The 72,089-nt window shown below is 40.8% G+C and overlaps 1 protein-coding gene across 1 annotated transcript; it reads right to left on the minus strand.

Annotated features, from left to right (window-relative positions):
• Positions 1-9,909: 9,909 nt before the first annotated feature.
• Dr (muscle segmentation homeobox protein Drop) lies at positions 9,910-44,800 on the minus strand. Its single transcript, XM_019052880.2, has 3 exons — positions 43,400-44,800; positions 12,858-13,045; positions 9,910-10,350 (listed from the first exon to the last, which is right to left on the minus strand). Exons 1-3 carry the CDS (start codon positions 44,220-44,222, stop codon positions 10,000-10,002), a joined length of 1,362 nt encoding a protein of 453 aa, XP_018908425.2. The 5' UTR covers positions 44,223-44,800; the 3' UTR covers positions 9,910-9,999.
• Positions 44,801-72,089: the final 27,289 nt, after the last annotated feature.

Below are 72,089 nucleotides of genomic sequence, written 5' to 3' on the forward strand. Positions count from 1 at the left end.
TTAGCCTCGATCGGGTTTGGTGCCAGGTGACATAAGAAATTATCTTTTAAACATGTAGATCCCTTCAAGTGTGTCGAGATTGCAGATGACTCGATTTTTCAAAAAAATTCAGCAACGTCTCTTTAGCTCTTAATTATGGGTATAATTTTCCAAATTATTGTAAAGGTCAAAGGACTAACAGCGAAGGTATCACGTGGAATTTTGATGTTGAGGGTGGGTAACTCTGGGTATGTTAAATAGAGCGTAACCAAAACCCCACCCGCTTCGTCTTGTACCTTATGCTATCCCCCCCCCCTCCATCCACTTTTCAAAATTTCGCGGTAAATTCTTGAGTTCATTTCACTCCTAAGCTTATTTATTCCTCTCAAAAGCACCCGAAAGATATGAACAGGGATTGACCGAATATCGGAATGAACTCGCTCTTACGGAAGCAATCCACTGTTCGTTCCCATTAGTGGGATTTTCGGACTTCAATTTTAGTCCGAACTTTCATAAGTGCGTACTATTTTTTCTCTTAGAAAGAGAAGGAAATATCAGCCTTTGATTTCAATTTTAACTCAGTAATAATTGTCGCAAAATTCACTCTGCTTGGATGAGTCGAATGGAATGTTTTGCTCATGAGGTGAATATCTATCGATTTATATGGGTTTGTGAGAAAGCTCACAACTAAAGCTTTTATTCAGCTTTAGAGCTAATGTTCCTTGCTTTTAGAGGAAGAAAACTGTTTCGACAAAACTCTTTCTTTATTTGGACAATTCGGAGTGAGTGCGTCGAGATATTCATTTTTTCTTGGACCATTTGGCACTGACCATTGACCCGCTGGGTACCGCAAATTTTTGTGCAACCCTCAAAGTCTCTGCACCGAGCATTTTGCGTGCCGATTAAGCATATATTTATGAATGAAAACATGTTTGAAAGTTTCATGGAGGGAGAGGGCGCCAAGAAAGATGACTCTCTTGACATAATGTTCAGGTCCCTGGCGAGGTGGAGGGGGGCATCATAGTCAGCCAATCCTCTAATTCAAGAATGTCAGCAATACTCAGCTTGTTCCTTTCGGCATTTAAAATGAAATTCCCTTCGCGGCTTACTTTTTGTCAATTCAGATGCTCAATAAGTGCCGATATTTTCATATCTTGCGCAGCATTTGAGCGCACTTTTCACTGTTACAGGAATGTCCGTGAATGCCTTTGCTTTGATGGCATCATTTTCAAATCGAATAAAGGCACCACGTTCCAGTAATCATAATTCCACTATTCAAAACAGATGAACAGTCAGGCTGGGTAGAATCAGGGCCGCTTTCATGAATCGCGGGCGAAGGTGTGAAAAAGTCTTTGTTGCCGACGCATCATTAATCTGTTGAGGAGGCGTTTCGCCGAGATGAAGTGTTGAAAAATTTGATCCCTAGAGTTCATTTTGAAATCCATGGGGCCGTAATTGTCCGGATTCAATATGCGTGAAGTTATGAACACGTGGTAATGCTTGTTGTATGCAAAAACTATTAGGCGCATTTTAGCGCTATTAAAAGTTGCACCGTCATTGCTCCATCATTTGTCAACCGAAGGGAAATAATCGCAGTTTTCAGTCGAGTGTTTTCGATTTTCATTGTCATCTCGCTGTTCCATCTCAGAATGTGACCGTATCCCAGAACTGTTATTTCAAAGTAAGGAACGAAGCCGCGTCAAAAGACGTCTCTGGTTGATGCATATTATTATCATGAGAAGACGGTCAAATGAATTTTTCCATTGGTTGTAGCAGTAGTTATTTTTGTCTTCATTTCATATACTTAATCTGCTCAAGAGTCGATATGGCAAGATTTGTATTTACTGCTGGGTTATCATTGCAATTTCATCACATCATATCAGCATGTAATTGCCGAGGTCTTTTAACATTTTTTTCTTTTAGTTTTTAATTCCTTTTCTTTTCTTTCTGAAGAGAACAAAGAGCATTCCAATGTCGCTAAGATTATGCGACTTTTTTTATCTTGCAAATATAAACCAATCATCCAAACAAATTTCTTTACTCCCAGCAAACTATAAATTCAGTACGATTATCATACCTTTTTCAATTTAATTTTTTGTATCATCTCAGAAATTTTATTGCGAAGAATGTAAGTTGCACAGTCCTAGCAAAATTGGAATGTCCTTGGTTCCTTTGTGCAAAATGCAATCCAGTTCGTCCGCGCAATCAGTAATTTTATTTAGTTAAATGAAGACGTAATGTTAGGGGAGGATTTCCTTTGTGATAGTGTTAAATTGAAAGTTGGTTTAGCGGAAAATTCGATGACCGGAGCTGAGGGGAATTTGTCAGGATACTAGAGCTATCCCAATCCCACCCCACTTTTGTGGTGTTAAATAAGTATCTCACTATTAACTCCGACACACGGTACCCAGAGCCGGGAGTATTTGTGATTTTCCCCGCGGTGAGCGAGCGACGGAGCTGAAAAAACGGAAAAGGAACCTGGATACCGGTTTCTGCGATCCGATTGTTTAACGATTTGCCCCCAATAGCTGGAGCGAGCGGAGTCGGTTGGGGGGGGGGGGGGGGGGACCTCATAGTGCTCCACATCAGGAGGAATATTGATACAAGCGACAAGCGGGGAAACCATTTCCGAGAACCAAAACAAGTTAAGAAAGTGGCGGAAATGAGGAGAGAGCGAGAGGAAAAATAACCCCGAACATCCCAATAAAATGTAATATGAGAGGCGAAAAAGGAAAAATAATAATTTTCTGAGTGTTTTCCCGTCGAGAGAGGGGAAGTCGCTGGGGGTTGGCGGCGGGGTGGGGGAGGGTGTCGCGATAAGGGCTCGGCTCGAATTGATTGCCACGAAGGAGAAGCGAATGGCGGGAAGCATATGTGAAGGGGCTGAAGGGGTGCGGGGCGAAGGGGGTGTTTGAATGAGCTTGTAATTGGCCCCCTACAGACTCGGGACATATTGAGTCGCGCATGCTCTTTGCGCCCGCGATCCCTCTGCGCTCTTTTACGCTGCTCCTTTCGGCTTGCCGAGTGGCGGGGCTGGGACCCGCGAGCCGTTTGTGGAGCCGAAACTCTACCGTCCGCGGAAATAATTTCCTCACCGGAATTATTTCTGAGGCAACCGGAATTCCCGTTGGCCCCGTGGGGTTCCTGTTGCGACAATCAGAACCGCATTGCATTGGGACGCTAGGAATGGAGATGTTTCATGTGTAAGGGATTTGCGATTTGACTATTGGTTCTTACGTAAAAGTTCGCGAAAAACACGATGGTGCCACTGGTTTTCTCTAAAATCAACTTAAAAGATAAAAACGCTCTCAAGTTGCAGCCAAAATGGAGGGGACATCCCACGGTATCCTGAGAGTCCACCTCTACATCAAGACGAACTCTTCAAGCAAAAGATAGGGGTCGTGTTTTCAATCTTAGAGTCCCCAAATAAAGTGGCAGCCCTGTCAATGTATTTGCTCCCTATCTTTGCATGGAGAGTTTGTCTTGATGTAGAGGTGGGCTTTCAGGATAGCGGGGGATATTTCCTCCATTTTGGCCTCGACTTGAGAGCTTTTTTCGAGCTTGGGAGTTGATTTCAAAGAAAACCAGTGGCACCATCGTGTTTCTCGCGAACTTTTACATAAAAATCAACTGTCAAATCGCAAATTCCTCACACATGAAACATCTCCATTCCAGTTGTCTCTTCTAGAAATTCGGTGTTGAAATTATGGACACGGGTGGGGTTCTTACGGGCGCTCTGGAAAATTTTCCTCCCTGCCTTGCCGAAAACCCCGAAAAATCCCAACTCGCGTTGTGTCAGACCCGCGCCACAAGCGGTGATCAGTGGAGATGCTCTCTTTTGAATATTATATCTATAGAATAACACAGTTTCCTTCCCACTAATATTCAAATCAAAGTTTGTCCTTTTAAAACTAGCGGCCGCACAGAGCAACAACGACCGTTGCAAAATTTCCAACACACCAAGTCCCTTGAATGAAAGTGGTTTTAGAGACGAATGTGTCAGTTTTGCCAGTCACAGAATCAAGTATAATCCTTTCAGATAGTAGATTGTCGTCTCCCTTCGGCAAAGAAGCCGGAACTGTATGAGACCTATGTGCTCAGTTCACAAACGTCTTTAATCGAAATGATTTTTGCCTGTATAGATGGATCTTAATCGCAACTTTCCATGCCCAGCGGGAAATCGAAAGTATGGTAACAACTCTCATGTGAACGCACTCTAGAGGTTTAACGTTCAAAAAAAAAAAAAAAAGCCTTCGGAAAACACACTAAAAAAACCGTTGGTTTTGTTGTAATAAACTGTATCAACAATCGTTTGATATAAATTAATTCATAGGAGCCGCGTACGCACGATGAATGAGTATATAATTCGCCTATTCTCATTCTAATATCATAATGAACTGAGTCAAATTAAAATCTGTGACCTTTTTCGTGCGCCATGGCCACATAAATTAAACGGCTCATCAATTTTGTGAACTCTTCTCCTGCTTTTACACGCACACACACACTCAAATAAAATGGCTTGCTGACTGTTAGGGGCCTTTATTCCTCCTGATTCATCTGACAAAGCTGCCAAATTTACCGCTCCACAGAAGACTATTTGATTCCTGAGAGACTAAATTCTCGTTTGAGCTTTATTAATTTGAAACCTACAGTCAGACTTGAAAATTCAATTTCGTGTCATTGAATATTGCACGGAAAAAAAAAAAAAAAAACTTTTCTAATCAACGCCTTCTTTACGGTTTATAGAACATGTTGTAGTTAATTTCTACGTGCGCGTTTATTGAAAAAATACAATCAAATGTGTATTTCTATCATTTTTAGCCCACCGAAATAATTCAGAAAGCACATTTTTATAGATGCGATTGACTGTCAACGTAAAGCACCATCCAACCGTCGACTTAGTTAAGTACTTACACCAAATTTTTCCGTGCAGAGGCACAGAAACATACTCCTTCGATCAGTGTTGATACAGCCCGCATGTCCGGTGGAGTTGTGTTCAGGGTTTTCGGTGGGTGATTCGATATTTTCAAGCGAAAATGGCTCAGAATATATATGTACAGGGAAATCTTTTTTTTTCCCCTTCTTATTATTCTTCTCCTTCTGTTTTTTTAAGTTTAACCCTTGATCTCACCCTGTTAGCGCAGGCTTAATTTGAAAAACTCTTCTATCAAATCTTACTTAAAGATTCCTATGATTTTTGCCCTGCTGTGGCAATGGTGCCTTTGGGCGTGCGCCATTATAGCGTTGCAAAATCGCGCATCTCGTAATTATTTATCACTGTAGAATCTCGCAAACGACGGCATTTTTGAAGGGATTTGGCGTCTCAGTAGTGCACGACCCAATATTATGGTCGAGCTATGGTTTACTTGTATTATAAGGCTCATCGCACTCAATTGTCTGTGCTCAGCAACCATGAAACACTGCTTTTTAATGCGCCTGCCTGCAGCATTCAATGACCAATTCCTGAATGAAAACTTCAAAATAATAAACCCACCTAACCTTCAACCTCTCTATATTCACCTTCCCGTAACAATTTATCCTTTTGAAAGGCGGACCCTCGCAGGGAGCCGGGTTGGCGTCCCTTTTATCGCCGGGGACGATTGACTTTGATTTGATTGCTATTTCAGGGTGTTTTCATTGTTGGCATTGCTGTAGCAGAAAATGGAGTATTCGGGCATTTGGCAGGATGATTGAGCGCTCTGGTTTTTGACAAATGTATCGAGAAACAAATTGTAAACCTATCGTGTTCTCGACGCGAGGCACTTCAGCCCTCCGCGGGTCTCAACCTCATTCAACCTTAATTCGGATTACACCTTTAATCTGGCGCTCTCATATAATGGAGGTGCCTCCCTGTCTCTGATGTCGCTTATATAGAGATCAACAGGATCCTCTCAAGTTTTTGGTCCCAACAGCTGCTTCAAGTTTAAGGTGATTCCGATGAACGCCTTTTTTTGTGGCAGAGTGACGTGCGATGTACCGCAGCGATTCGTTCCATAATCTTAGCTACTTGTCATTTTTTTCGAATTTTGAGATCGCACTTCTGTGGTCATGAGACTGAAGAATTCATGTATCAAATTTGACAAAGTAATTCAACGTAGTAATGCCAGGGTTTTTTTTTGGAGGAAAAATGTCTCCTTCGAGTGCAGTTTCGATATCAGGATCAAATGATATATTTTTCCTGTATATATGTCCTATATATTTTTGCTATATTTTTAAAAAAAATCCTGCCTTTGTCACGTTGAATTTTGTTTTCCAAATTTGGTACATGAATTCTTCTGTCTCATATGACAACATAAGTGCGATCTCCAAATTCTAAAAAAATGACGAGTAGCTGCAGAAATTATGGAACGAATCGATGCGATATATCGCACCTCGCACTGACACATAAAATGGCGTCCGTCGAATCACTTTAACCGCCTTGCTTCCTCTATAGGATGGTACATACATGTCGATGGTGAAACTCCCAAACCACATATCTTGGTTGGCAGCGTTGCAGACTTCCCGTCATACTTTATTTTTGAATGGAAAACCTCGCAATCTCAATTCTTTGAAACTTCCTTGGTTTTTCCTCTCTGTCCAAAGCAAATGCTGACAAAATTTTAAGGAATGATGCCGCTTTGTTCTCCTTCAAAGAAACAAAAAAGGACCGGAGACTTTTAGATACCGCAAACGAAATACGTGGTATGGTAGTTTCATTGTTGATGTGTGTATTTTGGGGGTAAGTTCTGGAAAGTAACACACACGTGGTGCCGAAGTAACGTTCGAAGTTCAGTCAAATTTGTGTCGGAAAACGAAGGGTACTTTAATGCATACTGCAGGTTTAAATTATGAGAACGGTATCTCTACCCGAAGTAATAATTAAGCAAAAGATCTTTGTTGGCACCCTGTACACCTGATTCAATGATTCAATCAGTGAGGACAGGCAGCAGAGTTTTTATAGTCAATTTGACGGACCAAGAAAAAGTAACCAGCAGTCGCTAGCTACTGCTTGCTACGTTGAGGACGTATTTGTATGCCTTTAAATCTAACTATAGTAAGTACATTGCTCCTATATTTTAAATAATTTCTTTCAATTTTGCCTGTTTTAATTTTATTTGTTTTTTTCCGACATTTTTTTTATTTTTATTTTTTTAAATAATACTCTAATGATACCTCTGTCAATATTAATCAGACTTCCGTGATCCGGTTACGCTAGCGGCTCTCAAATGCCTCATCTTTGTTAAAGCCAGAATGACCAATTTTACACGTAGGCTTAATCAATGAAGAATGGAGATCTTTCAAATTTTTATTGATATTATTTATGAAATGTGTGCATTTATTTACTTTTCAACCTGATCGCATGTATTAATAAGTCGGTGTAAGTATCAGTTTGACTTACTGGGGCAGTTTTTATCTCGATCTCTAGGAACGAAACATACATTTTAATTTACTGCGCTGCGGTGTCGTGGTGTATTACATGTGGTTTAAAACTGAAATTCGAAGATAGGATGCGATGCTCCCCAGAGGGCTATTCTCTATTCAAGAAATTCGCTGAATATTTCAGTTTTGGATGGAGTGAATTCCAGTTTTATACCTAATGGTACAATGACCATACACATCATTCCTAAATTTTGAAATAACCGTTCTTGCCATGAAAGAAAAACCTTACACAAAGGTTTCCGACTTTTGAAGAAGCGTATGTACTCTTGAAAGTGAAAATTCTAGTGCGAGTCAAAGAAACAAACACTCGTTACTTTTGTAAAGTGATTTTATTTGGTTGTTTTGAGAGGAACAAAACCTATAGAATTAAAATAAAAACAAGTTAAAGATAGAGTTCAAAAATTAAATATCTGTACTCTCATGCAAATATTGCAATGATCATTATGGCATACTTATTTACAAAGAATCACTAAAAGTACACAGATGACAGATCTCGATTATGGGACAATAAGGTTTTTTTTTACAATTATGAACATCTCAATTTTTACACAAACATTTAGAACATACATTGTATGTTCGTATCCTTATCTAAATAGGTACAGCTCAATGTACATTTTCAATTTGCGAAGAAGAACATAATTCGTCACCAATAAATAAAATTCTGTACAATTTAGAGTCGATTATCAACTAAGGAAGGAACATGACACATCTAACAAGACTTTGAAACTAATTTTACTAATTCGTTATCGAATGTACATATTTTACAGGAAAGTTCTTAATTGCATTATATTTATGATTTGGTATGGGTTATCCTACCACGTAGTAGTTTGAAAGCTCCCTAGAGATGAGTTCGGACAAGCACTTTTCAGACTTCATAGAAAATACAAAATAATCGAACATGTATTACCATTACTAAATTCATATGGCACTGTATGCATTTTTGAAGCACAAAAAAGTTGCAAATTTTGTTACATATTTAACTTATTTTTATTGCTGCGCGTTCTAATGAGAACTAACGACGCTTTTATTTGTCGAAATTATTCAAAAAGAAAGATTAAGTAAAGTTCTTCGCATAAAATTTGGAAGGAAATAAAAGTAAAATGGTTTAGTTACCTATCCTGATCAAATATTCAAAGACTCGCCATGGATTTTAAGCTTTTCTTAGGTAAATCGTTCATTTAAGTTAAAAAATATGCGGAAGTATAACGTCGCGCTTTTTTTAAAAATCTGAATTCCTTCACCTTTGATTAAGTTCGAAAAACAGTTTTTGTCATCGATAAAATTACTAACTTAGGGTGACGGACTCTGAGTTTTTAAAACTTGCGCCACCTCGTACTTGGTTAATAAATCAATCGCTTTCAACATTAGCAGAAATATGTGTTAAATAAACTGTTTAGGATGTGATTTTACGCAACCTGTATCTTTTCCAGTTCATCCCGAATACCGGGTAAAACTTCCATAGAAAACAGATACACAGTATGTCTATAAACGAACAAATGCATTCGTGCCTTGTTCCATCAGTGCAGTCGTATTACTTATGAGGCTGACATCCACTTTCTAAATATTTTTAAGTGGTTCGTTCACAAGTGTTCGGTACAAAATTGCATTCAAATTGCCTTCGAATTGCCTTTGAAGGTAGGATTGGGCGTTTTCAACAATTATAATGGTTACTTCAGATTTTTGGCCAAATTGACGATTTTTCCAAGAATTTTTGGTTGTGTATGAAATGCGTATGCATCATCAGACGGCATTGAGCTTTTTACAGGATATTTACTTTAACTTTACTGAAGTGAGACGAAACATGAGAATAGTATGAAAGTTTTCCCAAGGGATTCAATTTTACAATAGCGCAGTTTCAAATTTCCTTATTGTTAAAGAGAGAATAGCTATCACATAGAACAAAATTATATGCGAGTAAGTCAGTTACGCGAGTACAAATAAGTCAAAATTATGCCGGAATCAAAACATTTAGCAAGTTAAGTATATGTTTTACGGAATAAAAACAGTCGAAACATCACATCTACATGTGATGCCAGCGAGAGCAGGTTCAAAATCTTAGAAATTGTATAAAAAGTCAGCATCAAGGAAGCTCATCTGACGAAAACCTTATCAGTTCTGCAGTTACACATATGGTACCACGGCGTTTTCCAAATGTTGGAGAATCATTTTGTATACAAGACAAAAGCATTTTTGTATACAAAGATAAGATTGTATTGCAAGAGAAACGACAGAGTTCAACATAATTTGAGAAAATTTCAGAATCCGAAAAAACATCTTCCAATTATTAGTTTACCGACATGGATAGTCTTAAACTAGATACAAGTCGTAAAATACGAAAATTCTTCATTGTGAATGCATTTTAATGTGCATATGAGCTTTGAATAATCAAAATAGTAAAGTTCTTTCATTTATAACAACAAGCGCCAAGATTCTAAATTCTAAAGGGTTTTTTTTTTTCTTTTACCGTGCAGAGATTGAAACTTTGGAATCAGGATAGGTTTTTTTTGGGGGGGGTTTACTAAGGAGCTTTAAGGTATAAATTAAGAGGATTGATACTCATTGACTGTGGTAATTACTTAATAAGGGGAAGTTCGGGGGGAGTTAGGAGAGACTTGCGGGGGAGGGGGAGCCGGCGGCGGAGGCGGCGGGGCCGGGCGAGGAATTAGCCGAGGGCTGTGGGGGCACAGGCGTAGGGGGAGGAATGTTGTGGGGCATGAACTGGCTCATGGGGTGGCGGCCGCTGAGCAGGGCGGAGAGGGGGTGCGCCGGGTGGTGGAGCAGTTCCGCCGGGTGGGGCGTCTGGAAGTAGGGGGGTAGGTGGTGCGGGGGCCCCGGGCCGTACAGGGGGTGGTGGGGTCGGGCCGCTGCGATCGTCGCCATTTTCATCTTCTCGATCTCCGCTTCCTGAAGTCGCTTCGCCTTCGCCCGCCGATTTTGAAACCAGATTTTTACCTGAAACATTCGAACGGTCAAATTAGTATCTATGGAACTCTGAAGATGGAAATTATCAAAAAAACTACCTGTGAAGATACAGCTCGAAAAAAACTATTGTTAAAAGTACCAAAGTGGTATTTCCCATTAATTATTAATAGTGCCCATGACCAATATTAATGCTATGGTTGCCATTTGGGTAAAATCGTTCACTGGGAAAAAAAAAAACACATTGGATCTAGAATCCAGGCTCATGAAAACATTGACAAGAAAAAATACTCTTGATTCGATCAGATTTTTGCTTGAATCAAAAGGAATTCCGCTTAAATTAAGAGGCTTGGTGCTTGATATAAGCAAAAATCCGATTGAATCAAGAGTATTTTTTCTTGTCGATGTTTTTAAGAGTCTGGACTCTAGATCCACTGAGTTTTTTTTCCCAGTGTTATTGTGGAATACCGCCAATTTGGCAAACTGCATCATAGTTTTTTTTTTTTTTTTTTTTTTTTTTCTTAGTGTGTTTGGAATAGAATAAGATTAACACTTTAAAAGTGTGACGACGTGAAATAATTGTTATTCTGAGAGTCAACCCCATGGTGTACGAAAAACTAGAAGTTCCCTATGTGAATATGCAATTAGTGTCACAATTATACTCATTCTTTTTTACTGTTGTCCGGCCACTCTAGTTCGCATTTAAGGGTGGAATTCGTCAGAATTTATCTCCATCAAGCTTGCCTCGTAAAAATTGCAAAAATCTAAGTGCATGCCCGTGAAAAATGTAGAAACCAGAACATGTATTCAAATGCATCAATTTTCATCAAGACCATCATAGAAATATGTGCATTAATTGGACGCCGACTTATAAATCTTGGCTGTCAAACACAAATGAGCCCGACTGAGTTGTGTTCCTTACTAAATTGAGCCAATGTGACTTAATAGGGCAACCATCAAAAAGACAATCGAGATTCCGGGTTTCTCAGCCCAAATAGTAACAAATCCAGCAATCAGCTAGCTCGTCAACAATCCCAACAATTTTAATTCTAGGCCCTCAAACGGGTCGAATTCGTTCCGCTTGACTTCTCATTAAATTTTAATTAAATGACCTAATTATCACAGCAGGAGCGACGAAAAAATTCCACCTTCCCACGTCGAAATTTGTATCGCGCGGTCACAGCCAGGGTCATGCCAGCTATCAATTTTCGTCACATTTTGTCACACGTCTCGGATAGCGCAGTACAAATAATTGGGAAAATTAAAAATTATAGAGAATACCGAGAGGGTAAAGACGAAGCACAGGAGCGGAAATGGAACCGGTTTTTAAATTGATCAGCTCATCCACCAAAAGCAAGATAAAGTGCCACCAGCGGTGCCGTCAGTTTTGCCTGTTCCTACTGTATTTCATTTATAATTTAAAATTCATGCCCAATTATTCCATTCAATTTGGCAATCCTGGAAAAGAGTAGCTATAGCTTCTGTCAACGGTCACCAACACTTGTCAGGGAATCGGGAGGGGGAGCGGGCCAAGAAAGCTGCCGTGAACAAATAAGTTCAGATCCAAGAATGTGGCACGGCGCGGTGGGAAGGCGGGATTTGAATCAGTTAATTTGTCATTCTTATAATCTCACTCGAGTTTTTTTCCCCGTCGTCACCGGTCCTTTTAATTTTTTTTACAGTTTTTATAGTTTGTTTTTTGTTTTAATTAATTACGCGGCGTGAAACCCACAGAGGGAAGAAAGGGAGACGGAGAGAGCGAAGAATTAGTATCGTGGGGAGATCATCAGAATCAGTTCTATCATCGATCAAAATAAGTCAGTTTTTCTAATCGACGAAACGCGCGGCTGATTGTCAGTTTACTCCTATTATCAAATATGTGTGTATCGTTTAATCGTGAACCGTACATGTTTTGAAAAATTTTTCGGTGTGGCAACGTTGCTTTGTGGAGGAGGAAATTGAGCAATGACTCGAATAAAATATCGCCTTTTACGTTTTCCCGTTCCCCGCTCTTGGTCCGTCTTAATTGATGTCTACAAGAATCCGTAGGTGTATGTCAATTAATTATTGACCAATTATCACATTCTGAAGAGAAATGATCCATCAAAATATTTGTGGGGCGTGTGAAAGCCCGCAAAAAACGGCCCACGACGAAGGCAGGACCGTGAATGGAACGCTTTAATTTAATATTATGTATTTGAAGCTGATTACAGATACACATTGAGGCCTTACACAGGACCCTGAATGGAATTTTGTGACATTTTTAAGCTTTTTCTGAATTGTTTGCAAAAAGATTACACCACGTATCCAAATATCCAGTTAAATTAAAACAGAAGGAAGGTTTGGACCAAGTTTCAAGGCAAGGAACCATTTTATAACAATCTTGAACCGAGACTAAGAACAGTTTGTCGTAAATCCTTGCAATATGCCCCCAATCTTTTTTCAATTTCTTGGGAATTTCAATATTAAATTTTACAATTGTAAACTCATAGATTACTTTCTGACGAAAGTTAGAAAAGTTACGAAAGTTTTTTAATTACCTGAGTTTCAGTTAGATGAAGAGAACTAGAAAATTCCGCTCGTTCTGCGATACTAAGATACTGCTTTTCTCTGAATTTCTTCTCTAAACTAAGTAGTTGTTGCGTAGTGAAAGGAGTTCTTGGTTTTCTATTTGGTTTGTGTTTCCTAAGATTGCACTTCAGTTTTGGTGGCTCTCCGTTATTCGAATCTGAAATCAGATAGTAATACACAAAATTAGCTTAACGAGCTTATAGGATAGATACTGCACACAATAAAAAATAAATTACACCTGCAATTGAACAACTAAATGTTGCAATCTGAAACCACTATTTCTGGGACATCTTAGAAACACCATACGTTCCATTACTTTCCTTACGCAGAAAGGTGTTTTTATAACTGAGCCAGAAATAGTTATTCCTAATTGCAAAGTGAAGTCCATTTACCGAATTGGCCGGAAGGCAGTAAGGAAGAAAATTCTGAGCGACTCCAAAAACTGGTACAGTTAACCCGAATTTTCCAAAATAGAATGGATAAATTCCTAGTTTCGAAGGGTTGACATCAGCCTTCCTTGAACCTCCCAATGAATTGTTAAGTCCAACAAAATTGTTGGTGTCGGTGTTTTTAAGAGTTTGGACTCTAGATCCAATGTGTTTTTTTTTTTTTTTTTTTTTTTTTTTTTTCCAGTGTAGAACATCTGGACGTATTTCTCCCAAACGGAACTATGTACAGTACGACGTGAGCCTTTGGCCTGTTATTCATATATTCTTATGGGTCTCAGAGCTCATGTCCTAATGCACATAGTTCCGCTCGGCAGAAATACGTCCTTTCCAACCGAAGAAACTCCTCATATTGTAAAATTTCCACCGCTTCTTTCACAAATCGAACGTATCTCATCGGGCTCCTCGAGGCGTGCTAGCGCGCGGCATCCGCACTCGGAGCATTCGCATCCCGGCAGATGTTTCGTCGCATTCCGGCAATCCAATAACTTGGACAATTACGGCTTTTTATTGGATTCCGCGGTTCGCGTGAAGTCGCGATAATTAGTGCGATATTTGTTGCGATTAAGCCCCATTCAGCCGCGCGATCAAAAAATTGTGTACGGAATAATTGCTCTAATTGCGGCCGGGATTGCGTGCGCGCCTTTTTCAAATTTCTAATGACTCGCTCGCGTTTTCCGCTCGGCCGTGGGTGCCGCGCCGCGTCTCAATACGCGCGTTTTCCGATGACCCCCGGACTCGATAAAACTGCGTGTATCCCAGGGCTCATCGCAGGGTAGACATGTTCCTTTTATGAAAATATGGGTTCAAATGAATTCGCCGCGAGGAACGAGGATCGTGCAGCACCACGATCCCCTCCTCGCAGGGTCGAAGTTCGACTCGTACTGCGCTTCGCCGTTCGCCGTGGTTGAAAGTATCGACTCGCTTTTATTCGCCCGGTGCTTTAAGCTCGACTTGCGCCCTTCCGCCGAGGTTAATGGGCTATTAATGCTGATAATTTGGTCGTAAAAGGCCCACCTCTCGCCCTGCCGGCCGGATAAAATGCCTTCGTGGACGACGGTAATCAGTTTAGCGGCTGATGAAAGGCGACCCCTCGACAAAAGGTGCTCGAGTGGTGAAGGGATTTGATAAAAGCGTGATAACAAGTGGATTCGAGCAGGGTTGTCACCTCGGGACTGGTCCGTTTTTTGAGAAGTTGGGAGGTTTTAGAGAGTTAGGAGTGGTTGATAATTGTCGAGGTTATAGGTGTGGGGCATTGAAATTGCTATAAATGAAAAAAATTTTCCATTCGATCTTTTTCTGACGGACTCATGGTTTAGGGTCCTAAGATATGTCTGATGAGAGCGCTTTAGACATCGGCGAAAGGAAAGCAGGATAAAGGAAAAGGGAAAGAGATAACGGATGGATAAAGAAGAGGAGAGTGGGTGAATAAGGAAGAGGATGAGAAGGATTAAAAGAAGGATGAGGAAAAAGTCTAAAAGAACAGGGAGAAGGAAAAGAAGAAAAATGTGTTCTTCCTCTCCTCGTATTCTGATTTCAAATGCATCTACATTCGACCTATGATAAGAGCCTCTAAGCTTTTGAACGTTGAAAACACCCCATTTGGGTATAACCTTAATGATTAATATATTCAATTAGCTCAGATCCGAGTCGGTCAGATTGTAGAGTTGCGAAGACTATTACCTAATGTGGTACTCTATTCAGTCAGTAAGGCATCCACCAAAAAAATTGAATTCTTAGTTTTATAAAAGTCATTCACCCATGGAGTGCATTAATTTTGACCTAAATTATTAGTATAACATTTGTAGAAGTGAGTCTGCCACAATTTTCATCGCCCGATTTGGATCGCACAAAGTACATGCCGCACACATATTGAAGTACCTAAACGGACCAGAATCTTTAAGATGACTGGGCGCCCAAGTCCGTTTGCGGCGTAATCTTTTTTGGATGAGATATGGTATTTTTTGGTAGTTCTCAGATAAAACAATAACGTGTCTCTTTTCCAGTTAAAAGGAAAGCTGTTCGGTCTGGCAGCGATGCCCAAACTGGTATTCAAACGAAAAGACCCGGAAATATGACGAGATAAGAGAAACGAGAATTAATGACTTATGAAACGAGGCCACGTGATAATGAGCTGAAAATACGGATAAGTGCACGAAAATATTAATTCCAGGTCTCGAGGTGCCTTTGAAGGGTGCGAAGTCTAGACGTTGGATTTTATGTGCAGCCGACTTAATTTAATACCTCAAAATGTGGTGAAGTTTCCACCAAGGAGCTGTTGAGTAAAGTGTTGAGCTCAAATACTGAGGGTGTTATCAAGAAAGGACCTTTCAAAAGATTACGTGTTTTTCAATTAGAAGCGTGAACATGATGAGTCGAGATACGCTAACGTATTAGAACTTCGAGTGCATGCGTCCTGTGAGGAAATCGTCACAGTGTCAAGACTTTTAATTATAAAAATAATGACGGACGGTGATTATTATATTTTTAAAACCCTCCCTCCCTTTTTTTTCTTCTCATACGTTTGTTTTGTACATTCATATATTCTATGTAGTCACACAAAATCCCGAGTATTTAAGGCATGAAGCTACGCTCGAAAGAGTCGAACGATACAAGGAGAAAAGAGAGAAGATACATAAAAAATTGAAGAAAAAAGATTGGGAGCTACCTAGGTTAAGTTCCTCTTTCGATAGGAGGTGTTTGGAAGGACAAGGAAAAGGTTGCAATAATCATTAAGAATTATTTAAGGGAACAATTTGGTTTTTAATGAACCTTATGAACCACCCACTTCTCCCATCGCAACCTTTTCCTTGTCTTTCCAAACGCCTCCTCACGAAAGAGAAACTTCAATGTAACTTGCCCCTTCCTGTTTTTTTCAGTCGCGAAACGAGGAGTGAGAAACGGAGAATGAGAACAAAAAGAGATAAGTTTTTTTCTTCCATCGGGTATGCTGCAGGAATCGCGGGCTGCCCTCAGCGTCTCAGCCGAAATTTTGCCCTCAACAAAAAACAGCTGCTATATCAATTCGCTAATGAGACAAATCGCGTCAAATTTGCCACTTGCAGCCGGTCCAATAGTTAATTAGTCGCGCATTAAAATAACAAAGTTCTGAATGTTCGGTTTATTTCAGCCCCGGGCGTTTGAGTCTAATGTTGCCAAATTGCATAAAGAAACTCCCTAGTTTTCGTATGAGTTCGCCTCCAAGCAAAGGAACATACTTCGTTCGTACCAAGCAGTCACGCTCCATCGGCAAAGCTTTAACCGTCGTTTGAAAAGTAAACTTAATTTTAGGTGGAAAAAAAATTGCAATTTGTTTTCTCTATTTTAACAAGTAACTCCCCGTTTAAGCTACCTATCATTGTTGTAAAATTCTGTGCGAATGAAGTACTTTTTTCACAAAATACCCCTTGTCTTTTGGATTTATATCAAACGTTAATTCCTCAATATCTCGCACTTTCTACGACCAGCGAGTGAATCAAGAGGTATCTGGGGGATACCGTTCTCGTAATTCAAATGCGCGCATGCAAATTTGAGGATTCCAACATAATCCCCTCGCCAAACATAGATTTTTCGTTTAAGAATGCGCATCGAACGTCCGTATCATGATTCCCAACGCGATTCTCAAATACTTCTTATTGGTTTTCGATCAAACTTATTTTTCTCACGATCAAAATTTGTCTCCCAATTAGTTAAGCTTCCGAAACGTGTCAAACGACAATGACGATCTCGAACAATCAGGAAGGCTGCGGTGAGATTTTGCGATCTCTACTTTTCGATTTCTTCTTTCCTCTGGAATATTTTGAATGCTCCTAATTGGTGCAAATCTTAACAATCTCTCATTTATTTGTCATTTGGTTTCCATCCTCTCTCATACGATTGAAATAATCATCCTTTATCTTCCAAACGCCTCTTCTGTTCATTTCCTCCTCCTGTTTTGCAGGGCAGTTTGTTTACTCAGCAATGATTCTTCTTCTCAGCAATGATTTTGCATATGTGATATCAAGGAGATTCTGCTCGCCGTTTCACCTGCACTTACCAAAATTTAAGTCTTGTCATACTGCGAAAAATTATTTCCCTTGCATCTCAAGGCCTTGAAAGGATAATCGTCCAATAATGGTAGAATCAAGTTATGGGGAAATTGACGTTTTCTTAAATCATGTTTATCTGCCGGAAACACAGGTCCTTCTACACTGGAAAAAAAAACACATTGGATCTAGAGTCCAGACTCTTGAAAACATCGACAAGAAAAAGTACTCTTGATTCAATCATAATCTAGCTTAAATCAAGAACCAAGCCTCTTAATTTAAGCGGATTTCGTTTTGATTTAAGCAAAAATCCGATTGAATCAAGAGTATTTTTCTTGTCGATGTTTTCAAGAGTCTGGCCTCTAGATCCAATGTGTTTTTTTCCAGTGTAATTGAAAAATAAACGCTTTTATCATTATCAACGTTTTTGCTCCACTTTTGTTTTCTTCCAGCCTCGTTCTCTACATTGCTGCGTCAAGTGTCGACTGTATTTGGCTCCCAGACGGGGGCTTCATGAAAGCAAATTGAACTAGGTTGGTCAGCGCTCTTTGATCGGGAGTCTTACGGGAAGCTACGGCCTGCGACGATAATTAAACGAGTCCCGACTCATTTTTGACCCATCCAACACCTAACTCCGTGAGCATTTCCCGTCGAGTCCGCTCGTTGGTCTGGGGTCGGGAGGGCTCATGTTTATTAAAACGCGAACCGCGGTGATGTGTTTAATTTTCGATTAGCTCATTGTCGGTCGTCGTGCCAGGTCATTTGGTCACTCAGTAATTGGTCGTTTATCCGCCTCGGCTAATTCCACCGGGATCTTCACCGGGGTCAAGCGACACTCGATTCGATTCGATAGATCGAACTTCGATCCTAGGAGACTCACACGCATAAGTATGCTTCATACCTATATCCAAGGAATAATCGATGAATATAATGGACATAATTCAGCGATATTTATGATGAACAAGCATGACTCCCTGCCTTGTTATAGACCTTTTAAGGCCTCATTTCCCGATAGACCTCTTGTCTTCGCCGATATGTGTCTCGTCAAAGTGTTGCATTGCACCACTCAAGTTTATGATTATATTACACAACGTGGCCACCTCAAGGGTCGCCTAAAGTTTCCCTCATGGCTTCTGTGCCCGAAGAAAAGTATCGATGTTCGACCCATCGTAGCGGGTATGTCTATCGAAACCTATGCTAATAGCTCGGGAAAACAATGTGGCTCTCAGTATCGTTCGAGCCAGAACGCGTACCCGATGTAAATTTCGTCGTTTCTTCCTGTCTTTCATTTCCTTTGCAACGGTTACGATCAAGGTTAAGCTAGCCCAGTCGCCGTGAAAATTTTCTCACAGTTTTGAATGTCGCCATGAGCGCATGGGCTGAAAGGAAGTTGGGCCGCCAAAACATAATCGCCCCTTGTTTTCATAGTTTAGGGAAATTTTAATTTTCGCATACACCGAAAAAAATATAACAGTCGTCATATCCAGCGGCTAGTTAAACATGCACCGGCTACCATGCGGTAGTTACGATAACTACCGGTACTCATCGTATCGTAACTATCGAGGACTATAATCGTCTATAATACTATCGTAACTATGTGTTTTTGTATCGTAACTATCGCACAGTCGCTGGCGCATTTCTAACCAGCCGCTGGTTGTGACGAATATCCTATTTTTTCCGTGACACCTCAAGATATTTTTTGACTCTTGCCAAGTAACCTCCGAAAATAAATATTGGGAAATATAAGTGAAGATATAACATTGACTGTTCAAATTTTTACTTTGGCTAAGATTTCAAAATCTGTTGGAACCTGTTATTTTGCGACCTTAGAAATTGAAAATTGCCTCTCACATGGAGCCCTGTAGAAAATGAAAACCTTCAACTCCTTTGTTTCAATATTTTATTTTAAGTTTTCCTCCTGTTAATTTCCGTTCTCTCATTCCTAATATTTTTTATTTTGAAATCAGGTAGTCATTGTCAATATTTGAATGTCCTGATACCGTCGCATTACCTCATCTTGAGGCCCCAAAAGCTCTGAGAAATATCCTTAAATTGTACATCCAAGTATTATCACACAATTAGAGGGTGTGAGTAGACACATCTCTTAAATCTAAAATCCGCCTAAAACAAAAGCGTAAACACAGCCGTGAAGAGAGGACAGATGGAGGAAATCTATAAACACACCTGGACCAAAGCAGGGAGGCGATAGATGGATGTATGTGTGCGAGTGCAGTAGGATGCGCGTGTGTGTGAGGGAGGAGGGCATCAGGACACCTGGTGAAATAACGAACTTGATGGCCCGACTCATTCGATTCTCACGGAGTCAAATATTCCGATTCAATATTGTCTCCGCGGGTTAAGTTATGTTGAGTGCGGTTATGTGAAATCGAGTGCCGAGCTGTTGAATTCGCCAGGCCGCGCGGAGAGGGGGGCGCTCTTCCCGTCCGGAAGACATAATTTAAGACCAAAAACAATCGAATTTCCGCGGTGCCTGACTTAATTAGAGTTAATTCCCTTCCAACAGCTCCCGCGTTGTTCGTGTTACGGCCCCTTCGATCGCGCTTTTAATGTACGCAATTTGTGTGCCTTATCAGGCACTCTGCCTTTGAACCCATTCGATGAGCAAAACTTCCCCGAGCTTATAACTAGTTTTTATTTTTATGCTCAAAATAGAAAATTAAACTTTTAAAGCCGATTTCGGAGCTGACTGATCATCAGGGAATTCAGAACATCAACTTTAGAGGCGCCAAACGCTTTATTTTAAAAATTGTCAAGCTTTTTGTCGTCCATACAGCTTCAAATGAATAATCAAAGATCCCGGCTCGCATCCCTCAACACTGTTCTCAAATTTTCAGTGAAACATTAGGTTCAGTGTTTGATTGGCTGTCGACCTCTGCGTCAGTAAAACGAAATTTCACCAAGAAAAGAAATTTGGCCACGTCTCAAGGCTCATGCGGCGTTTTACCTTAGCACGGCAGTATAGAGCCAGGTCTTTCACCGGAAAAAAACCCACATTGGACCTAGAGTCCAGACATTTGAAAACATTGACAAGAAAAAATTCTCTTGATTCAATCAGATTTAAGCTTAAATCAAAAGGAAATCCGCTCAAATTAAGAGGCTTGGTTCTTGATTAAAGCAAAAATTCGATTGAATCAAGAGTATTTTTTCTTGTCGATGTTTTTAGAGTCTGGACTCTAGATCCAATGTGTTTTTCTTCCAATGCATCTTTTTCTAAAAGTGAACTCAATTCCCGCGCGGAAATTCGACTGTCAAGCGGGTTTGGTGAGGGATGAGCGAGCCCCTTGGAAGCCTCCAGTTTGATGTCGGGCAGGCGGCCGTAGCGTGAATTTTTCTCGTGTACCCGAGCCCTTAATTGGATGGAGGTCAAAATCAGCGCGGGCATCCGGCCTGGGGACGGTGACTGGCGGACTCGAGGAGATCCGAAATTGGCCAGCTTCCGAGCGACATCGACACCGAGACCCGGGAGCGCGGCGGCGCGGCGGGGGAAATATCGCGAGCGCATAAGTAAAATGCGGTGTAAACGGGGTTTAATCCAATTAATAATCGCCTAATTTAAATAAACAATAATTACGAAACTGGTTCTCGAATCGTAATGAAGTTGTCGGGGCCGGCTCGGCGAGCTCCGTCGGCGTCGCGTCGCCGGCTCCGCGGCAGCCGGAGGAGCAGCCAGCAGTGAGCACAACACAAAGAAATTAATTAACTTTACTCTTTCCCCATTTATCATTGTTCAAACTATCCCGCTCAGGTTGTCGGATCGTCGCTGTTCACGCGGGAAAGCTCCGAGGACATGAAGGACATCTTGAAGACAGTCCCTTGCTTCACTGGAAAAAAACACATTGGATCTAGAGTCCGGACTCTTGAACACATTGACAAGAAAAAGGACTCATGATTCAATCAGATCTAAGCTTAAATCAAAAGGAAATCCGCTCAAATTAAGAGGCTTGGTTCTTGATTCAAGCTATAATCAAGAGTATTTTTTCTGGTCGATGTTTTTAACAGCCTGGACTCCAGATCCAATGTGTTTTTTTTTCCAGTGTTGGCTTGACAATGGGTCAGTTGCGCTGGTGACAGAATCGAGTTTCGATGCTTGATTCCTGTAGATTATCTGAAAATAATAAGATCCGTTGAAATAGCTACTTTCTACGTTCAGTATTGACCGAGACATCGCACTTTGAAAAACTCGGTTTTTGACGTCATCCAGCCCGGTAGTGACACCCTTGGTTTCCCACCTTGGTTTTATTCTCGTTTTAAATCGAGCAACGTATGCATATTTATATGCTACTGATTAATGAAAGCAAGTTGGAAGAAACTAAGGGTGTCACTATACCACGATGGATGACGTCATAAACCGAGTTTTTCAATCGCGGTAACTGTTAATGTTGAACGTAGAAAATTGCTGTTTTGATAAAGCTTAGTATTTTTAGCGGATCCACAAGAAAAATGCACAAAAACACGATTCTGTGACCAACGCAATTGATCTACATATTCTAGCCTTAAAAAAGACCCATGGATAATGGGCCATTTGTGAGGGTCCACTCAACCGTGTTTTGATAATGGGCTCCTGAAAGTCAATAATCTCATTCTTCGTATCATGGGTATGAGCAGTGAAATACGACATGTTCAAGTTGCATTCATTCCTTTTCAACAATGAAAGTAACAACAACATTACTTGCTGAACGCCTACGAATAATTACTTCAGCCAAGAGAGCGAAAAAAGGCACGAGGATGTAAGACGCTGCGAGATCAAATCACTCAAATGAAAGTAAGGTCAAGGCGGAGATATTACCCTTCTGAACAGGAGGACCCAACCAAGGCGATAGGGCTGAAAGGATCATTAGCATCCTAAGCGGTTGTAAGGACCAACAAATACCCTTGAGCTCTGACACTTTCAGAGTAATACTTCTTGAACTCCATACAAAACTTGGAATCCCTCTGTCCGAACGTAGCCTTCAGAGGATCGAACATCGATTCGCACCGATTTACCATGTAAATCCACGCCACCCTTACCCCTGTTTCAAGTTGATCGTTGAGTTCGTTCATTGGAATGACTAAAGTTGCTGTGAGTACGTCTTTGCGCCACTCTGTAGAACGATCAAGTCAATTCCATTCATTGTCGGTTTTCTTAGTTAAAAAATAAAAGTGACTTGATTAGAGCAGAAATTATTTTAAATTCGTCGCCAAGATGATTTCATCTCCAATCAAGAATGAGAGCAATTGAAATCGGCAGGTTTTCACTGCAATCTAAATAGGAGCACCTCTTCTTCTTGATGAAAGCATTTTCCGACTTGATTTTAGAGTTCAGACATTTTTCCGGTATCTTATTAGGAAGTTATTGTGAATGTATCGAGCGAATACTAATTTTCCCCCCTTTTTTGTGTTTTCATTAAAAAACGCGATTTGAGGAAAGAGGATGGAGTAATTACGTTAACTTTACGAGCTCTGCAGAGGGTGGTAGATTTCACCTCCTCTTGTGGCTATCCAAAATTGCGAGGGAAACCTAGACCGTATAGTTCCAGGAGTAAAGAGAGAGGAGACGAAGAGAGAAAGGGGGAAGCGAAGGAACGCTGAAGAGATAATTCACGGGAGCCTGTCGGGGAACCGGGAGCCGCAATTAACGGGACAGCCGGGACCTTTCCCGAAATGAAGATAAAAGTGAGTTTTGCACTTCAAAAGCAATTAAATACGCTCAAGGTGGAGCGTCAGTTTAATGAATTTGGAATACCCCGTCACCGCTCCCCTCCACGCCGCCATTCCACCAAATTACCGTCAGCTTTCATTCTTTTCTGCGTGTTTTTATTCGAGTCAACGTAGCGCCGAAACGAACACACTTCAGTGGCGTGGCGTGAATTGCGATGTATCGATTGTTATGCCACTTAAACCTATGGTGAAGAATCGATTATTAAGGTGTTCGCTGCGAACACCCTGTTTATCGATCCTTTTCCATAGGTTTAAATGGCATAACAATCGATATATTGCAAAGCACGCCACGCCACTGACACACTTGAACGGTTCAACTCGGTCCCACAAGGCGCAGGGGAATATTTTTGTGCATGATCTAGCAACAAGAACGCTGCGCCATGCAGCTCGGTTGAGTACCTTTCCCCACTGCTTGAGAGGGATAAATAGGTAAACGTCAACCTGTATTTTGTAACTTAGTCCAAAATATGAGAAATTTAAAATATCCCAGAGGAATATGTCTCTTAAGCCGTTCAATTGTTGCGCAGTTTCTAAATTAGATCTGAAATGATATGCTACATGCCGGTGTTTTACCATCGTTCTACCATTGATATTAGTATCAATGGATGCTATGCAGAATTCAATCACTTGTGAGCTAAGATTGTTTGACATGAAGAATCGCAAGTGACGAGGAAAATCTTCTTATTTTATTTCGCGTTACATTCTACGGGGGAGTTTTGTTTTCAGAGACTGCACTTAAAATCCACCGCCCACCATTTTAGGGCGAGATTGAACTGAAGTTAGAAAGTTAAAGCCTTTCCACTTTACATGAAAATAAATTAATTTTAATTATACGTTACGGACGAAATTTATTACGAAGCCTTCCTGTATTGCCTAACAAGGCCTTAGGCTTTACTTTCATTTTGTTCATTTCTATGACTCTCCAACAATCTTTCTGTACACAGGCCAAAAAACCAAAATTTGTAGAGTGAGAGATCGTGCATTGCACTAAAACGGGGTGCAAAATTTAGACGGAATCCCAAATCCTCATCAAACTCTGAAGTAGAAGCTTACACCTACAGTGAAAAGAAGTGGTCCACGATAAACATTTAAAATGAAAAAAGGGGGGAAAACGGTAGCGCTGGCGGAGCTTTCAAAGCTCATAAAGCAATGATGTAAAAGGTCTTGCGAGGAAGGGAAAAAAGATGGAGGAGTGAGGAACGCATGCGGAAAAAGCTCGAAAGCCGCGGAAACTTGCGGAGGGTTGCTCCCGCGCAGGAGCGGGGGGAGGGCGAGGAGGGGAGCGCGGGTCGAAAGTGGAGTGGAATAAATTTAATTGGTGGAATACACGAGCCAATAAAACGGCGGTATCCGGGAAATGAGCGGGAGCCGCTTCAAGTGCCTGGCAACCGATTGTCGAGCGGGGCGCGGAGGGGCGAAATTAGGGGCGATTTAACCCCCACCTCACCCCCGGCCCTGGCTCGAGCACCGAGCGCGGAACAAATATGCCCTGGATAGGTTTCAAACGAGTGGCTTTGAATCGATGGAACGAGCTCAATAGAACCTGTGTCCTCGGTTTCTGCTCCTCGTTGTGATTTCATTGGCTCCCTTCGATTTTCATCCGATTCCGCTCGTCGTGAAGCTTAAAAATTGGGATCCCTTCATGTTTTTCCTCTGCCGAGCTTCCATTGTCCGTATATTCGATGCCACCTCCTTTTGGAAAAGCGCCTCTCAACTCCGAGTGCTCCTAATTTCTCCGTCGTTTTCAGAGGGAAAGAATTGAGTCACACGGGTTGAAGTCATTCTTTTGGAGAGTAAAATTTGCTGTATTTAAGGGATTTCGCGCAATTAGGGCCTTTCGCCAGGCAATGCCGCTACTTTAGCATTTTAGAAACTATAGTTTGCCTTGAGAGTTTTTTCCCGGACAAACATTCTTTAATTTTAAAGGAAATTTCGGGAGACGAAAAAATGTCAAAGCAATATCAAAGAGAAGTCATATTGCTATCAGTCTCGATCTCGTATAACAGGGAATCGACGCTTCATTTTTTTTTATTTCTTCGAATTTTTCTCCGGTTGATATGGAAATTATAAAATTTTGAAACTTTCCGGGTATTTTAATTTATCCCCTGCTTTTCGAAGCCTTTTCCCAAGTTGATTTGTCATTTTATTTTGTAATTTGGTTGATTAATTTGTTTTTCATTGAAGAGAATCTGCTCAGCAATGCGTTATCTCATGGCTCTTATCACGCATAAAACCACTCAAGAAGTGCTCGAAACATTAAAAACCCCCGAAAAAATCAAATTACCCAATGAAGGGAAGGCCTCTACCATCCATCATTGCCAAAAAGAAGGGAACTTTCAGCATACAGTAGGATTAACTGTATCATCCTTCACTATTCCTTATTTTTTGCTTATTCCTTAGAACCCCCAAAGTGTGAAATTGATTAGGATATCGCAGTCTCTCCCGTGCGGTAATATTCGCGATTTTATCATGTGTGACAGGCGTTCACCACCACCTTGTTCTTTCCGTCTCCGTGTAACCGCTCATCGGTTTCTCTTCTTTTTTTCAGAGCCAGTAACGAACTGCCGACACATCGCGGAGCGAAGCTGTGAATCAAAAACACTCGAGCTTACTAATTTCGTGCGTTTATTTTAATTAGCGGGGAAGGAGAGGGGTCCCGACCGTCGACCGCAGCGCGGCGGGGGGAGGAGAGGGTTGATGGGGAGATAATCTGTGTAGACTCCCCAGCGAAAGAATGACATGAATCGCTTTGATAAGCAAACGGGACGTCCGAAGTGTCTCGTAAAAGAAATTTATATTGCGGGTAACGTGTAAAAACAGGGAATTTGCCAAAAGATAATGGATATCGGGAATAGATTGGCGATTTTGTAACCGCAGTGCTGTGTCAACAGGGATCTGCGTTGCCACGTTGGGGGACTGGAAAGTGAGAGTCCTTACTTCACTGTGTCGTTGCGTTTGGTGTGCCTCAATCAAGGGACAGTAGAAGTCATGTAATTTTCGTAGCTTTTAGGGAGTGAGGATGTTGTGGGACACAGAATGTATTGTGAACGTATTTACGCTAAAAGGAACCGTGAGGAAATAAATTCCCTACGTCAAAAGGACTTTGTATACACGAAAGGAAAAGTGTCAGGGGTTATCTTCTAAAATTGCGGTGTTACCCCAATTACTTGGATGATATGAGCATTTTCAATTAATTGTGGTAGTACCGCAAAATTTGGGTTCGTAACCGTATTTTTGGGATACTACCACAATAATCGATTGGAAATGCCCGTATCATCCAACAACCCCTACCACTTTTTTTCCATTTAAAGTTTGCGTACTATACAGTACCTTCTGATTTCATCTATTTTCGCACTGGTGAAAACAAAAATGCGTTCTCATGATAGTTCAGACCAGTTACAGAATAAAGGAGAGCTTTTTTCGTCCACAAGCGCAGATATCTTTTTTTCAACAATTATTTTATAAACTCTTCCCAATGTGTGATTTAATTTCCGTGTGATCCGAGAATTTTGAGGAAAAATACGTCGGGTAGTGCCGAAGTCATAAATGTAGGACTGACAGGTTTAGTGCAACTAGGGTCTAATCTTAAAGGTGAGGAAAAATGATCATTTATTATCATTTGAGGTTAAGTTATGATTATGAATCTTCTTTTTGATCAAATTTCTAAGTAACTTTTCTTGTCCAGTGCACTGGGGAAAAAAAAAAACCATTGGATGTAGAGTCCAGACTCTTGAAAACATTGACAAGAAAAAGGACTCTTGATTCAATCAGATTTAAGCTTAAATCAAAAGGAAATCCGCTCAAATTAAGAGGCTTGGTTCTTGATTTAAGCTTAATTCTGACTGAATCAAGAGTATTTTCTTGTCGATGTTTTTAAGAATCTGGACTCCAGATCCAATGTGTGTTTTTTTTTTTTTTTTTTTTTTTATTTTTATTTTTTTTTTTTTTTTTTTTCCAGTGTGGTCCATTTTGAGGAATATCTGGCAATGAGAGGATCTCCAGAATGGCGAGAACAAAGCCGAACAGCCGGCACGAAAACGTCAAGTCTAGGGCCTCGTTGCCAAGGCACGGCGCGGCGCGCGAAACCGCCCTGGTTCCCGCGGAGGGAATCTCTCCCCCAGACGGGGCACCCATGTCGGGGGATTAGTCAATGATTGAACGAACTTGTTTCCTTCTTCTTTCTCGCTCGTCTCTCTCCGAATCGACGAACCACAGCCGGGCCGCGATTAACCCATACTCCTGTCACGCTCATGCCTTTAATTAGTTGCAACAAATCGAGCCAAGTCTCCGGCTCATCGCCGCGAACAGTGGCAGAAAATCGCCACCGCTCCGCGCCAGATTCGTGCCGGGTTTGCGCTGCGAATTGCCGTGGATTTGGCAGCGCTGTTATAACTTAAGTCGCCTCCTCATGTTCGCGGGACGGGTCCAGCGTGGGGAAAGGGTTGGATGAGGATGGCAATTGATGTTATGGAATACTAAAAAAAAAAAACTAGCAAGGGAAGGATGATGTACGTGAAAATGAGATTAATCGGAGGGAAATGTGAAAAAGTTCATTGGACTACATTTCGCAATTCGGAACTATAAATTCCAGCCCGGTTTAAAAACAACGTATTTGCCATTAGTTTCCCTATGCACAAAAGTGTTTTTCCAGAAGAGCCAGAAAGTATAGTTCCAAATTGCAAAATGCAGTCCCATTGATGATGATCAAATTCCCAACTGCAAACTTGGAGAACACAGTTTTGCCGTGCTAAGGAAAAACGCTGCATGAGCCTTCAGGCGTTGCCAAATTTCCCCCGGAAATCACCAATTTTCAGGAAAATTTCTGAATATTTGTCTGCCAATTTCCCATATAATTTTCTTGGTAATTCGATCTGAAACTCTTGAATGAATTTTCTGACATTTTTCGTTTACAGTACTGTTAAATTGTTAAAATTATTCAGTAAAAGTTTCAACAAATCTTACTCATTTGCTCATTGAGATAATGTATGAAATGCTAGCGGAGATTCTCGGACACCGCAACCGCGAGAAGTGTCCTTTCAGCACTCAGCGTCTCAATTTGGAAACTTCTGAAGGGCCATACGGTGTTCTCGCTCAGCACGGCAGTAATCAGAACAGTGTGCGCTTGTTAACTTGTTAGGAGCTCATCAGGGAGAGGACGCCTTCCACGTGTTGCTAATGGGTTTTAAAATGCCCGGCAACCTAATTGAGGCGTCACCGGCGGGATTTCGAGGGCTCAAACAGCAGCGTTGCGTAGCTGAGACGACACGACCAATGTTTGTCGCGTGTAAATATTAGCGCGCGGTTGTCTTCGGGGTGCTATTCACCGCGGCTCCCTGCCCCCGCCCCCCTCGCGAGTGTCTCCCAAGACACATTTTTGTTTACCCTTTTTTTAATTTCTGTTTACTTTCATAATGCGATCGTGCGAGCTCTAAAAGACTCGTAACTCATTAGGCCGGCCACCCCGAGGATCACTGAATCCGTTCCAACTCTCTCGGCTTAGTTCAGTGTAGATAATCGGTCATTTTTACATCATTTTCCACCTTCTTTGGTCCGACCTCCACGACCATGAAGTATCAAAGGCCTTTTAAGTAAATTCGCGATGATGGTGCATGGTTTTTTTTTTTCTTAAATCAAGGGAAAAAATGTGGAAGTCTGTCTGCGGGAAAACACTCGATGTCTATCAATTTTCCCAGTGTTTCGGTTGTTTTTTGTAATCCGCAAAATCGATTGATTATGTCGATGTCCTCAGTAAAACTTAATTAAATGTGCGTGGAACTTTAATAGAGCCAATCTACATTTTAAAATCTTAGGTCAATATTAGCCTGTGATTTTTAATGAAATCGGCCCATGCTTTTTGAAACGCTTTGTTAGACATCATTGTTTCCGCGCGAGCTGATTCAGTTTTCCGGAAGAGTGTGAATACAAATCGAAATGTGTATTACCTGAATTAAGTAGAGAGCTAATTTTGTATTTAATATTATGGAAAACAATGAATTAATGCCAAGAAAAAGTTTTTTCTAAGTTGAATAAGTTCATGTGCGTTCAAGGATGGTTAATCCGGGGATAGGCAACTATTCGTGTCCTATCGTAGGCATGTGGTATGTATGGCTAATTGAAGGCGCAAACTGATTTGAAGATTCCGGATTAGCACAGTATACTGAATGTCATTCAAACGTTGTTTTACGTTTAGTAAGGGGCAGACCGCTCGTTATTGATCGGATTTTCGGGGCTATCTTGATCTTTTATTTTTATTTTATTTTATTTTATTCCAGTAATAACTTTAGAGCGAATATTGATTATGAAGACACCACTACTGATCAAACCTTCCTGTTTTCTGTACTAGTTCCTTGTCTGTTTTGAATCTTGTTCATTTTACCATTTTTATTTCCAATGGGCGAATCTTAGCTGACTCTCAAGCAGAAAGGATATTCTCATTCGTACATAATTTGAATTTTTTAAAGCTTCACGATGGTTACGTCACAAACATCCACTTCTAAAAATGGTAACCTCTAGTGTTTCGCTTTTTTAAGTGGCGCATTTTGAGTGGCGGGTCGAAAACCGCCAAATCCGGCACCCTGAGGGTTAAGTGACTAATCAATCATTCCTCACTCCATGCCGTCTGAAAGCTCCCGACGGGCGTTGCCAAAGTTGGCGCGGAAAACCGCTCGTTCCCGCGTCGGAAACCTCACGAACCCCCGCGCAACGGCGACGCGGGACCCGAAGTCGCGAGAAGGTATGCAATATGTAAATACGCTCGAAATATCATAATTCGTGTTATAAATTAATGCGAGCGTACGAGCGCGTCTCGCTCCCGACTCACGAATGCGACTCGATTTTTTAATGGCGCGGACTCGAGCGTCTCCGAGGTTCGCGTCTTCCTCCCCGTTCGCCCCCGTCCCTGGCCCTGCGCCTCGCCGCGCCGTGTCACTGCGGTGTTCTAGTTGACATCTGTTTTGACTTATAATCGTGTCTCGAGAGGGCCCCGATGGTTAGCGCCATTCCCCTCCGTCTCTTCTAAACGCCTTGTTTGTTTTTTCGAGTAAATCTCCGTCGAATGGGGGGGGGGGGGGGGGGACTCGCGCGATACGTCGACGGTCGAACTGAAAATGAATCAAAATAGTGTATTGTTTCAAAAATCGAATCTCGGAGAGAAGTTAAAAGTAGCGACAGGGAGCATGGTCCATTCTGGCTGCTGTTGTTTCCAAGATTCTTCTACAACTAATTAAAGGGAAAATTATTCTTCGGCGAGGGTCTCTGTCAGTGGGATGGCGTGTTTTGCGATGTATCGATTGCGAACACCTTAATAATCGATTCTTTACCATAGGTTTAAATGACAGAACAATCGATACATCGCAGTTCTCGCTACGCACTGGGGGGAAAAAAAACACACACACACACACACATTGGATCTAGAGTCCAGACTCTTAAAAACATCGATAAGAATAAATACTCTTGATTCAATCAGACTTAACCTTAAATCAAGAACCAAGCCTCTTAATATGAGCGGATTTCCTTTTAATTTAAGCTTAAATCTGATTGAATCAAGAGTCCTTTTTCTTGTCAATGTTTTCAAGGGTCTGGACTCTAGATCCAATGTGTTCTTTTTTTCCCAGTGCACCCAATTCAAGACGGTTGATGCGCGGGAATCGAACGGAAAGCTCCTGAGTAATTCGAGAAATCGAAATTCGAGCAGCCAGAATGTTAGGAGGAGCTGTGTGGCATGTACGGTGCAGCAGTCGGACGAATTAATTTTAATAAATCGCTGGGTATTTATCGCGCTAGCGGGCATGTAGCATGTAGCCGGAGTAGCTCTTTGATGCGGCGGCTGGCTTTATTTTCGGGTCGAAACTTAAGAGGCTGTGAATTAATCATAATTTTCCGTGTGAATCCGGAATACGGCCCGTGATTAATTCGTCCCCCCCCCCCCTTGCGCTCTATTTAATTGCTCAGAATCAAAACTGTTTTGCTCCGTCGCGAGCCATCTAGGCGTTGTCACACTTACTCCGGAAATCTGTTTCAGAAGTGGCATTGTAAATGGAATTGTATGAATTCAATTTATCCTGAAATAAGACAGTCAGTCACCGGAAGTGCTCATTTAGGAGTGCGAGATCTTCTCTTTAAGAAAGTGTAATAGACACGACACTTATTAATTATAATGACCGAAGCGATTAATTAAAATATATCCGGCCTAAGAAATCTGCTGACGTATTTATTACCATGTTACGTACGTGATATATTTGTAAAAATATTTAACTTTGACGTGTAAATTAAATTTCGGCAATCTAAGTTTTACGCGATAACCCGAGATTTAGCTAGATGTTGTGAGGGTCTGATGAAAAATTTTGCCGATTTTTTTCTTTTTTTAAAAATATTTTTTCATGAAAATTAAATGACCGGAAAAATTGACGTAACTTACAATTTTTTTGCATTTTATCAGTGCAAACTGAACGTTTTTGAAAACTCTTTTCGGCTGTTTGAAAAGCTGTTTGATATCTTCATTACATATGAAAGAGACGAGCACAAACTTCCATTTCTCTCGTGATAATCAAATTCTTTTCGGACATTGGATGGTAACGGTCATATTCAACATTTTGACTGCCTGAAACGACATCAGAGCATTCCCGCCTCCAATTTTTCAGTGACTAAACGGCCGAACGCGTGTAATTGCCCGCTGACATGGAATTTGAGCTAGTTTCGCGAAAATTTATTTGAAAGAGCTCGCCTACAAGTGTGGCGGGCCCACCCGTGAGTCTAAGTCACACCGAAAACGTACGCTTTCTTCTTGATTTCGATCTCTTTGTCACCACGGCTTTTTGATTTTCCTGAATTTTTTTACTTGCTGTGGCCGTTTAAATAAATCCAGGACGCGATAAATTACTTTTTATCAATCCTACTATTAATTTTGTTTTGTGGATGCTTTATTTCTAATCGGTTCAAATACTCCCGGAACTTGTAACTTCTTCCTGTGTATCTGATTGTTACCACTACGTAAACCTCGAATAAAATTCATAATCAGCTATGTTTTGAAATGCTCCACAGCTGTGCGCAAAACCATAAACCTTAGATTTACCTGTATGCAATCTCAGCGAATTACTGACGATGAAGGAAGCTTTTTCCGTTAGGTCAGTGCTGCGGAAGAAGCGTCGTCAATATTATGGATATTACGCTGCACTGAGAAAAAGCTATGGCTTGTAAACCAATTAGTGGTTCATATGCAACACCACTACAAGTAAATAAAGGCAACGTATAATACTATCACATATACCTTAGTGATGGTATCGATACCTTAGTGATGGTATCGATACCTTAGTGTGGTACGAGATAACCTAGTATGGTTCACAGACAGAGAATCATTTGTTCATTTACGACTATTAGTGGTATCCTATATGAACCAGCACTGGAAAAAAAAGAATCTTACATTTTCCGCCAAGAAGTATTTCTTCTTAAATCAAGAATTTTGCTGGTTAATATAAGCTACTTTTTTGCTTAACCCAAGCATTATTTTTCTTGAATCAAGAAAAAGTCAGCTTAAAACAAGATAAAGAAAATTCTTGGGGGCAAATTCAAGAATTATCATGCTTGACCCAAGCTACTCTTTTTTCAGTGAGGTTTATGAAGCCATAGATTTTTCTCCGTGTGGTACTGCACGGAAAAGCAATCCACGTCGGTGTTTTGGTCTGCGCGTCAACTATATTGGAGTTGACTCATGAATCTCGCTAATGAGACTGATGGCATGCTCCAGCAGAAGGGACAACACTACAACAGGAGCGTGGTGCGTGGAGAGGCGGGGGCTCTGCGCGGCGTGTTGCATGACTCCCCGGCGCGTCCAAGTCGAAACAAAGTTATCGCAGGAGCGCGCGCGGGCCCGCAATGGACTGTTGAGACGCATAAATCAAGATCACAGCAATAATTCACAAAAACCAATTAGAAATGCCCATTCATAAAGGAAAGCCGATCCTTGCCGTGAATCGGGGCTCCGCATGCGCCGAAGTATATGGAAAGCCGGCCTCCTCTTACACCTGTGTATGTATTCTGGAAAATCAGTAAGGAAATACGGTAACAATTTCTATGTTAATGCGTTGGCGATTTGCGGCATAGTGGGATGGTTACTTCGCACTGTGGCTTTTTTTCTGACGGTCTGAAAAACTTCTCGTACTTCATAGTTTTTGCACTCAGTAGTCCTGCACTTGGATTTATTCCCGATGTATAAAATTTATGATTTTGCTATGATAAATAGTGTATTAAGGGATTTCTTGCTCCTTTCTTATTTTATTTTTATGTTAGAAGTTAATACAGTTCTGTCGAACTTCAGTTGAAATTCATTTTAGCTGTCTTTCTGAGGTAATAGTGAAGTTATTCGTGCTTATAGCTTTAAGTGTTAACGAGGGTCCACCCTAGAATCCACCAGACAGTTTTATTCACAATTTAGAGAGGAGTCCGACATTCTATGCCCAGGAATGTTAAATTATATATGGTCAATGTGCTTTTTCTCAAGCTCTCTTCTGTGTCTTTTTTTGTTTTTTTTTTTCTTTTTAATTTATTTTTTATTTCTTACATTTTCCAAAACACTTTCCCTCAGGGTTTTTTTTTATCTTAGGAATTCGATTTCTGACATATTTTCTAAATATATTCACATGAAGTATTAATTCAAATTAGCATTCAAAGAGGCCTGAAAATTAACCAATATTTTTGAAAACGCCTACGTTAAAGTATACAAAAAAAATAGGAGCAAAGAAAAAAATGAGCCCAAAAAATGGAATTCTATTATTTTTTCGAAAATCGCTGTTCGACTCCCCTTAAGCAACCAGTTTAATACCCCATAAATTTATGAGCTTTACAAATCCACTTTCCCATAAATCCGATTCCTTTGTATGCCTAATATTCCCAACCAACTCATTTCAAATCGTTGTCGCCAAGTATCAAATGTAAGTCTCGTTTCCCATGAAATTCGGAGAGGACTGACAAATGTAAGCGCCAATTTGTCAACAGCGCAATAGGATGCAGGCCGTGCATTGTTGTGTCCGCGCTAATAAGCTGGATCCTTAAGGAGCCCAAGCCGCTGCACCCTGCACCCTCTCCTACTCGACGCCATTGGTCCTAGCTTCACGTATGGCGTAGCCAGATTGAAAAACTGATTTCAGTCAAGGCTTATTCGAAACCCGAGAAATCATAAGTGTTACTGCTCAGTGCCGGAAAGACTGAAACAAAGTTCCGGGTGTGCTCTGCAAGTTGGTTCAATTAATATACAAACTGTTATTTTATAACGCTTGTGTTTTCAAGTCAGATTTCTGAACGATACATTTTACGTTCCTCGGAGAGGAATATGTGAAATTTCGGAGGCACCAGAGTAAAAGTAGCTCCTCAGGAAAATTTCAAATTTCCTTTGAGATCTCCCCTCCCGTTCCATTTTTATAAACCTGTGTTCTTCCCTCGACAGTGAGCTAAACGACTGTCTGATCAATGTTCAAAATCCCTGAAACCGCAACTATTTCATCAGTAATGCATGAATTTAACTGCGATCTTTAGAGAGGTTTTTTGGTAAACGCAAAGCTGAGAGGGTTTCAATTGTAAAAAGTCCGCATTGCAGCAACCGCAATGTTACAAACCGTATTACTCCTATTGATCTTTTTTGAAAAACAGGTGAATCGAAAGAAAGGAAAAGGAAAAAGCCCTGTCGCAACTAAATAAACCCGTCTTTTCTCTTTTAACTTACTTATTGTTACTTATTTTGCCGTGCTAAGCAAGAACGCCGTAAATCCATCAAGATTATCCCTCGTTTTTTGGAACTTAACACTTCATAAAATATCAACCGTTTTACCCATGCACCTCAAATTTTCAGGTTAAGTTTTTGATAGTATTTGCAAAGGAATTCTGTAAAAAACATTGTCCCGTGGTACACAAGTTTTCCTGCTATGATACATTGTTTCCGAAAAATGTGAAGTGGCGTTTACGGCGTTTTTACGTTGCACGGCAGTATTTTTGGCAAAGTTACTAACAACATTTCAGCAGACTTTTTTAATTGGACGGAGTTAAACAGAAAGAAACCAAGCCACATCGGGATCGAACCGAGAAAAAGAGGTTTAAAGTTTGGCTCCTGCATAAGACACAATGCAAAATATAAACTTCAAGTTCAATTTCGGCAAAATTTGCTCCAACAAAAACTTTGAATTTTTGGCGATAGATGGTAGATCAGTGGTTGAGTTCAAAACCACTCATAACTGAATTTTTCCCAAAATGTGGGTTGGTTCCTTTCTGCTTAACTCAGTCCAATTGATGGTATGAAGGTGTTCCAATGTTAAATTCCACCGTCCCTCTAGCCAGAAAATTACCTCCATAACCAACATAGAATCGGAAGCCTTCGCCAAAGCATGGTCTGACTCTCTGATTGAAATCAAATCCTACATTTTGCGTGAATTTGGCGATGGCGTCGTCGGCAAATACGCAATAAATAGTGGCGGCGCGGCGGCTCGCAGAGAATCAGCTCATAGTCGGCCCGAACAATATAGCGGCCATGCCCAACGGCCACCGGGCTGTATTTACATCAACTTGTCACAGAACACAGGCGTGGATGGCGCGGCGCAGCGTGGTCCGTGCAGCGATGAATGAGGTGCAGCCGTCCGCAATACAAAGTTGTGTGCTTAGTCGTCGATGCCGTGCATTTTCGGCGTTCATTGTCAAGCGCTCATCAATATCACACGGGGTCCACTTCAGCTGACTTTCAGTGATGATTGTGCGTTCAGAGATTTTGCGAATCAAAGCGAAGAAATTTATCATTCCCTACCCGGGATCGCCCGATTCCGTCCCGAGTCCGATTCCGTCCCGAAATTAAAACCAGATTCCGATTCCGTCCCGGAAAAATAATTTCTAAATACAAGCGGCAACATCGCAGCAATTTGAATGGTAGCATATCAGTGTGAAACGTAAAGCAGTAAGATTCCAAAATTTAAATCAACTCTGCGAATAAATCTGAGGCCACTCTGCAATCTAAGACTTTGAAAAAAATGAAGGCCATACAAGCGAGCATCACCAAACTCTTCATAAAAATACGCCTAACATGTTTCTGTAATATTTCCATTTTTATTTATTTATTTATTTTACCGTTTGACGCATCGGGCTCTTTACACCCGATCAGTTTACACTTCTCAACATTTTTGCTCAGAAGCTGGTTCTCGACGTAATCGCATGGTGAGTTTCTTTTATCACTTCCTAATTCTTCTATTGTGCTACCATTTAAATTGCTGCGATGTTGCCGCTTGTATTTAGAAATTATTTTTCCGGGACGGAATCGGAATCTGGTTTTAATTTCGGGACGGAATCGGACTCGGGACGGAATCGGGCTACGCCCTATCTACCACATTCGTTACTGCTTCGTGGTATTCGTGGTTAGTAAATTAAAATAACACCAAATTGCCCGAATTTATCTTCCCCTTCGAAATAAGCTTCTGAAAGATTATCTAGATCCTGATCGATAAATATCGGAGCAAACCCGTCATTGGAGGTTACATATTCACCACTTCGACCTAATTTCAACGTTATTTCGATGTCCACCAAAAACATCCCCGAGGAATAGACCAGACATGTAAGGATGTCAGCTATTCGAGCCTAGCTGATGTGCGGGTCACATACTCGCCATTTTGAGGGCGATTTGTGTGAGCCACTAGAAACATCCGTTCAAGGATCCACTGGAAAATAAAACACATAGGATCCAGAGTCCACACTTTTGAAATCATCGACAAGAAAAAATACTCTTGATTCAATTGGATTTTTGCTTAAATTAAGAACCAAGCCTCTGAATTTGAGCTGATTTCCTTTTGATTTAAGTACAAATCTGATTGAATCAAGAGTATTTTTTTTGTCAATGTTTTCAAGAGTCTGGACTCTAGATCCAATGTGTTTTTTTTCAGTGTTGCATATTCACCACTTCGACCAAATTTCGACACTATTTCGATGCCCACCGGGAACGTCCCTCAGAGTAATCACAGAACATACAAAGATCTTACGCAATAACTATTCGAGCACAGCCGATGTGCGGGTTGCATACTCGCCATTTTGAAGGCGCTTTGTGTGGGCCACTAAAAACATCCGTTCAAGGATCGTACCTCGTCGATCGCTACATCCGCGAAGAGAGCACGCTGATCCAGAACGTGGTCTCTCGAGTCCACGTTGCGGCGGGCAGGAGCCGCGCGCGTGCGCAGTGCTCCGGCGCGCGGCTAATTTATGAATTTTAATTTGATTTGCTGCGGGATCCGCGTCCGTCGTTTCGTCTGCCTCTTCTCTTTTTTCGCGTGGGACTTGATTTATTGGCTTTAATTGCCCCGACGCGGCGCGGCGACGAGGCAGGGCGCGATAACGGAGCGCGACGAATCGGACACCGCGGAGGCCCGCCCCCCTCCCCTCCCCGCCCCCCTCCCCTCCCCGCCCCCCTCCCCTCCCCGCCCCCCCCCCCCCTCCCCGCCCCCCGCCACTCGTCGCCGTCGGTCGGTCGGTCGCCGTGGACAAATTCTGGCCGGAGTCGGACAGCCATCAGCCGACGGCCCGGCCCACGACGACGCTTCACCAAATACAGACTCGCGGTATTTTATGCCGGAATAAATTCAGTCGACCATCAGTGTCTTCGCAGTGGACCGGGGCCCACAACTTCGGGCCTAAAAGTCATCGATTCAGATCCAACAAAAGAATGAGGAATATCGTCTTCGTCACAGAAGAGAAGAAATACGTGTGAACCTAAAGTAATTTTCATTACACTGGAAAAAAAAACCATTGGATCTAGAGTCCAGACTCTTGAAAACATAGACAAGAAAAAATACTCTTGATTCAATCAGATTTAAGCTTAAATCAAAAGGAAATCCGCTCAAATTAAGAGGCTTGGTTCTTGATTTAAGCTAAAATCTGATTGAATCAAGAGAATTTTTTCTTGTCGATGTTTTTAAGAGTTTGGTAGATTCAATGTGTTTTTTGCTCCAGTGATTCGGGCCAAAAAGTTATGGATTCAGATCGAACAGAAGAAAAAACTAAATCGTCTTCGTCACAGGAAAGAATCAATACGTGTGAACCCTTGGTAAAATTTCATTCCCTCAACAATTAATTGATTATCATTTTTTGTAGTAGCGAGGTGAAAATATCTGAACTCTTTCCCTCGTCACAACTAAAAATGATTAGCGTACCAAAGATAATTGTTGCTTGGATACTGATATTACGTAGTGGGCCTATACTCTTTTCCAAAAACTTTTTTGTGGTAGTGATAATTTTTCTCAGAGTATAAACCAGCCGGCTGATCATTGGAATTGATAGACAAAGAAAATATAGGGAGTATATGGAGCGATCGTATTGGTTGGAACGGGTGGTTGTTATTGACTACGCGAGAAAACGATGGAGTACTGTAGGGTCTCTGGGTTGCCGTTCGTTAGTCTTACTTACACTTCCTTTGTCCATTGCAGCCACCCGCTTCCACCAATAGGATCGTTTTATTCTCAGTTTATCATCCGTGTCTGTTGCTATGTCCATCAATTTCAATAATTAGCCCGCTGAGTCGTAAGTATGGCTGTGCAAAAAGTGACTGTTCACAGGATAAGGGACCTTAGTCCAACCCTTTAATTCAATGGCATCATGATACACTGCGTTTTCTTTTTGTATACTTTCTCAGCTACTCTTGCATGCATCTCAGGTTTTATCTTATTATTATATATCATGCAGCAAATAAGGGACCGCAGGGCAGTTTGCTCTTGATATCTCAAAATAAAGGAAAATGTTGCTGTCATAATCCTTTATTGAACTACTGATATGAGATGGACTTTGGAAATGTGGACGATGAAATTTGACGGTGCACCCTAACTGTAATTGGCAACGCAAAGAAATTTGCTCCAAATCTTTCAACACAATCTCTTGCAAATTTCGAAGTAAATTCAACTGATTTCTCAAAATTTCGAGTTCTGTCGCAAAAATTTATTTGAGTAAAAGACGTGCAATATTTATTTCTTCATTCCGTGAAGTATTGTTGATTTAAATTGACCTCGCCGTAAGTCCCTTTTTCACTGATTCAATGTTTTACGAAGGTTTGGGGGTGCAAAACATATGTAAACAGGTTCCGAATGAAATATTTTTACAACTAAAAGTAACTTTGTAATTATATGGAATATGCATTAAAGAAGAAATGATCTCGTCTAATGTAAATCGCACTCATGGTTGCAGCCACGTAATTATATCGGATACATTTATTTCTCAATATTTAGAAAATCAGCGGAACATTCAATCGGTAGAATTACTTAATTATGAATTAATATCTATTCAGAATAATTTTTGTCCCCTACTGTGATAGATTTTAACCACACTTTTCATTCAGTTTTAACGTAATGCCCTTATATTCGCACTTGGATGATCTGAGACGCCGTTGAACAAAGCAAATTCGCGGAAGTTTGAATCAAAGTTTATGGATGCCACTCAATTACATTAACCTGCTAAAGTCTGAAAACCCGAAGGTGATTATCTTCTTAACCTTCTCCGCAACCTCTTTTGCACAGAGCACAATTTGCAGTTTGCTTATCACCAAAACATAATTATCGGACTAATTAATTATAGCAGCTCAATTCATCCTTTCCTCGAAAAATGATGACGGAGAAAAAACTATGACTCGAACCTAAAATAGTCGAGAATCATCATACAAGATCACTCATCAAGAGCGTGATGCGATTCATCGGAAAAAAGGAAAGTAGAATCCCTTATCTTCAGGGTCACTCCGACGTAAAAACCAAGTTTGATTCAGGTCAAAAATCATCATTATAATTAGAAAAAAGTCTACAAACAATTTAATCGTACGACGTAGCTGTTTTATTAATTAGATTTATCGGCTGCGGCAGCGATTAACTCATTATTAATTAGAGTTTATGATTTTATTATCGCTCGGAGCTTTCACCTACCCCACAGTCTAAGGATGCTTTTATCTTATCTCATTAGTTTTTAAACTGAAGAACACACGACGTGATCACAGATGTAACCTTTCCGAGGCGATTTGCGTAATTAATTTACAAGTATCACCGTCCTGAGGTTACAATTTTGTAAACATGCTTACAATTGAAGATTGAATCGCACTGCGTAGTTACCAGTCCGCCGCCGGTATCTATCTCTACTCTTTAATTGAATGAACTTTGGTTGTAAATGACGAAAGCAAGACCATCAGGTCTTTGCCTCGTCCCATAACCGTTCTTCAAAACGTAGGAAAACTCAGCATTGGTTTGAGATGAGGCATACTAGAATCTGACCACGCAGTGTTCAAAGGTTATGAACATTTTGTGATCGTCAGTATTTATGAGATAATTTAAAGACGAAGCGCACCGAATGACGTTTAAATGACGATTATTTTCGATTTTAAATGTAGTAATTATTTTCCCCATCATTCGTTGAATAATCATGTTTCGCTAGGTGAAGAAAACACGAAAATACAGTCATTCTCGCCCATCAGTTTTTGTACATCAAGAAAAATGTTCAAGCCAGAAGCTTCGCAATTACATATCATAAGTCATTACTGACACGGCTCATATACTTTTTGGTTATTTTCGTACTCATCAACTCGTTTTCCCTATTGAATGAACATGAGAAGAATAGTAGCTGATAAATGCCAAGAGCATTACATTTTTAATTATTTTATTACTCATGTTAATTAAAGCCAAAAGTTGGAGAAAAATATTATTCAATGGCTCCTGAGAATTTTAAAAATGAATGGCACAACATGCATGCAGAGGAAGAATGGAAGAGAACAAGTTCATCTACCAAAAAGCTAGAACGGACTCGGGCGTAAAATGTAACCTCAGAAATATCCTACCATTGCATTACTCACATAATTACATCTCACATAATTACTTGTATTTTTAAAGTATAAGGCAATTCTGTAAAGTGAACTCGTTTGATTCGGTTTCTTTTTCGTGCGCGCGAATTGTAAACAAGGTTGAATCACTTGTATAAACTAAACTATACTATGAATGTTTACCATGAGTTCTTTACCCAAAGAGAGCGTCTTCCCCTCAAAGATCTCTTGAAGTCTTTGATGTTTTTAAGATACTTGCTCAAGGACTGCTCAATCGAAAAAAAATGGGGTAGTACCATTCATCAAATTTAGTTCACTTAGCGAAGTAAAGGAAAGAAAATTTATAACAGCTAATTTTACTGCGACATTAAACATTTTCAGAGGACATAGTCCATACGTCAATGATAAACCGAGCCCGTTCTTCGATTGAATGAGAAGAACCCCCAAGAGCGAATTTATTTTCATTTTATTCACATCTGTTTTCGTTCGCTTGTAAGAAATATGTAAGAATCTTTACCGCACCAGAGATTTACTCCGAATATCACCCAGTTGATAGACTTTTTTGAATTATAATTATGAATTATGACATGCATCAGAAAACATCTACTGAGAACATAATTGCAGTATGCAGATAGCATTTTTTCTTTTTCACTGCTGATATCTACATAATCAAATAAAAAAGCGTGTGAATATTCTATACCCAATCTTTCGCGTAGGATTCGAAAGAATACTCCGATAAATGTATCTCTACTCTATTTGACATGTTATTTTTGCATCAAATAGTTTAGTTTCCAAAAGTCAATGTATGGATTTTTTTGATCTTGTCTAAAGGTATATTCTCTCTTGCACGAAATCTAATATGTGCAAATAATATGTAGCGTCCTGAACAATTGAAAGTTTTCTTTTTATATAAACGCAAATAGAGGGGTGGATCATTAAACGTTTTCTTCGACTCAAGTACGTCCCTTTTTTACCTATTGGTAAACAGTGCACGCACTAAAAGGAAAATCTGATGGTAACAGTTTTTTTTTTGTTCAGCGCCAATCTCAGTTAATAGTATGATTTTTCTTTACGGCTTGTCCGTTTTTTGCCTCCTAGGCAAAAGACCAAAACTACAATTCAAACTTGCGAAGTCGCCAATCGATGATTTCATAATTAGTAGGAAACCAACGGCCGTTTCTTACTGAAATTTTCACTGATTTTTCATCCGATTAGACGAAAAAAATTAGTACGCTTTCGGACAGAAATTGCCAAGTCACAGTCTTGTAAACAAAAGACTCGTTTATGTATGATATCTCATTATTTTGCAACCTATGAACGCAGTAACGTTATTCTATCGTCTGAGGAACGGCTACACTGAGAGAAAAAATAACCCAAATCCAGGAAGTTAAACACGAAGTTACCGAAGCTTACGGCTACTTTGGGATACTTGCTCGATTTTAAATTTGATGTAAACTGTACCGGAATCAACACGAAATTTTGGTGGACTCATCTTTCCCTTAACATATCAGCCGGAAGTAACATGAGAACACACATACATATTTTTCTCAGTGTAATTTTTGGATGAAGAGCTGCAGTAGAAATAACACATTATCATCCTGTTCAAATGATCTCTAGAAGTACAAAAATAACCTCTATTATTATGCAGACATTGTTGCCAGATTTTCCAGTCTTTTTTCCTCATCCGAATTCACGGGTCAGAATGAGAGAGCGCCGGGTAAATAAAGTGCAACGGGTCGTATCATAGTCCGGTATATCATGCATGGTCGTAATGATCGCAGAAGATTTCGGGGGTAATAAGAGGTACCGGTGTTTACCTAAATATGTGGTACCACCCCATTTTGTTGGATGAGATGGACATTTTTTAATTAATTGTGGTAGTGGCGCGACAGTTGGGTTAGTCACCTTATTTACTGTGGTACTATCACAATTTTAAGCTCCATAACCAAGGTGGCGCTTAACCCCTACCTCTTTTTCTCCGCGTGATCTTTTCGAACTTCTGCAGCTCATTTGAACATAATGATGATGTTCTATTTGCACTGGGGAAAAAACACATTGGATCTAGAGTCCAGACTCTTAAAAACATCAACAAGTAAAAACACTCTAGATTCAATCAGATTTAAGCTTAAATCAAGAACCAAGCCTCCTGATTTCAGCGGATTTCCTTTTGATTTAAGCTTAAATCTGATTGAATCAAGAGTCCTTTTTCTTGTCAATGTTTTCAAGAGTCTGGACTCTAGATCCAATGTGTTTTTTTTTTCAGTGTGTGCTAGGGAAATAATTTAGCTGCACTGAACAAAAAAGTAGCTTGGATCAAGCATGATAATTCTTGAATTTGCCGCCAAGAATTTTCTTTATCTTGCTTTAAGCTGACTTTTTCTTGATTCAAGAAAAATAATGCTTGGGTTAAGCAAAAAAGTAGCTTATATTAACCAGCAAAATTCTTGATTTAAGAAGAAATACTTCTTGGCGGCAAATTTAAGATTCTTTTTTTTCCAGTGTGCCATAATTGAGTGATGTCTTACCTGGAGACCCGGCAAGCGCCGATCCAAATCCGGAGAACATCTGAGATCCGGGGTAGTGGCCAGGCCATGAGGGGTGCTGGTGGACGCCGGCGTAGGCCGCGGCGGCGACGGCCAGGGCGGAATTGTAGGGGGTCGGCCTGATGGGGGTCGTCGAGTGGGGCCCGAACATGAGCCTGGCCGCGGCCATGAGGTTGGCCGAATTGGAGCCCGGCTGGAAGGAGTGGAGCCCCGCCGGCGAGGAGCCCCTGGAATTGTCCTCCGGCGAGTTGGCCGAGTTCCGCAGGGATTCGTCCCTCAGGGCTTCCACGTCGACCAAGCTACCCTCGTCCTCGTCTTCCAGGCCGGACTCCATGTCGATGTCCTCGCCGTCCTCCGCCTTGAGGTCCTCCTCCGACCCCATCGGCGAGAGCCTCGTTCTCGAGGGCGATTGCGGACCCTTCAAATTGTCTAGGTACGACCTCGAGGGTGAGCGTGGCTCCTTCAAGTTATCTAGATACAAACGGGAGCGCAGGTCCTCGAGCCGTTCGTTTTCCGAGTCGAGTTTCTTCGGCCTCGTGTCGGCGAGAAGGGAGTCGACGCTGAAGCTGATGCCGGAGCGGGAGTTGGGGCTGCCGGAGCCGTTGTTGTTGAGGCCGCCCGACTTGCGGGAGCTGCGAAGGAGGTCCGAGTTGCGGAGGAGGTCCGAGTTCCGCAGTTCTTCCGACTTAGGTTCCGGCTCGTCCATGTCTTTGGGTTTCATCGGCGGCTGGAAACTCTGGTTCAGACGTTGGTTTAGGTTTAACACGGTCATACTAACTGCTTCGGGCTTGGAGGGTGCTAGCATGTGGAATCGGGGAGCGATTTGGGGGCCACGGAAAATCTAGGAGCCATTGAACGAACTCGGTTGACGCCGATACGTCATGGTGGAAAGACCGGAAGGAAAGAAACTGCACTTCAGCACAAGAAACACGAAGGAAAAGTCAGGATTCCGAGGAGCAAATTTCGAACACTTAAATAGTCGCGCACTAGTAGAAGTGATGTCAAACTACCAATGGCATAAAGTATAGACCCAGTCTACTTCAGAAACACTAGGCAATGATTTGGCAATCAAGTAAATTTCACAAAACTGCCCTCGATAGAGAACTGAGATCCGGGGTTGATTTTCTGCCGCACTTGAAACCAAAACAAACTCTCAAGGAACGGATTGTATATGATTCCGAATACCCGCACACGTACGCGTTTAAAATCGAGTAAAGTTCAAATCTCGAAAAATGAGGGTACGGTTAATTTTTTCGAAAATCGGGGCGCCGAAACACGGAACACTGTGATAAGTTATCAATGTTGTTTTGAAAGGAACGAGTGGACGCGGCGCACGAGGAGAACGGCAGCGGGCTTTTACTGACTGATCGGAGTAGGGTGTCGCGATCAGCGAAGCGGCTCCCGGCTCCGCCCCCCGCGGGGCGGAGCCACGGCGCTCCTGGAGGGAGGCCCGAGAGGGGGGATGGAGCTCCGTCTTTTTTACCGCCCCACCGAGCAGTTTTATTTAACTTTATAATATTCTGTCATAGTACCTTTTAATTTGACTTAATCCTCGCTGATACTTTTCGTCCCTCCGCGCGCTCCCATCCCCTTTTCCTCCCCCGCCCTCCTATTCACCCCGTTAACCCTTGAGTGGGAGCTGTATTTATTCCGAGAGTGGTGCGCGTTTGAGCGGAGGATGACTTTCGGCGAGAATGATGACCCGTCACCGTTATTGACAGTCGTTGAAACGCATCCTTGTTTTCTTTGAGTTGTTGGATTTTTTAAATTAGCATCTACTATTTTCTGTTTTCCATCTCTTTCCTGGATTTTAAATGGAGAAACACTGCCAAAAAAACACATTGGATCTAGAGTCCAGACTCTTGAAAACATTGACAAGAAAAAATACTATTGATTCAATCAGATTTTTGCTTAAATCGAAAGGAAATCCGCTCAAATTCAGAGGTTTGGTTCTTGATTTAAGCATAAATCCGATTGAATCAAGAGTATTTTTTCTTGTCGATGTCTTTAAGAGTCTGGACTCTTGATCAATTGTGTTTTTTTTTCAGTGAACAAGAGGGAATTCAAGCTGTCTGCCTAAGGTGGCATGAATCGTGAGAAAGAAACGAAAGATTGGAAATTCCACCGAAATATTTCATAAAATTTCACACGGCTGTAAAATATTTCATATTTTTCAGGGACCAGAGTATGCAACCCGCACTCAAACACACAAAAACTGAAGAAAATCAGTTTTTATATTTTGCGAAACATGAAGAGGAACCGGTATTTTTCAATATCTTTCATCAATTTCTATTTCATGAAATATTTCGCGTGAAAATTTAAGATTTTATTTCTTTTAAAATTTTGCCTCCCTGGGCCTGCCAAATGCGCAAAAAGGACTCTGCTACTACTAACAGATTACTCACAATATTTTGTTATGTACTTATGTATAAAAGACTGCATGCGTTCATTTTATTAGTTGGTTGATTAAATTGACTAATGTTAGTTCATTTTTTAAGATTCCAAAGTTGGAATTAATTGACCTAAAACGGTCTGCCATCCATTTTAAACCCAGATATTTTAAAGGAGGAAATCCGTCCGAAGGAGGAGTCCGTAAGAACATTGACGCTATCGTAAAACAACATTAATATGATGAGTAATTATGACATCAAATTTGAGAAGGTTTATTGAAATTTTAGGTCGGCGACTTCCATAACATACGTTATACGTGCATATCTCTCTCTTACACACTGATTGTGAGTTGATAAGTGAAGTGTTGTATGGAATTTTTCAATCTTGTTCAATGAATCTTCACATTCAAAGTCGTACTGTTTACAATTAGTTTTGACACTGCCATACACATCATGAATTAAGTCCTTGCGTCAATTTGTGTATTACGATAATTTTCTCTTCTCAAAAACACAAACCCAAAAAAAGTGAAGTTGATGTAACAATCTGGATGTAAAAAATAGTGTGCGAGAACTTAAAAAATGATGAACTACCCCTACATCAGTTACGTTAGCAATAGCAAGACGTAAAACTAATTTCTGAATTTCTGTGGCGAGTGATTCCGCATTTTATATAAGTTCTCGTCCATTTTTTTACATCCAGGATTTTAAATCAACTTCATTATTTTGCTCGGTGCAGTCCATGTAACAGCGAAACGTAGTGGCGAATCGCGTCCCTAGATCACGCAGAATCGCCTCAAGGGGACGTTTCGCGCGTCGAGGAAGGCAAACGACAAAAGATACCCTATTTTTTATTGATAGAAAAGAGGGGGGGTGGGGGTGTTTTCACAATTTTGAGGGCAATTAATTAACCGAAGAGGAAGCGTGTCCATGCAACATGAAATGCCTTATTTGCCGTAGGTTGAAGGCCAAGCTGAAACAGTACGCGTAAGAGCTAGCGAAATAAATACGATTAATCTATGGAATGGAAATTAATTAGTTACATAATTGGGCCCGTGAAAGCTCAGTCTCCGGCTGATAATCTGCTCCGAGAGCCTATCTTTTTGTTTAAGTTGACGTAAAATGAGGGAGAAGAAAAACCAAAGCTCCTTCCGGCCTCGCGGTTTCAATGATAAAAGTCCATGCACCTCTGATTTGGAAATTTATGCTCCCCCCCGGTGATCATTTTTTCGAGCGTCGGTCATTGATATGAAGACACGTAATTGGCGCACATTCTCATGCGCATCATTTTTCTCCGGAGCGGAACCGGGAAAATCTTTTTTCCCCTGCGCTAAGAACATGCGGTGAAACTCTATCTTGCATGATTAGAAGTCTCATTTTTTCACGTTATCGTGCTTTAAAATTTATTTGACTCGGTAAAATCAAGTTAAGCTACGACTTGCTCAAGTGCAACACAGGGAACGAGTACTCGTATGGATAAGTTGTTACCGTAAGAAGAGGCCTTGGAATTATATCCGTCTTTAAGGTTAAATGATACGCATTCAAGTCCTGTTTATTAGTCCTCCCTCTTAACTGTAAATATTTTGGACAGGAGTTAGTTGGTTAAATTTAAACAGCGTCATTTAAGAATAAAACATTTTTGGCGGTAAAGAAGGGCTCTCGACAAGGGCTTTTACTGGACCCACCCTGAATTTTCTCAACTTTACGATATTTTGCTCACTTAAGGTCTAACTATGTTAAGAAATGCAACTTTATTAGGTCATTTTCATCTTTTCAGGTCTAATAATTAACCAAATGTGGTTTTCTCGGCATTCGACCACAAACCCGCATTTATTGGTGAAATCAGACTTCTGGCCCATTGGTCAGTATTAGATCTAAAAAGAGACCCGAAACGACCAAATCATTATGCGTTTCGTAAAATATAAACCTTCAATGAGCATAAAATCGTTGAGTTGAGGTAACTCAAGGTTGGCCCAAAAACGGCCCTTATGGATGTCCATCCTCTCTAAGAGAGATTTTTTGTCTGTTTTCAGTAATATTTTCACACCGTTTCGAACTGGTTGCATCCGCTGAATGTAGTCATCACTGTGCGCATAACAAACGAAGATATATGGTAGCAAAATTTTGCAATGAAAAAAAATTAGCGAGCGATTCCGAAAGCATAGAAGCGCTAATTACCCATTTATGAAGCGGTATGCATTTACCGATAGGAATGACCGGGGAATGGTTACCCGTGTTAACATCCTCGCTCGTTATATTCGGCCGAATTTAAATCGCCGAAATTACACGGAGTTCCGGCCTCCAGTCCCGGACGCCGGTCGAAAAAGCACTCATGAATTATTGAGCGCATTCCTCGAGATCGTGATTAAAGTGAGTGGAATAATCAGAATAACAAATTCTGAAATGTTCCGCGAGTAATGTGTTAAATACATTGCAGGAGTGATCTCTCCACGCTTGAGGCTGAGGTACGACGACCAAACCATGGTGCGACCACGGCCGAAAACAGCTCTCAAGCTCTGCCTGCCCGAGCTTGCAAGTTTCCGACACCTTAAACTTCTGATTGCATTAAATAGTTAACGAAGAACCAGTTTTTGGGGAATAGGAGGTTTTCATACATATTTCTTTATTTATTTCTCGTATAGATGAGCTGTCGTTTGAAAACTTTCATTTTTATGAACAGTAAGAGCTTTTTTTTTTTTTTCTGATCGATTGTGTCAAATTTTCCGCAATAATCACACCCCCCCCCCCCCCCGATTTTTAATGATTTTAATCCCCTCTCGTATTTACTCAAAGGGCTAATTCCATCCAGAGAGGAGAACCCTGTGTACAGTTTACTCCCTCTCAGATGCCTTATTGATGAAATGAATTCAGACATGGAATTAACTGCGTGGTGCGAGTTCCTCAAAGCAAGTAACATGGGCATCGCTCGCCGTGAAAATGTGGTTCTTTTTTGGTAAACTTGATCCACATGGCCTGTGAAAAATCAATTTATTCGAATTATAATGACGAAGAAAGTAGTTTCAAGTTAAAATTATCAAGTCACTGCTTTGAGGATTTTTATCTCCTGCAAACCTTTTGCACTAAGCACTGAGAAATACGTATCTCTAGCCATCGAATATCATATCTGGAGCGACATCCACCAAATAGTGGTACGTAATCGATTCGCGACCAATATAATGCATAGAACGCTGAAGCGAGGTGAACATTCTTACCCTGCGCTGAATGATTTGATAATGCTTTTTGAGTTCTGAGCAATTTCCGCCAACTGTTCTATGGTAGTATAAGACTGTGCATCTTTATCTGCACTGGAAAAGAAAAAACACATTGGATCTAGAGTCAAGACTCTTAAAAACACCGACAAGAAAAAATACTCTCGATTTAATCAGATTTAAGCTTAAATCAAGAACCAACCCTCTTAATTTGAGCGGATTTCCTTTTGATTTAAGCTCAAATCTGATTGAATCAAGAGTCCTTTTTCTTGTCAATGTTTTCAAGAGTCTGGAATCAAGATTCAATGTGTTTTCTTTCCAGTGTGGTGAATCCTCGAAACAGGAATACAAGCGCGAGCGAAGCGTGTCGGTTATTCGAAACGACACTCGCACAATGCGCGACCGCATCTGAAAGTTTGAAAAAGTAACAAGGAATAATTCACGTTTTTCTTTCACAATGTACAACCTGAGCTAATGTTTGTTCTTTTCAAGCACCTTCGAACGGCAGAGCATGACGATCATCGAGCAGCGATCCATATGACAACAGCAACGTTCAGGCCGCGCGGCTCACGAGTCAATGTGACATCGGAGCTAATGTCCCCCTTTACAATCAATTAATATGAAAGCCTCACCGAGGATTTTCAAAGCACCTCGATATATCACCCCCGAAAAATCTCCCTGAGTTCCTCCCGCTCCGTCGGATCATTTCATTGCCATGTAAAGCAGGTCTCTCGTGAAGTTTATTTCCTTCCCATTAATAATCCTTTGAGCTGGGTGGCTCGAGTTCAGGCATCATCTGTTGGTGCGCGCCGAGTCAAAACGATGGAAACTACAAGACATGGGCGTCGCGACCCGCCCGTACATCCGTCGTCACCGAGGAATCGCTACAAATGGTGGAAGCACATTTTGTCAGGGAAATTTTCTAAGGAGAAAGGAGGGTCTTTAATAACTCACCGTGATGAATACGCAAGACTCCGGGGAAGGGAGGTGTTGGGTAAAAATACCAGAGCGAAGGGTGCGGTTAAAACCACCTATGCCTCGCTCAACCTGTGGAAACCTTTTTGAAGCCTCGTTCTGAAACTGCACCATGAAAAGAACTGAAAGTTGCTGTGATCGTCATCCAATGGTTCGCAGACTTTTTTGGTGTATTGAAAATGACTTAATAACGTGATCTCCCCGATTTTTCAGAGAAAATTGTGGAACTGTGTTCGGTGCGCATGGTTGGTTTAAGTGCCGCGTCTCGCAAGAGAAACCCGAGTTGGAAGGGAGGTTCAAAGTTGCGGTTAATAATAGTCACTGTCATTGGTCGAATGTTCCTGGTCGGGGCGAGGAACTTTGGGCGGGGTAAGATAAATGAACTGGTTGAATGTTCGCCTCTCCTCCCACGTACGCCACGCCGGAGAGTGATCTCGTGGAGGATGCGTAAGTACTTAACAAAGTATGTAATAGGCGGTTAAGTTTTCTCAAACCGACCATTCATCAAGCAACGCGCCGCTGTCAAATGTGCAGAAAAATGTGTGTTATTACAAAATCGACCTCTCAGTCTAACTTTTGGAGTGTCATAATATGCCTCCAAACATCACGTGACATATTTCTGTCCGTTTTTCTGCTATGAGACTCTCTGAAAACATTTAAAAAGGCACCCCAGACCTTTAGAATGAATCCTATTCTTTTCAGTTAGTTAGTTAGTTAGTTAATATACTTTAATACATTCAGCGTCGCGGACCATTAACGTCTTTACAAAGAATTTGGAAAATGGGTGTGTATACGAAAATTTAAATTTTTAAATTAAGAGAGGACAAAAGAGGAACTGCATATTGTACGTATACTTTAAAGATTTTTATTTTTTTTTTTGCACTTGTAGAAGAGGAGCTCAGGATACGTGTGTCACGTGTGTGAAAAAAACTATCTCCGACGAAAATATGCGGTTTTACCGGAGCTTTAATAATACCTTATTAGTTTGCAATGAGCCTTTATTTTTCAATATCTATCCCAAGAGCTCCTGTATCATCCGTCATCCATCCTTCCTTTATCTTGCGTTTTATTCTTTCAGTTGTTGCTCCGTGATCACGCGATGAGCTAAAATCCTATGATGAGTTGATCCAGTCCAAGACTCATTTTCCCGGAGATTTCTCGTGGCGTATGAATTACAAAACCCTTCGTCATCCGTGAATTATATTGAATTCCCGAGCTTTTTATGTGAAACGACATCAACACTAATGTTGATACAGGTAAAGTATAGCTTTTACAACTGTGTTCTCTGTTGTGTTCCATGCAATTTATTATTATCTAAAAATATTTCTTTTAGCACTTCTGACTCTGCTGTAAAAATTAGTTCGTTTTCTTCGTTTGGTGCAGCCTGTTCTGTTGCTTATAGTTTTTTTCTCCTTTTGGCAAGTTGAAATCGAATCGATTCGTTTTAAAAGGACCGTAGTCTGTAGCAAAGTTTCACACTTTATATGACAGTTGATTTTTCTGTTGATGAAACTTCTTAGAAAGGTTCAAAGTTAAGACAGAGATTTTCCTTCTCATAATTTACCGAGTTCACTTACATTTTCTGGAAAATTTCCTAGGTAGTCCATCTACGTCAAAATAATTTCAAAGGTAATTTGGAACGTTCTGATAGACTTCCGTTTTCATGAAAAATAAGAAGAAAATCAATCCAGTTCTAAGCTGACCAGAGTCCACGCCAAATAAGCTCACACACTTTTACACTGCTACAAAAGATCCGCCATCTTGATTCTTCATTTTTATTTCCCATGCTGAAATTACATCAACGATCGTTTGTCTCAATCCAAAACTGCGTAAACTGATTTAGAGTGGACTCTAATTGGTCGCAAAGCTTCAGATTTAACCTAGAAACTAAATTGACACTTTCGAAAACAAAAGAAGTTTATTTAAATTACTTCAATTAATCAATGGACCGGAACACTCCGTTAACGCATCGGGGTCATTAAATGTCGGTGTTATCTCGTCCATGCTTTTCTCCCAAGTGTTTCCAAGCCAAAGAATTCAATTTGTCATACCAATTCTTTTAATTGCGCCATCTCGTGAAATTGTTTCCACGCTCACGGGTCAGAGTTTCAAATGAGGGGAAGCCGGCGAGGGGAGAGGGGAAGCGGAAACTTGATTTTACCTCGTTTCAAACTAATTCGCTGTTCCATTCATAATTATTCCTCGTTTTTCCTCGATTACATTCATTCTATCTTAATTATCAGTGACCTAAATTATAAACTCATCTTTTCGACGCCGCACTACTACGTCGTAAGATACCATTAATTGGTCCTTATCACGCGCTATGATTAAGTTCCGAGTCTGTAATTTGGATATGAAAGCCTATAGTCTGATCTAGAAATTATCTAAGTTTCGGATGTCACATAGAGAAAACTCCAAAGCTTTTACGTTCAATACCCTATTGGCTGTTCATTCTTGCCTTTCTTGATTTGCTAAGATTCTGTTCAGGTTTTTTTTTTTTTTTTTTTTTTTTTTTTTTTTTTTTCTTTTCACGTTAAATGACCTTGTTTTATCTGCCAAGCAATTACTCCTCGGAGAATTTCTTGATCGAAGTGCTAAGCACTCTTGAATACAGTCTCCTTAGACACATTGTGGATCTTCAATTTCGATTAGCGTAATTTCCTGTTTTGTAGGTGGCCTGAAAAGGCGTGTATAACACGTTGCGGAAATGTCTGCGATAACGCTGGAAGTAATTAACTCGTCTCAGAAAGTACGCCAGCTGATAAACACATCTCTGGAATAATTGGACGTTGGGCCACAAAAAATGAGTAAAAATTACGGAGACGTTAAAAGAGGCTTTGTTTTTGCACGTTATTTGGAGGACGAGCAGTGAAAAGGTTAACAGCAAGGGTCAGTTCGTGCGTAATAAAAATGGAAATAAATATCTAGAGGTGAAAGTTAATTATACGGGACTTAAATCGTTAGTTTGCCAAATAATTGAAAAATCAAATGACACAAACACAATTGTGCTAAAACATGGATGAAAAGATGAGGGTTAGCAAGGGCCCATTTCGGACACGGATAATTGTGTAGCAGAAAAATGCACCAATTTGGACAAGTCTGTGGAGACATCATTGACCCCTCGTGAAAACAGTGATGACCCAGTTATGACTGCATCAAGGTTAGACTTTCATTACCTGATATCAAACCTGATTGTATTGGCAAGAAATCTAAGAAGACAATTTGGCAACCTTGCAGAAATCCACGACAGACATTCTGACGCTGTATAGGAACTATCCTGGAGAAAAGTATTTCCTGGGCGCATGTGACGGGGCTCAAGTGTGAAGAAGTATCTTCAGTTCGTGGTCTCAAAGACTCCAGGACAAAATGTAGGATGACGCTGAGAATCACAGCTTTCTTTCGGCAACAACATGACACGGTCGAGGGTTTGTCAATGGTCGAGATTGCTATCAGCGTGAATGTTTCTTTGGAAAACTGACAGAGGAGCCCATCTTGAGCACTGCTCAAAGCCATGGGGTACTTTCCTTTTCAGTGCCAATACTCGGAAAAATTAAAACACTGTGCTACCAACCGTGAACCAAAAAAAACCCCGAAACTAATTCACTTAATTAATCTAACTCCTCTGTTCATCAGATCTAGTGCAATTGAAATAGGTCATTGTTTAATTTTAACAAGATGAAAAAAATTATTATCTATCATCATTTTTGTTCGGATTTAAACTTTATAGAAATCCCGGTAGTTATATCAATAAATGTTTCATGTTTTTAATTTAACTTAATAGAAATAGATAAATTTTGATTTAATATCTTGATACAGTATATTTAGTTTTGATTATTTTGTTTATCTATTCCAAGATGTTTAATTGATTTTTGATTCATTCGACGTATTTATCCAGATCGTTACTTTTTTATCTGTAAAATAATATGGAATGTAATGGATCTAACCTCCCAAAGTTGAGAAAGGATAACTTTGTCGGTAGTTAGTTAGCATACCGCTCAAGTTAACATTTTCGATCGTAGCCTCCTTGTAAGGTTAAAATTTCTACATTAGCAGCTTGTGACAATGATGATAACGAAAACATAGGAGAAAACCGGGAAACAAGGCTTTAAAAAAGCAAGCTAAAGCAAGAACTTCCTTGTAAGTATTGTATTTTCAGTGGACAAAAAGATCCTATCCTACAGTGAGAGGCTAATCTGAAGATGTGCAATTGGGGCGGCCTAGAAAGAAAAATTGACGGCAAAACATGTATATTTTGAGACGGATGCAAACTTCGACTTCAGCGTATGATCTTCGAGCATGGATTTTCAGAAAGTGACTCGTATACGCGGAGCCATTTTTGCAAACTCACGAAGCTCCGATCTTGATGAATAGCCAGCGAAAAGGCGCTCGTCGGCCGAAGAAGAAGTGAGACAACCGAGAGAGGAAGAAGAAGCGGCCCACGCAGGCATCTCCAGATAAAAAGAGCCAGATCAAAATGGCTTCAATTAACAGTTATAATTTTCAATCAAGCGAATGCTCATTAATTAAAGCCGATAAGTGAACGATGAAACAAAATTATCCGTATTACCGGAGGCATTCAATCAGGCAAACGCTGTTGCCAGACTGAAGATTTCAACGACCAATGTCTATATCCATAATTTATATCAACGTGAGATAATCCTTATTTTTTCTAACACTTTCTGCTTCCTGTAAGAGTCACCTTGCTTTAAATCTTCTATGAACCCAAGTCGACATCAAGCAAGTCTCTTACATCCAAGTCAACTTCTCGAATCAATCTTGCTCATATAAGTGTTTTAAAGTTTATCCTCTTCCTATTTAGGTTAGCGGACCTCGTGCTAACCAAAAGAAAAGTACCTACCATGAGCTGATTATTTAATCAATAAATATCTTTAGGAAATGTTTTGTTACTTTTACAAGTTCATATGATCGCCACGTCGATTCAAGCATAATAAACATCATCAAGGTTCTCCTTACCGAAAAAATTTAATGATAACTACAGATTGATTTATGCTATGGTGTTTTCTGCAAATTTTGATTGAATTAAATAAAATGTGCTCTGATACACGACCAAAAATATCTTGGAAGCATTATAGGCCTGAGTTCGTTCCCACCCGATAGAACGTAGTTTTTTGCATCAATGAACAACGGTATAGTGCAAGTTATATAGCACAACATCAACGTCTCGTTAAAATTCTACCGTGAGCACGTTGAAAACTTTCTTAAAGAAAAAAATAAACTGATACGTGACAAAATTGGGCAGTTAAGTTCACATTCAAATTAGTATATTTTTTGTAGGCAATTAGAAATATCGGGAAATTAGCAATCGGCTTGCGTATGCATACTGCCTATAGACAATAATGCGAACCGCTCGTGATGAATTGCAGTTCTGAATGCTTTCCCTTGCTTTACTTCTTTCCTCCTGAATTTGTTTTTCACACTCGCCTACAGCTTAAAAATTTGCATGGAAATTCTCCATTAGCAGCACTGGAAAAAAAACACATTGGATATAGAGTCCGCAGACTCCTGAAAACATTGACAAGAATAAGGACTCTTGATTCAATCAGATTTAAGCTCAAATAATAACGGAAATAGGCTATCGACTGTGGAGGATCCTCTGTCAAGTATCAATGGAGCATGAAAAGCAAATGCTTGCTGCTCCCGGGAAAATACATTGTTTTTTAGTCACACTGGAAAAAAAATACATTGAATCTAGGTCCAGACTCTTGAAAACATTGACTAGAAAAAATACTCTTGATTCAATCGGATTTTTGCTTGAATCAAAACGAAATCCGCTCAAATTAAGAGGCCCGGTTCTTGATTTAAGCGAGATTCTGATTGAATCAAGAGTACTTTTTCTTGTCGATGTTTTTAAGAGTCTGGACTCTAGACCCAATGTGTTTTTTTTTCCAGTGCAGAATGATGAGCATCCGGAACGGTCCAATCAGCTTCGAATGAAATACGTAGTAAAATGTGAAATTTGGATTCTACGACTAAAATTACATATAAAGCGACACCTCAGTCGACTCTGTAGGAAAATTTATAATTTTTCAACCCCCCGGCGCCCTAGGGCCCCATCTTGAATGGGGGGCGCCGGTTTGATTTTTGAACTTGACACCATAGAAAATCTGATTCTACGTATCAAGACGAAGAGATTGATGTTTAGAATACACTTTTTTCACAATACTGCAGACAAATCATCTTTTGTGTAAATTAGCAACTCCACTATAGCGTCCGAACCACAACTGCTCGGTCGGAAAAGAAAATGCGCATCTTCCGTAAGCGAAGTGGCGGCTGCGGGGCCGGTAATGGGAGTATTTACGCGGTGCGTTGTGCGCCTGTGCACATCGTGTGTCGGGAGAATAATGGGCGCGTAATAGATATTTACTCTGGGGCCAAGACACGTTGCGCCTCTCAGCGTGGCTCCGGCTCCGGTTGAGCAGTGATGAAACCGTCGGTGTTGGAGTGATTAGTCCCGGTGATTGATGAGCCCCGAATTCGGGATCGACGCCCCGCGACGAAGGCGTAAACGCGCCCGAAAGCATCGACGTGTGGTGTGCTCGCGCCTCGACTCCAGCCGCCCGAGTCATCGAGAGCTGTCGACCAGCCGCCTTGACAAGTGGTGCTCGCTCCATGGAAAACTTTAGGCAGGGTGTCTACAAGTCCGGAATGGAGGTGTTGCATGTGTGAGGAATTTGCGATTTGACTGTTCATTCTTATGTAAAAGTCCGTGAGAAACACGATGGTGCTACTGGTTTTCTCTGGAATCAACTCCCAAGCTCAAAAAAAGCTCTCAAGTTGAGGCCAAAATGGAGGGGATATCCCACCCACCCTGATAGTCCAACTTTACATCAAGACAAACTCTCCATGCAAAGATAGGGAGCAAATACATCAGCAGGGATGCCGTGTTTTCAGTGTGAGAATCCCAGATAAAATGGCAGCCCTGTCAATGTATTTGCTCCCTATCTTTGCATGGAGAGTTTGTTTTGATGTAAGGTGGACTTTCTGGGTAGCGTGGGATATCCCCTCCATTTTAGCCTCAACTTTAGAGCTTTTTCTGAGCTTGAGAGTTTATTTCAGAGAAAACCAGTGGCACCATCGTGTTTCTAGCGAACTTTTCTACTAACAACCAGTAGTCAAATCGCAACATTTCCATTCTCGGAAGAAGTACTGATTTTTTAAGGGCTGTCCGGAAGTACTGAAGAAGCGCGGAATTGCCGCGAGAAAGTCCCAGGGGTCCCAAAAAACCTAACCTAATGGACTAACTAACGGCAACCCACGGGAGACCCTAGTTAGTCCTTCATTTTCTCCCTACGTCTATTAGAGCCACTCATTCCAACCAATAGGATTGCACCATGCTCCTCATGTCTTCTTTATTTATTGCTTTGTCTATGAAAGTCAACAATCAGCATCAGCCCGCTGTCCTACTTGGGTTGAATATCGAGAGCAATAATCTCACACCTACTTCTGGAGAATGAGAAGTCGCTTGGCGCTATTTGAAGCTTTCCTTCTCGCGTTTGCTAAATCGAAGCTCAGCTTCCTCGGCAACGTTGAGGCACTCGGTCGTGGAAACGGTAGGAAGGGGAGGAGGGGACCGTCCTGGAGTGTGGGAGGGGGGGGGGCTCGGCTGAATAATCAGCTTTTATTAATTATGAAGGATAGGGTTGGAGCCGGCGAGAGGAGGGGAAGGGAGGTCTAACGAAAGTCATTTAAATAATAAAGACATCACAACAAAGTAATTACACACCAGCTGTAAGTCATGAGCTTTTGCTTCTCACGACGGGAGGGGGAGGGGGCCGGGGCGGCGGAGGGGGGGGGGGGGGGGGCTCATGAGCACTTCATTAGCGGGTCACACGAGCGGAGAGCGAGATTTGAAAGTCACGACGCTGCTGACAGCGACACCCCGGACCCGAGACCCGGGCAGACTTTGATCGGTTCGTCTGTGTCCGCCATCCGCGTCGGCCGCGAGCTGACCGCCGCCGCGGCCCCGGTACCGCCATTCCACAGTGGATCCGCCGCGAGGAAAATCTGGACTGCCAGGGACTTCGGATCCCGTGGAAGAGGGACCCTCGGTCACCAGTGTTTCCGCCACGAGGAAAATCTGGATTTGGCTAAGGACTTCGGATCCCGTGGAAGAGGGACCTCGGTCACCAGTGTTTCCGCCGTGGTGACCGTTCACGGGTGAAGAGATCTTAGGCCGTGAAGACTTGCTGGAGTCGAATTTTGTCGGTCCAGAGACCAGGGTTGCCACAGCCAGGGAATACACGTAGGGAAAAAAAAACAAATTGGATCTTAGAGTCCAGACTCTTGAAAACATTGAAAAGAAAATTATTCTTGATTCCATCAGATTTAAGCTTTAATCAAAAGGAAATCCGCTCAAATTAAGAGGCTTGGTTCTTGATTTAAGCTTAAATCTGATTGAATCAAGAGTATTTTTTCTTGTCGATGTTTTTGAGAGTCTGGACTCTCGATCCAATGTGGTTTTTTTCCAGTGCAGGGCAAATTTCTAATTCATCTTTATTTTCTTTTCAGAATGGATTTGACGTCTGGAACAAAAAAATTTCGTGAATACTATATTTCGAACTTCGTTTTTTTAAATATCTTGCATACATCTTGAATTGTTAGGGAATTTTAATCAAATCTGTCAGGAAAAGCAGGGAAATTTCAGGGAGTTTCATTTTTTAAATTTTTTGACAACTCTGTGGTCCTTCCACCGCAGGGCGTTCGCCTTTTCCGCACAAAAAAGTAGTTATTTTCATTTCCGCACGAAAACACCGTTTTTCATTTCCGCACAAAATTTTTTCACCACAATTACTTCTTTTGCACAATGAGACAACGTTGCAAGAAAATACATAATTTTGAAAGAGAAATTGAGAAATGTTTTCTTTACCTCTATTTCGGTGCCAAAAGCAGTCGATGAAAAATAGAAGAAATTGGGGTTTGGTCGATAAAAAGTTCCCAGACTCTACTTCGAGAAAAAGTAAAACCTGAGACCTTCCCCCCCCCTTCCTCTTATAAAAGCAAGTATATGTCGTCATCATTTTTTTTTTTTGCCTGGTGAAGCGGCAGTTTTTTCACATCCCCATTTGCTTCTAAGAATTGGATGTTTGTGAGGTATTTGTACCTATAGCGAGCATCGGTTGCACAATGTATAAGCTCCTCTAAATCCCGCTGGCATTTTCTTTTGGAAAAAAATTCATTGCACTGAATAGATTTAATTTTTAATGCTACGATTTCTTGAGAATCAATAATTTTTTGTATAGAATGATGAATGTTCAGATGGCTAGCGCTTCTGATAGGCCGGTGGTGCGGTGTGGACTCGTGTATGGATCTGAGTGTCTAGTTGCATCTCCGTATGAGAGATCCGACGAAATTCGGTTCCAGGTGTGTACCGTCCGTATAAACCAAAAAATATCAGGAAATTTGATGTCGTCGGAAAAAACAGGAAAATCGATCATAGTTCAGGCAATTCCGAATGCGTCATGATTTTAGAACCGCATGAACTTTTCAGTTGAGTTGAACTCAGAATTAAGCTTTCCAGTCGTCTGGATTTTATCGCACCTTGGCTACATTTCCAACTTACTATTATTTTAGTTGCACAAGGGGCTTCTACATCCGGAAGAATTGCACCAGGTTGTCCTGTAAAGGGACTTATAAATGAAAGAACCCTTAATTCTGGCTCATTTTAGAAACAATATATTTGACTTCAGTGCCCTCATACGGATAGGTGGTGAACCTTAGAGATAAGACAGTACCCAATGTTTCTTTTTCACAAATTTGTATCCTTTTATTCCTTAGCAAATCCTTCGATCCTGTCCGGATTTCAAGAGAGAAGACTCCGTTGTGCGACTGCGGAGTCCGTTTGTTTGCAGCCGTGTGGTGCTGGCAATAACGGCAATAATGGTCTCCTGATCATGTCTCGCAGCTTCACAAATCCTATCCTCGTCACTTGCGCCCGCCTTTCATCCGTATCTTTTGATCGTAGCGTTGCCAGTTTTCAACAAAGCCATTGGACAAGGAGAGGGTTACTACTAAGCTCATCGTCTCTTAACTCCGCGTTTTTTTTAAAAAAAAAAAAAAATATATGTCTGAAGCTTGTTTTTGAACAATGTTTAAAAATAACTCGATTTACCGTAACTAGAACTATTTTAATTAAAGCTACACGCAGTTACATTTTATCCTAAAAAGAATTTCCTCTCTGAGCACCGCTAGTTCAATGAATGCCTCGAAGAGCAACGTAAGACCCATGTTAACTAATTTCAACAGAAACGTTTAAAATAATGTATTTTAGGAGGTCCATAAAATCTGTAGTTTCCTTAAATATTTCAAGTTCATCACACCAAATGAAGTTTTCCTCCCTGCTTCCTACACTTATCTTTTCTTTTATCTTTTTCCCCTATATGATAAAATGAATTAGGCGGCTAGGTGTCGCAGAGCGCCAATAAGCGCCGTGATGGCGCCTTTTATGTATGTATGTATGAAATGAATCCGCCCTTGATTGGCATAAATGTTTTGTGACGTCGAATTGAGATGAGAAGTTCTACATCAATCTACGAATCCTGCACATAATTTTGAATGCTGTTTTTACTCTGCACTAGTCAGAGCTTAATCTCTTGTAAATCAGGATCCACAACCATTTGATACGCCGGTCTGAGAGAGAGGGAGAAAAAAAAATCCTCTCTGAGCACATGCTATCACTAAATCTCAAAAGGCATTAGGTGAGCACGGTTTAACGGCAAATCATAATTCGACTAATTGGAGTCACTGATGCTATATTTTACCCTTTTCGCAGTGCCGGCACCGGTCCCTGAGGTTCCCCTCTTCTCCCTTTCAGTCTACCAATTAATAAGGGACGAAAAGCGGAGATCTTGTCTTGAAATGGACCCGTCCTCATGCCTACCCAACGCGGAAGCTCAAAGCGTAAAAGAGGGAGATGTGTTTATGCAGGTACGGAACCGATGCTGATACCGCCTGAAGATGATAAAATATAATTAACCCTCCTCAAATGGCCGCTTGTGGCGGGAATTAGCTTACAAATTACGGCCCCTGCTCATAGGTCTCAAGATACAAACTTCCGGCGGTCCTCTTCAACAGCCAAGCGTATTTTTTGCCTGCGATGTTCTCCGCTCAAAAATTCTGAGCTTCGAGAGTGGACTTTTAAAACCTTTCTCTTAAAACTACGCGTGGGGCGGGAATGAAAGAGGCATACTGCTGCTTTCCTTATTTGCTTCGATCTTACTCGAGAATTTAAAGTGACTCAAATAAAGAGCAAGTGAGAAACAAGATTTCGGCGCATACCACTGAACTTGCTGTAAGGGACCTTCTTTACAAGAAATTGTTCGGGAAGGGGGGGGGGGGGGGGGGCTTCAATGTTCCTCCTTGACTCAAAATTCCTGGTACCACAATCATTACAGCGGCAAAAAAAAAAATTCAAAGTGGCCATGATCATAAGCTGCTTATCTCCGTGAACAACTTAATATTTTTCCCAATTTCATAAAGCGGATTTTTGCTTGGGAAAAATCCGTGAAACAACCAGCAAAGACAAGGCCTAGGCTGATTGTTGAACTTGATATAGACCAAGCTATAGACAAAGAAGACATAAGGAGTGAGGAGCGATCCTATTGGTTGAAATGGGTGCTTCTTATAGACTGAGGTGGTAAATGATGGGACTAACCATCGGGTCTCTCGTGGGTTGCCGTTAGTTAGCCTACTACCCTAGTCCTTTGTCCAATGCAACCACCCGCTTCCACCAATAGGATCCCTCCTTATCCTTTCTGTCTTCTTTGTCTATCAATTTTAACCATCAGCCCGCGTCTCTCAAAATGCGAGAAGGGTTATTCCCGATTTTAATGGACGGACATGTTGATCGTGTGACCACGGCTTTAGGCCTTTCCAATTTTCCGGGTCAAACGTATCCGCACTGACAGTAAAAATCTTTGTGTATTTACTAAAAAAAGGGTAAAATTACCAAGAATTCAGGGTTCTATTCGATCCCGCTTTTTTCTTGGTAAAATTGCCATCTATCGAATTGGTAATTTTACCATGAAATCTCGGTAAAATTATTGAACTTTCTCGGTAATTTTACTGGACCTTGGTAAAAACGTCAATATTTTTTATCGACTATGGTAGAATTACCGAGATAAGACGGCAAAGTTACCGGGAATTGATTACCAATAAAAGTGGTATTCTTACCTGAAAAAAACAGTAAAAATACCGGTTTTTAGGTACGTTTACCAGCTTGTCTTGGTAAAATTACGAATAATTGGTAAAAAAAGTGAGATGGTAAAGGTACCAACGGACCTTGGTTAAAAACGCCGAGAATTTTTTTCCAGTGCGGAACGGCAACATGGCGGCAAAGCGCCAGAAGTAATTAAAAGCGACGGAGGGAAAAAACCACGAAAGAAGCGCCATCGGAGGCAGGGACGCCGGGCTCGATTGAACACCCCACGGAATCGACGGGATCAATCTGAATAATTTCTCAGAATTATAAGCTTTGGCGATCACTTAGACTGAGAACATTGCATGACAAAAGATCATCGTCGGGATGTGGATATAGGTCCGATCCCACTCCCCTGCGCCTCGCCCACCTCCATCCCTGAACCGAGGGAGCACGAGGTGTAAAGCTTCCTCGATTCGAGACGAAACGATATTTCCTTGTCGATTGCCCTCTCTCTTACCGGAGAATACACCGTATAGTAATCGCGTTTTCTATCGAGCGAGCCAGCCGCAAAACGACGTTTCCCTCACGGGTAAACGTTATAGTTTTTTTAGTTTTGCTGAATGTTCCCTCGCAAATTTTATTTCCACTAAGAGAAGCTGAAGCATTCTTCACTGACATCGGACACATCTAAGTACCTGAGAGGGATTAATGGTATGTGAAAACGAGTAACATGTTACTTTTAACCCAAATAGGTTGCAAGGTTTAGTTATAAAAAAAGTCTTAGAGTATAAAGTGGCTCGAGGTAGTATAGGAAGCTAAGAAAAATATTTACCTCCCTAATCAATTAAATAGCAAAAATAAATACTTTATCGGCATATTGCAATTGAACCAGTCAAATTCTATTGAGGTTTGTCCCTCAAGGAAGTATAGCTGCCCTAGTTCACTTCGCTCGCCTCCCCACCTAGCCAGGGTGCTCCGGCCCCCTGGACCATCGATAGCTCGCCTCGCGAGTGCGCGGAAAACTCTCAAGAGCGGATATTGAAAGGTTCGGATTTTTGGTATCATCTGGACATCAACAGCTTTCGTTTGCAACGAAAATCAAGGAAATCGGCCCGGCGGCTCCACAGGATAGAGGATCACAAGGTTTATTTTCATCCAATATTCAGATTTCAAGTTTTTTTTTCTTGGCTCATAATTTTTCGAGCATTTGTAAAAAAACACGCAATTCACTAATTCATCCTAATCACTAACAATTTCTTGCAAAATCTATTTCAAATGTTCTAATGTGTAGCGTTGTTGATGGGCAGAACATTAGCTGCGGATCTGGGTGTCTCGATAGAACTTTTGAAACCATCTTGTGCGACACGCACACACCAAAAAAACCACTTGGACGACGAGAATAGGAATTGCTGCTACTGTGGCCTGTAAACTCGGGGTCGAAACGTATCGCAAATCGATGGATCGGACGGTCGGAGCCCGGTCAGGTGGCGATCAGGCGACGAGTCGCGCATAATGAAGATATTTACATCGGCATGACTTACTCAACTGCTCTCTGTTGGCCGTTCGTGATCACTGTTGAAACTAATTCGCGGAATAAATGGACTGATCAATTGCATTCCTGGTCCGAAGCCCTCGCTCCGTGCTCTCGATACTCGCCCGGCGCCTCCGCACTCACACACCGATCTGATTACGAACACGCTCACTCACACACCCGTCCTAGTGTCAAAGCTCGTCCTGGGCTCCTGTCACCGACCCGAGCACTAGCAATGGCATGGCGTCATTCGCGATGCATCGATTGGTCTGCCATTGAAACCGATAGAAAATAATCGATTATCAGGGTTACCTTAATAATCGATTCTTTACCATAGCATTAAATGAGAAATATCGAGAGTCGATTCCTTGCATCTACTCCTGCGAATCTTAGACTTCGGTATTTGAAATGCATACAATTGGCGTGGATTTTAATCTTCAGTTTCAAACGGTGCTTATCGGGTTTAAGAGCCGTAATGACAGGTGTTTAACTTGGAAGTGGGCAATTTCACTGAACTTGAGCAGCACTCGTAATTCCTGAAATTGACATTGTATCCAATCCATGGTCAGATAATTGATTTTGAAGTCGAAAAGCCGTAATTACGTCTTATGGAACCAGGAAATGTGCGCGAGGAGCCCCAGAATCGGGGTGCTTGCGCGAGGCATGAGAGGTCATTTCCGAGAGTTCTAGCGATGAAAGTCAAAATCTAAATGTTTGGCAGCACCGGAAAATTCAATATGTAAAATAAATTCATCATTCTCGTCATGAAACATGGTGATTCTCTTTATGTCAGACTCTTTGTGTATTTTCTTTTCTGCAAAGAACTTTGGTAACGGGAGCGAAGGGCTTCTGAGTCTTTGGAGAGTAGGTACCAGTTACGCCCAATCTCAAGTCGCGCCTTCTTATTCTATGCAATATTGTAAAATTTCTGAAAAAAAGGACAACAAAAGTGACCAGCAGAAAATGGTAAAAAAAAGTAACAAAAATTTCAGGTGTGCAGGATTTGGTAGACCATAATTTGCCTTTATGGAGCCTCTGTCTTGCCTCCTAGGGACCTGATTATGAATCTTCTTTTAAGCAACATTTTTTTTTTTTTTCTTCAGGGACATTCCCCGTCTGACTTTATTCAGTTTTAATGTGATACAAAATAAATGAGTGTGCATATAATAATTGTTTACATGGTGTTGATAAAATTATTTACATTTGAATAGGACGGAAATTATCGGTAGATATCTCTATCGCCCTAAGCAATATTTGATTATGCAATTGCAGTGCTAATGGTTGCCAAGTAGCTATCTTGGAAATATAATGGCATTTTCAATTGCCTACCCTTCTTTTTTTCTGTAGTGCCTCCACCTTGCAAGGAAGCATTAAATCGTCTGAAAAGATTAGAAAAAGAGATGAAAATGTATCTTCCATCCAGAATGGTTCATTTTTCTGGAAAAATCTTACTTTAGAACGTCTGAAAACTCAACAAATCCACTTTCTTTGTAACCCTTACTTTAATACATGATGGATTTCAGAAAGGGAATGAGTGTCATTAGTTTTTCTATGCAGATATGTAATTTCTACGTATGAACCAGAAAGTGTAGTTCCTTCCTGCAAAATGAAGTCCAAGTGTTACTCAGCTTCGTTCTTTTCGGCCGTAATGTTGGAGGTACTTACAAGAACTCCAGGATGACAAAAGATCTTCAAACTTTCAGCTTTCTGATTCTCCAAAGATGTTGAGACTAAAAATTCTTTTAACGAAACATATCCGAAGCTTGGTCTTCGACACAGTAAAAGACAAGTAAAGTAAGCTGCGTCTGGTTCAGCTAATTTTAGATTCATTGTAATTATAATAACTTGAATTAAGTCAATGGAAATATATTGAATAATAAATGCTAATGGGCTTTGCATAGAACACATTTGGGAAAAACATTAAAATAATTAAAATAAGAAACAATATATACTTTAAAAAAAAAAACGAAGAAACCTACGATTTTTCCTTAAATGGGCTCATTTGTTTGAGCGGTACTTGGTGGTTTTTTGATGTCTTTTGAAGTTGACGGAGGATTTGTGTGAACCACTGATATGATTGACTGCGAGTATTATGCATATGTAAAGTAGAGAGGCATTTTTTTTTTTGGATTCTACGTTTCTTCTTTTTCGGTTCCTCTGCCCTGAAAAGAAGCCTTAAAAAGTATGACAAGATTAGAAAAACATATGAGAATGTATCTTACATCCAGAGTGTTTTATATTTTTGGAAAAATACGCTCCTTCAATAAATCAAAAACGTCATGTTCATTCGAAATATATTTTTCAAAGTTCCATAAACATTTATAGTATAATATTCTGTTTCAATATGTTTGCAGCGATACTGGGAGTCTTGGTGGCTCGCTTCCCATATACATTTATGTTTGCATGGTATTTTTGCCACTTCATGATCCAGCGTCGGTGCGAAAGTGAGATAGGTATGTGATCTTTGAGATGACTCATCTTAACCTTACTCTATTTTACTTGAAGTGTGGATTCCTTATATTCTAAAGCTTTTGATATCCTTAACAATTAACATAGCCCGTTTGTAACGATGCTTGTCGCTGCAGTGAGAAAAGTTGATTCCTCGAAGACGAAAGTTTTACGCAACCAAAAGTTTTATCTTCGATGAAAATAAGAAGCTCTGAAACAATGGGCTCCGCCTCAAGTCCACCAAACGAACCCCATTTTAAATAGGATACACAAGTTTCAGAAAGCTCTGTCTCTAGGAATCGAACAGAACTGAAATTAATTCATATGTAAGTAATTATCATCCGATTCGTCTTTTATTTTGTTTTTCCTTCGAAAAAAAAGAAAGAGAAAGGGGAAAAAAATCGTGTGGTTTAATTATTTACTGAAACCTTTAAAGTGAGAAATAAAGATAATCAGGTGTCTTCACAAGACATTCTAGGAAGTTTCCTTTATCGCATGAATTGAAGGATCCCCCTCTCTCTGACGCAGACTTGGAGAAAATTAACACAACTTTCCCCGAATCAGGTTATTAAGCAAACGTTTCGACTTCACTGCAAGGCCTTCTTCTTAATTGGTCATCTGATGACCTAATTAACTGTGCAAAATAGTTGGTCATAAATAACTTTTAGCAAACTTGCCAACCGGAAATTAGGGGTTCGGGGTGGAAACATTGTAGGAGGTCAAGGTGTGAATTGTGACTCCTCATTTTCCAGATGAATAATGCCAAAAAAGAATATTTATTTAAAAGTGGGTGGGCTTGCTCATTTGTTAAAACATCGGTTTGTTTTACCAAGTTGTCAAATCGCGTGTTTTGCACCGCATACTTGAACACGTAGGATCTTGCTTTTAATGTGACGGTCCTTCACTTTTGGAAGTGAGGGTCTTTTCAATCTAGTTTAAAAGCGTAACTGATTTTTCGTCTTAGTGCTAAAGTGGAAAAAATGGCCTATCATTTTTTTTTTCGTAGCCGTCGACTGTAAAAAATGACTCAACATTTTTTCCGTAGTCGTGCACTGTAAAACACGTTGGAATTAAGCCAGCGTTCACATTTTACCATTTTACAAAGTTCCTCGAAAATGAAGAAAATCCGGAAGGAATTTCTTCTTCTATGTAGCCCTGGCAAATTATAGATGAAAATTAGGCGTATCATAACACGAGAGCTTTGTTAATGGGGCAAAACTATGTATATTAAAAGTACGTACTCAGTGTAATCACTTTCTATTATCTCAGCTGGAACAATGGTAAAATCTTCAGTTGAGCCGGGCGCAGGCTTTCACTAGCGTCTCAAGATCTTGTGCTGTCGCTGAGAAAAACTCGGCGTCACTTAAAACTGCTGTTCCACCTTCTATTTCAACCATTTTATTATTCTTTCCATTATAATCCATTTGCTGGATACGATATCAAGCTCTTTCTCCGGGCCATGATTGAATTTTATTGAAGTCCAAAGACGATATGTTCTTTGTTGTCCTCACTTTTCCTTTTTCACCCGATTTGAAAAAAAATTTTGAAAGAATTTTTCAAATCGGGCGAAAAAGGAAAAGTGAGTACTATGCTAATACAACCCGTTAAAAGAGGAAAAAGAAACATAACGACGCTCTTTCTTTTTAGAATAAAGGGTTCTTGAATTCTTGATTTTAGAAAAACCAGTGGGCCGCCTGGCCGCTACGCGGCCCAACCCACCGAGGGCACTTCGCGCCTTCCAGGTAGCTGATACGTGCTTAAGGTCTCTGAGTTTGGTATGATAAGTTTTTATTACATTTTGATAGACCTCCTCGTGAGCTGATAAATACAGTTTTATAAAACCCTCGACATATCCTCAATAACAGAGGTGACAACTCTTTCTAGCTAATAGTGGGACAAGACGCGACGCGAAAACCTAATTTGTGGGTAATAATGATGCATTCTATATTTTAAAGGTTTGTGTCGTTAAAGAGATCCTCATTAGCCGTGATTAGTGCTCTCCTCTCCCGCTCCTCTCTCACCTCATCCACCCTATTGCTCCCAAATTCTTCGCTTCAGCTGTTGGCCAGATGTTGATGCTAATTGGCAAACCAAACATATCCGTCTACCCGTCGCCACTTTGACAAAAAAAACTGCCAAAACCCCTTATTTCGCGAACCAGATTCTTCAATTTTCAACGAATTTGGCAGCCGTTGAAGAGCACCCGCGGCAGTCAGCGCGCTCTGCCACGAGCTATGATTTACGCACATCAAAATGCTCTGGCTATTAAACGCCTAGGTGTTCGCTTTATTTTATTTGTTTCGCGTGTCGGGGAGCAGGAAATCGTAAAATTGCGACCTGCACGGAGAAAATTGTCAAAACCATAAATTTTTGTCAACGCGCCACCGCCAACACTAATTTGACCACTGAAAGTTGCTGATATCATGGATTCACCAGAAGAAAAAAATATTATGTTTAATGTACTCAATAATAGTAAAAAAAAAAAAGAGGAAAATTGTGCGAATTTATTTTGACTTAAAGCGTCTAAAAATGAGAGGTTTTGCTATCGTTAAGTTAAAGTCAAAAACATGATAACAAAACAATGTTTTCTTAACTCAAAAAACCTAATTTTGTGTTCACAAGAAACGATGATTTAAGCAAAATAATATCTTCAGAAAAAAAAAAGTTTCAGTGCTTTATTGGCTCCAAAATATGTTTCATCGACTGCTCCGTCAAACTTTAATGCGTGCACCAGACGGCCGACTTTCCTTCTTCCCGAATTCTAGGCCTGGTACAGAGTCGTGGCCCTCGAAAAAGATATCGTGACGATGTTGGGTTCTTACCCTCTCACGTATTACTCCTATCAAGTCACCACCATAGCAGATCACAGAACGCAAAATGATCTGATTGAGTGAAACGTATTGTAAACTAGAAGTCATTAATGTGTTGCTGTTACTGAGACCGTAAGAACTTATCTGAAATGCTGCAAGCAACTTAATCAGCTGCTAAGTCGCTCACATCGCCTGATTGAGACTTTAAAGGTACTTGGACGGGTTAAGAGCGGAAGAGACAGAGTAAATTTAATAACAAATTCGTGTTTGTATGTTTGAAAGCTGTATTTTTCATGCATGCGTGAATATCGATGACTTGAGTCGAAGTGGTATCCTATTGCAACTTTCAAAGCCGCTCTTCATATTCTCCAGTTTTGAACAAATCTAAACCAACATTTTTAAAAACAATGAGTTTCTTTTCTCTTCAAAAAAAAAATTGATACGTGAATTTCGACTTAGCGTCACAATCGGAGATCCCTGCTTTGGGTTGCCGTCCAATAACTTGGAACTTGCTGACTGGTCTAAGCACGCAACTGCCCGTTCAGCACGCTAATTCATCGTGCTCCGTCTCCCGAAAGAAAATCTTCGATGAATCTTGAGCGACTTCCAAGAACAAAGGGTAACGACAGATAATTCGATTAATTGGTGCTCCTAAGCTGCGAATCGATCGGGACAAAAATGAGTCGGCAATTTGTTCGGATGCCAACATGTCAGCCAAGCACTCAAGTGTTGAAGGCTTCATGATAGATTTGCAATTGGAGTTATTCAAAGTTCACACTTTTGCTTGGCTCTGATCGTCCGGACGGGGCGCCAGATCGTGCTTATTCTTATATAACCGAACATCGATGGTGGAGCCGCAGTATTGAACAAAACCACAACGAAGTACCAATTTCTTACCATAATGCCGCTGTATTTACCACGCGCAAGGCATTTCGTCACTCAGTGCCATCATTAGGGGTACACTGTTAAAAATCAATGATTTGCTCTGAGTGAATAGCCGGCGTGAAAAAAAAATTCAGCGCGAATTTCGCGCCGTACTCTGAGTGAATAGATCAGAGCGTAAATATCACTAACGGCGGACGAATTAGTTGAGGTACCTCAAGTAGCGTGAATTCAGTTCTACCTGATACGGGCGCCGAATGGCAAAGTGGTAGCTCACTCGTCTGTCATCTCTGCGACTCGAGTTCGAATCCATGCTGCGGCAGTTCCGTTTCACGTTTGCCTGTCAGATTTTCACTCCTGCCAGAGCGCGAAGTTCGCGCAGGGCTTATTTCGCCCCGGATCTATGCACTCAGAGTAACAGGTGGTCAAAAAAGCAACTGAGTAAGCGTGAACATCGCGCCGGGATTTTTAACAGTGTATAACAAAACTTGACCAGAGGAAGATTACAAAAGATAAACAAACAATCACAACTAAAAGCAAATCCTGCATATAATGTTACAGAATTTATAGTTGCACATCGGTACAGTATTACGAAACAGAAATATGCCTCGTTTATTTGGATTGTTTTCGGTTTCAAATTTATCATGTTGTTTCTGCTAATGTCTGCTCTGCTTTTATTTGAGCTGGTTTGTCTATTTTTTGTAATGGCTCTGTAGTTCAGTTTTTTTGCCTCTAATGTTGGCTTCGAGTGCCGAAAGATTTCAGGCTTCGTAATTATAAAAAAACTTGCAGTGTTATGGTGGGAGCGTTTAGTTCTCATTTATTTTATCCTGCGATACACTTCCCACTTAGTCACTGCATTTTACACGAAGAAATTATTGCCGCAAACATCTCGTCTCAAATGACGATATTATGGCACAATTTTTAAAGTGGGTAGTGAAAACAAATGAAAATCTATTTACCATTTTCATTGAATGCCTTTTAAAAATACCCTCACAGAAATTCTGATTATTGAATAACTAATACTGGTTTAATTTGCATGATAAGACTATCATTATCAGGATACCGGGTGAAAGATAATTAAGTATAGCATAGCACAATTTTAGCAACACCTGGTAGCGTTTACTAGGTTTTGAATTTCTATTTTTCATTCGTGTGTTGAAATTCTGGGCAACTAAGCCTTTTGCGTTTTACTCAGTGAAGTAATCGACTCTTTGGTGGACGCTTGGCGGCGTTGGCTTACTCTATCGACAATCTCTTGTGACAGACCGTCTGCTGTCACCGTCCCTCTTTTTTTTTTGGTTGGACGGGAAATTAAAAAGCTAATTTATTTATGCACTTTCTGCTTTCGCTTATCTCTGTTAATAATTTTTAATTTTATATCATTTTGAATGATGCTTCCTCGCATTTCCTCTTTGTTTTTTTTATAAACGGAAGGTGTCACTGCGCCTCTCTCCAAGGGGAAGTTTTATCCCATGTTGATGTTCGAATGGGGTAGGGTTTTCTTTTTTCAGTTTCCCACTTTTTCTGTCGTTGCAAAAGTCCGTATATCCACCATTGCCAATGCGGTGCCTTTTCAGCGTTCCCTACATACTTACATGTAGGTCCGTTTAAATGCCAATTTGGCTGGCTTTTATATGAATCACTAAATACAAAAAGAGCACAAGTCCAGAAAACCAAATTGTTCAGGAGACACAAGAAACTGTTTATTTCGTGGCGGATATATTTTGGAAAGTTGTTATGTTTAAAATTGGATTCTATACGGCAGTCTGCGTATAATGATGGTTTGTTTAGATGAAAATAAGAGTAACTAGCCTATTGGCAGCCATTTAAAAAGTTTGGACTTGTGCCCTTTTTGTATTTAACGGGCTAAGATGACAGGTAACTACTAATTTAAACCACAATTTTTTTTTTCACAAAATGCTTATTTTCAAGCTTCTAGCTGACGAGAGTTACAAAATATTTTAAATGCTACTCTTCTTGCCTACCATGGACTCGCTCTTATCGAGTTTCACTAGTTTCCGTGCGGTTATCAAAAAAATGTCTGCCCAGAACTTTTTAAATTCAGAGGGGATGTAAGGTTCCAGATCTGCCATCTTCTAATCAACAATGGGAGCAACCCTTGTGTACAAGTGTTTTGTGGGTAAACAAAGTGGCATTACATTTGATTTTCTCAGTTTGAATTTCAAAGTCGCACAAGACCCGAAATACACTCAGAAACCTTTAAGACCATGAAGTTCTCAGTCGTGCATTCAAATTGATGATAGATGGAA

This window comes from Bemisia tabaci, chromosome 4 (assembly GCF_918797505.1).
Source record: "Bemisia tabaci chromosome 4, PGI_BMITA_v3".
NCBI classification, from domain to species: Eukaryota; Metazoa; Arthropoda; class Insecta; order Hemiptera; family Aleyrodidae; genus Bemisia; species Bemisia tabaci.

Excerpts from the sequence above, each read along its gene's own strand:
- Dr (XM_019052880.2), bottom strand. The coding sequence starts at position 44,222 with ATGCTAGCACCCTCCAAGCCCGAAGCAGTTAGTATGACCGTGTTAAAC. Across the intron at positions 13,046-43,399 it reads GGCGCTTGCCGGGTCTCCAG|ATTCGAATAACGGAGAGCCA; the intron begins GTAAGACATCAC and ends ATCTGATTTCAG. Across the intron at positions 10,351-12,857 it reads TTCATCTAACTGAAACTCAG|GTAAAAATCTGGTTTCAAAA; the intron begins GTAATTAAAAAA and ends CGAATGTTTCAG.